Source organism: Crotalus tigris, unplaced genomic scaffold (genome assembly GCF_016545835.1).
Source record: "Crotalus tigris isolate CLP2741 ecotype Arizona unplaced genomic scaffold, ASM1654583v1 scf7180000017536.10889498, whole genome shotgun sequence".
Lineage (NCBI taxonomy): Eukaryota > Metazoa > Chordata > Lepidosauria > Squamata > Viperidae > Crotalus > Crotalus tigris.
The window spans coordinates 4,581,313-4,653,022 of NW_024096460.1; the positions used below are offsets into that span (position 1 = coordinate 4,581,313).

Consider the following 71,710-nt stretch of genomic DNA (forward strand, 5'->3'; position numbering starts at 1 on the left):
TCCAGGTTCTTGGGATTATTTCCATATGGCATCTTGATTTCTTTCAGCTTTTGCCTGTTGAAGGTAAGACTGGCATATTTGTCCAGTCCAAACTCCATTGCAATATCTATGGATAGTTTTGAGCTGCAATTCTATTTCAGATGGTATTTTTCTATACAACTTCAGATTGTCCATGTAAAGAAGGGCAGGATAGCCTGGTGCTGCCCCTTTGGTTAGATCTTTTATTTCAAGGGGTTTTTGCCAATCTTCAATTTCATCTCCTTGCAGTCTGTTGTTAAACTTCTTGGCAATGAGTGCAGTGGTGGGATTCAAATACCTGAACAACTAGTTCTCTGTATGGATGCAGGCCTGGGCCTCCGAGGCCTAGAATGGATTTCTGAAAGTGACATCCACGCACTTCCTGTAAGCTGTTCTAGGCCTGGGAGACCTCCTCCAGGCCTCCCAGGCTTAGATCAGACTTCCGGAAGCAGCATAGGTTCAGCCGGTTCTCCATACTCAACAAAATTTAGCTACCAGTTCTGCTGAACCGGTGCGAACCAGCTGAATCCCACCACTGAATGAGTGGGTGCAAATCAGTCAGATGATTCAACTAAAAACAAAGCAGATCATCTTCCCCTGATGCTGACCAATTCTTGACCTTCCTGGCACTTTTCTCCACCATTTCTGCTGCAATTACAAATTCTTTCATTTCAGCTTCTTTTTTTAAATTCTTATTCACCTCCATTAGCTAAGCTGCATTCTTGTACAATACGTATATTTTACATCAGATGGCAATACAGTGTTAAGGTTTTCTATTGCTGTGATACAGTGACTGTCCAGCTTTTTGCAACACATCTCTATTATTCCTATTTAATTCTCTTACTGTAATTAAAATGTATCTCCAGTTCAATATCAAATAATAAAAAACTATTATTGAGAAAAACTTTTTAAAAAATCATAAGAAATGGGAAGAAAAACTTCTTCACATGTTGTAAAAGATGGTTAATGCCAGACAAGGGGAAGCATTTGAGAACGTTTACCTTGTAGCATATCATGTGAAGCCAGCAATTCTGGCTTAAAACCCTGATTTATGCTTTTAAATAAAGCCAAAGTGAGGCCCATGAGCATGGCCTTGTTCTCACATGGCCTGTAAGAGAATATTAATAATACCATTGTCAGCATAAACCAGGTTGTACTTTCTAAATGAGACAAGATAATTGAGCAAACTAAGAGTACTGTATATATTTTACAAAATTTGGTATGAAAAGTAGTTGCTTCCTGAGGAAAAATGTCTTGATTCAGTAAGTATTTATTTTCCCATCAGAAAAACCATTCTGCTAAGTAGATGCAAATCAAATCTGTAGAACTAGGATATGGGGTTAAAAGTGTGGGTGTCTAACCTTTTGGCTTGCTTGGACTACATTAAGTGAAGAGATCTTGGACCGCATATATAATATATAATATAATTCAGGACTCTTCAGACTTGGCCCTTTTATGATGCTGGCTCAGGAATTCTGGGAGTTGAAGTCCACAAGTCATAAAAGGACCAAGTTTGAAGACCCCTGATATAATTAATGTATATAAATCACATAATAATGTTAAAAGTTTATGATTTTGTATGGCTGCATTATAGCTGGGCCATGGGTTGCTCTAAACAAATTTTCACAAGAGACTCAGAGTAACCATCTAGAACAGGCATGTCAAACTCGCAACATCACGTGACGTTGCGCGATGTATCGCAACTATTTCCCCATTGCTGGCAATGGGGTGGGCGCGGTTTCAGTATGATGCATCCGGCCCATAGGTTGGCAGTTTGACATGCCTGATCTAGAATGTTTGTGCTCTGCACTGTATCATTCTGTATTTACATCACATCTTAAAATAGAGAATTTTCTCAACAACTGAAAAGCAATGATTCAAATTCATCCTCTCTACATTTTAAGATCTTGCTAACCACAACAGCAGTAACAACAATAAGTAATTGTAGTTCTGTGAGTCTTAAAATTAAGTTTCCTAAAATGTCTATATTTACTGTAATTTATATTTGAATGTTGGTATAACAAATGGTTATACCAACAATTCAATTTATATTTGAATGTTGGTATAACCATAGTTCATCCATACAATCTGTAAATGCTAGTGTTTTTTTAATTGGTTTTAAACAGTGGATTAACCCAATAGTGAAATTACTGATCCTGATGTCTGGAAGAAGGTAGCTACCTTTATGTATAATGAATATGAAAATAAGGCTATCCATTAGACCCAAAAGACCTAAATGAAATCCCATGTTCCTTCACTGGATTTCTTTTTAAGCCAAAATGATCTACTCTCCCTCTTCTGAAGTTGCAAAATGATAATTCTATCAATTTTCTCGTAGGTCAAAATGGTAGCTCTGCATTACTAGATATAAACTCTAGAAAAGAGTTTTACAAATTCAGACTAGCTCTCTATGTGTAGCTCGCCATCATGTTATCAAATATAAATAGACTTTTTGTTTATTCAGATATCTGGTTCCTTCATATGCACCTCTATGTGACTGGAAATGATTAATATTAAAAATGACGGATTTATAGGAACGTGTTTTATCTCCTTTGCTAAGCAAGAAGTCGTGGCTCTAGTATTTTCAGGCTTAAATGCTGCCAGTATTTCATGTTCAGATAGTCATAAAAGTTAAAGGTTAATAGTCTGTATAAATGACAGGGCTTAAAGGGGGAAATTAGGATGGAGAAGATCTCTAATACTTAGACTACATTTTTAAAATGAAGCTTACCTTCAGTGTATAATATCTCTTTTCCTGATGTTGATCATTACTGAGAATAAGTCTATTTGCATAAGCAATTTTACTCTCCGTAGCCCATCTCTGCTTATTTTGGTAATAATTGTCACATATACTAACTCGTACGCCTTTGACATATACGGATTCATAATTGTGCCCAGTGACATAACAATCTGCTGCCATGGAAAATGTAATGGAGCAAATTGAAGTAGTGGCCTCTATGCAATGATAAAGGGCAAATTGGTACTGTAAGCAGAGAAGATTTTACATATTGGGGGAAAAGATTAGTCATGGAAAGAAGTAAGTAGTAATATGTGGGTTTTAAACATATAGCGTCATTATTATCCAGAAACTTAGTAAAATCCTGAATATTGCTAGCTTGCAAGGCACAGTAGTAATTAATTATTTTGGGGTTTTTTAATTATAAACTATTTCCATACTATCTTCACAATTTCCAAAAAAGCATATAGGATTGTTTAGATATTCAAATATAAATGCCTCTGAGAAAAGCACTTGAAGCCAAAAATTACACAGTTTAGTAGGTGAAAATAAAATGCCTGTGGTAGGAAAAGCAAGGTTTAATTGCCTAGCAAATAATATAAAATCATAGAACTGAAAGGGTCCACTTAGGCCATCTAGTTTAATCCCCTGTTCAGTTTTGATATCTACATTTAAGCATCTTCAAAATAGAATCGTAGAACTAGTAGGAAGGGGCTAAAACAGTGACTAATATCACTTCTGTTAGGTAGGATAGTCCAGTGGTTCTTAACCTTTTTGAACGAATCGCCCCCTTGAGCCAATGAGGAAGTTGTCATTGCCCCCCCTCCCCCAACATAACCTCTCATAGGAAATAATTCTTCAATTTATGCAAACACTTTTTTTTGTTTTCTTTAAAATTATCAGCAGGACATATCGATGCAAATAATTTATTTCCAGTCTTTATCTCAACTGTGAAAAATTTTGGTTTTACCCATCACTTTATTCCCAAACTTCGTGATACATGTATTTCATTATTATCTTATTTGTTCAAGGCACTTAAATGTAATGACCACTGAAAACAAAATTCAATTGCAAGAAAGTGAAATGCCCGAAAAGAAAAATAATAACATTTAATGATTGAATTACAAATGAAATTTAAGACTCAAAAAGAAATATAAAAAGGGCACAAGAACAAACTGCAATGCAGGAACTAAGAATTTCAAGACGAAAACTCTGAAACTAAATTAAGATTCGAGGAAAGTATATATAGTCATGCACACTGTAAAAAGGATTAAAAAGACACAAAGAAAATATAATATCGAACTGGAGTGCACGCTAAAAAAGTACAATACAAAGAGACACACAAAATGTTTTATAGAGCAGAAAAAAAAATTGAAAACGAAGCCAATGCATATTCACATATGTACGGCGTTCTGTACTGAAGCTAGCTGGAGGAACATTTGAAAACACAATTCAATCCACTAATAGCGAGCGATCTGATGTTTTTGTACGACAGATATACAACGATTCACTGTATGAAAAAATCTCAAAAGTGTCCCCAAAACTTCTCGCTCCATCGCCCCCATATCGCCCCCTTTTCATTCCTTTGCCCCCGCATCACCTCTTTTCGTTCCATCGCCCCCCTGAAAAATGAAATCGCCCCCTGGGGGGCAATATCGCCCAGGTTAAGAACCACTGGGATAGTCTACCAACAAGATGCTTTCACCAAAAAGACTCAGTGTTTTTATTGTTATCACTTGCCTTGATAATATCTGCTTGCAATGATTGTTGAGATGTAAAGGAACACTAAGATTTAAACTACATTATAATTAATTGGATTATTTTTGGCATTATTTGGAATATAATGAGTAAATTTTTGAAAGAAATTTAGGATTGTGCTAATGTGATACCTCTTTTATTGCTTTCTTTCTGCTATGGTTTCAACTTGCTTTGTTTTATTTCTCTTAAACCAGTATCAGATTAGTTGTTCAATCCTAAATATCATCCCTAACCAAAACATTTTCATATTATGGGGATGCCAGTGGTGTTTTAGATATCAACTACTGGCAATACTTATTTCCTAGAACTTAGTATACCCTCTAACAGATTCAGTCTAGATGGCCTTTAGACTCTATATGTTAGCCGTATCTATATAAATAATATTAACAGCATTGAATGTAACAAGCAATGATTAATCATTGTCATCTTCGGAAAGGACTTTGTTTTCCCCTTAATTTTGTTTTTTGTATAGTCCTTACTTGCCAAAGGTAATGGGGACCGGGAACTCCATTGCTAAGTGACATGATTGTAAGGCACAACATCAAATTACTAATGAGAAATACAACAAGCCTGAATAGTAGATGTTGCGATACTTGGAGACAACAGGACAAAAGAGAAAGAATTGGAGAAAAATCACAAAATACAAAGATCTGCACGTAGAAGTAGATCTGTGGAAAAAGAATGCAAAGATAGTATCAATAATAATAAGTACCTTGAATGCAGTTCCAAAACATCTGAAGCACCACTTGCGTGCCATCAGCATTGACAAAATTCCCACCGGTCAATTGCAAAAGGCAGCTTTATTTGGAACAGCTTAAATCCTGCTATGATACCTCTAACACTATCTAGCAACATTTGCCTATCCCAGTTTCTTGGGAAAGACTGGCAAAATGCCAAATCCAATTTAAACATCTGGCTGACTGTAAGACCAACCATAGTAATAATTTGATAGTTATTTGGTGCTATGTTAATTTTCCTAGTTCTCAAACATAAAATATTAGACTTTAGTTGGATTTCCTATTTGCTTGATAAAATGGTTGCAGGTTGCACCATTAAGAAAGAATGATGTTGGACTATTAGTCTACTTCAGGAATACTATGTATTTTTGGTTTTACTTTGGCTTCATTTAGTGCCTCGCGCGAGAATTAAAAAGACAAATTACCTCTTCCAATACACTTTTAGTATTCCTATTGGACAGCATCATCCAGTAGTCAAAATCCTTATATTGTTGTTGAGGATGTGCATCTATGAATATGCATATGCTATATATATGTGTGTGGGTGAAAGTTTGTTCTCTGAGCTTGTGGGTTGGTTTCTGAACATTTCGTACCAGGCTAGGTAATATCTTCAGGGGAGATTAGGGGATGTCAGTGTTGTTGTTCTTCTGCTTATAAGGGCTTTATCTGGTCAGTAGGTCTTGTGAAGGGGGAGGTCATGTCAGGTGAGATCGCGTCAGGTGAGGTCTTGTGATGGTCACCCTCACCTGACGTGACCCTCACCTGATGTAAACTCCCATCATAAGACCTACTGACCACACAAAGCCCTTATTAACAGAAGAACACTGACATCCCCTAAACTCCACTGAAGGTGTTACCTAGCCTGGTGATGAAATGTTCGGAAACCAACCCACAAGCTCGGAAAACGAACCTCCACCCTCATCCTATACCCAAGCTATAGATATTCACCACCATCGCAGATATGTACAAGTGTATACTTAGACACACTTGCATACATTATATAGAAGAATGATAGTATTCTTTTAAAGATATATGCTATGCCTAATAGCTGAATAAGAAGAATGCTCTACTTTTTTATTAGGTTCACTGCCTGCAATATATCTAGTCAGTATGCTGGAAAAAAGTAAAGAACAAGGTATTGCTTTTTCAATAATAAGATTTTAAAAAGGAAATAAAACAGCGTATCTTACCTGACAGTATTTATGAAACAATTGACATTGCCAATGTATTTTCCATTTCCTCGATATGTCATATACTGAACCAGTTCTGATATACTCAGAAGACTGCAAGCAAGACCAAAGGGGAAGTGAAGCAATTATTTGGGGCAGGAAGTAATTTCCATGCCATCTGATCAAATTCACAGATATGAAAGCAAAGTTATAATTCTCTTGAACTTTGAAGAGGGATGGATTTCTGAAGAGAGTCAACTTAAACATCTTGTTTGAAGTCTGAAAACTTATCTCCTGCAAATCTGCAAAACCTAATTATATTCCTGGGTAGATTTCTAATACAGACATAGTTGTATTTCTGTGGGTTTTGTCCTTGAGTGGAAACCCCCCCCCCACAATTTAATACTCTCATACATAGAAACACAGAGCAGACTTGATCCTAATGCTCATGAAATGTCAGATTTTGTACTGAAGGCATCTGTCAAGCGCCAATAATAACAAACTACTGAACAGCTAACATCCTGTTTCTTTTGCATGCCATTCTATTTCTTTTATTTATTTATATTTTATTTTATTGCTTTATTATTTTGTAAGTAACAAGAGGCGATGACATACATAACATTTCTTTCTCCTATTTTGGAGATTTTTTTTAAAAAAAGATAATTTCTTTTGCGGGAAAGTCCTTAATATCTTTTTTTTAAACAGGAAAGCAGAATACAGCATAAAGTCTGTATTAGGTTTTGATCTTCTCATTTATTATTTATTTTTTAATTTCTTTAATAGGTAGGACTATTTTTCATTAACTAGGAAGAAGTGTTCTCACTAAGCTTTATATAATGAATGGGCTACTGTCCATGGTACTGAAAACCAAAACTGTTGTATTCACGTGTTTATTATGCAGTAGATGCTCTTTCATAGCCTTGCTTGTAATCCTTTTAGTCAAGATTGGTGCACCAACAATAGCATAAATCAATATTACTGTACGTAGTCATTTGGTTTACCTTGTATCACTGGGTATTGTACTGCATAAAAAGAATGTTAGTTGGGCCATCTTATTACAAATACTGATGCACACAGTTTATACTGTATGTACACAAATATACTATACTTTAGTGTTGTTAACCCAAATCCTTATAATACAACTTCAATGTATTTTAAAGTAAAATGTAACAGCTCCTGGGGCATTACAAAAGTCTAAGATAAAAATCAAATCTAAGAACCTTTTTAAAAAACCATTGACTCAATAGACCATAACTGTATTGAAATCAGTTATTATAAAAGAACTCTTAAAATTGTAGACAATTTAGCTACTGTACACTACACATATTGCTTCTATTTTCTCCTTATTAGTTTACATGTGGATAATCTATATTTGTCTATGTCCGTTCTAAACAACTGGTTGAGTATGGATTGTACCTTTTAGAAAAAAAAAAAACACTTCAGGCATTAATGTAAAAAAAGGCATAACACAATCTTTCCTTAGAAAGATTCTTAAAGGGCAATCTTAGTTGGTTTCAGAGGAAAGAAAAAAGATACAGTAACATCTGAAAAGCATTTGATATTTTGAAACCTAAGCATTATCCCGCAATATATTATCCCAGAACTCTTCAAAAATCAACATGACCATGCTTCCTTGCTGGCATTATTTTGTCTAATTTTCTAGCGTAGAATTGATGGCAGCTTTGGAATCATAATATCCACTTTTACATTTTGAAGTTTCTCCTTTTCATTTTCTAATAAGGGTATTTAAAAGTTGTAACTTTGTATTTTAAGCAAGATATCAAATAAGAGAATGCATGTGGGGTTCTCAGTGTGATATGATGATTTTTAATCTATTACCGTACTATCCGTCAACACTCCGAGTTACAGTATCTCTACATGGAAAAATCGGGACCTACAAGGTCAATCATTTTTTCTGGTTCTATAATTTTAGGAGCTTATCTGGTGTATAGCAATATCTAAATTGACAAAGGCACTAAGTGTCACTTTTTAACCTAAATTTCATTCATTTTTTTTTTAAAAAAAATGAGAATAAAAACAAAAAAAAGGAGCAGTAAAGACATCTCTTCGTGACATTCCTTCCTGAGAGACATGTTGGACAAGTCATATTTTTTTTTGGTCTGGAAAGGCATTGCAGAATAAATCAATATTTAATGATGTCTTTGCTTTAACATGCTTCGAGACTATGATTTTAGCACCATAAATATTATTTTAAGATTGTTTTTACTTTTACTGGTAATATCCCAATGTACTATTTTTTTCTAAAAGATGTATATATTGCTATTATCCAGCTGAAGGCAATATTGAAATGTGTAATCCTTTATACATTTCAAAATAAAGGCAAATCAACCACTCTGGTTGTTTATTTGCATTTTTTACATGCTATCAATCTAACAACATCCTCTGGGTAGTATGCTTAATTAACTATCTAGCTGCTAAAAAGAAGCAAACAAAACAAAGGCAACTATTATTCCAACTAAAGTAAAAGAATGGAAATAGTTAACTCTTTCCCTGCCATAGCTCCTTCCACTTTAAAGGCCCAAGTGTAAATGCAGGGTGCTTTGAGTTGTCATTTCACTTTGGCTCATTATCATGTGTTTACTTATTTATTTATTTGTTTGTTTAACAAATATGGCTAAGTAGACTAACGGATAATGAGAATGGATGGTTTCCACATAAACTTTATTTTCTTTTTTTATTTATCACATAACTAATCCACAGAATTATTTGCTACCCTTTCAAGCTTTTAAGGTATTATTTCCTGGCTAGCTAAATGATAATCTTAGAGAAATTTCAGACAGGAATCCCTGCAGAGTGCAGAAAAATAATCATTATAAATCACAATGAGGAACTACCCCAAATGTTAAATTTACACAATTGATCCATATGAACACTAGCCAATTAATTCTGAATTGGAAGAGTAATAAAATAATTTTCTAAATTCAATGGTATGAGCAGTTGTAATAACACTAATTAAGCAACAAATATTTTTTTATGAAAGCTAGAATAATATTAATGAATATGAAGCTGAGATCTGGACCAGGCAGGCTCAACAGTTCATAATGAAGTTTCTTTAAATACAACAAGCACCATAATTGTACAATCCTTAAATCAGCTCTAATTATGATAAATCATAAAGCAGTTTTCCTTAACCTGTCCCTTCCAGAGACCTGAACTACAGCTCACAGAGTCCCACAATTCCCAGGTTATAAATACTGGGAGTTGTAATAAATACATCTGGATAGTACCATCTAGTTAAGCCCTGCCTAATGGATTTTTAATGAAGATGTGATTTATTTTTTAAGAAATTAATTTTTGTTCCCTTTTTATTTTTTTTCCATCTAGCAGTTGTGGCATGGAAATGCTTTTCTTATAAAAAAATAAATTTCACAGAAATGTATATACTAATACGCATGTCATAGAAAACTGACTGCAGTGCCACAATGGAATGGTCCTTGATTTTAGAATATAATGGACTTTAGTGAAACAAAAGATATGCAGTGGCAGGCATCTGGGTGTGAAGGAATCAAAATTATTGACTGAGAAGCTTAAAAGTATTATTGGCTTCTGAAACAGCATCAAAGAACTAAGTTCTTCCAAGTGGAAATCAAATGCCCTGTTGTGAAGATACCACCTTAGTTATCAGGGTAAGAAATAGGATGCTTTCTGTGATAATTCTGAAAAACTCAAACAAATTAAAATAATAAGAATGGTTACTAAAAATAGAAAGAGGTCATTGTATTGGTCATAATCACTCCCCAGATTCCTAGATTAACCAATTATTAGAGCAAATTTTCAAATTCTCCAAAGCTTGTTATCAAGCTCAATGATAAATATAGGAAAAGCTGGGGAGTCGGGGAGGAGGATAAATTGGTGTTCAAACCAGGGGGTCCAATTTGATCCCAGTGTTATGATGAGAGAATATTGTTAACTTTCAAGTATTATTGTTGGGAGTTATTATATTTCTAAACTGGACTTTGACTGCCGGTGGAGATTGAAATGCAAAAAGTTAGTGCTCCCTCTTTTTTTCTTTTCTTTCAGCATTTTAAAATTCCAACAATTACTAGGACCTTTCTTCCACCCCTGAGAAGGAAGATTTTGGTTCCTTGGAAGTAGATGAACTAAATAAGCAAACAGAAACAATGTTTATATTAACAAGTTGAAGATAATTTCGAATTATGCACTAGATAAAATGACAACAAAATCTACAGGGGCCAAATTGTTTAGCTTTTCATAGTTGAAGATACTTTGCAGTATGTGAAAGAAAAAAAGCAATTTATACTGTGTATGTATAAGAGCAAGTTTTATTTATGTACTGTATGTATTCATTTTATTGTGTATGTATAAAAGAGCCAGTTGGTGCAGTGATCAAGGCATTAGGCTGGAAACTGGGAGTTCATCCTGCCTTGGACACAAAGCCAGGTGACCTTGGGCCAGTCATTTTCTAGTAGCCCTAGGAAGGACACAATGGCAAACTACTTCTGAAAAACCTTGCCAAGGAAACTGAGTCCAATCTGGGTCGGTCACTGGGACTCATGTTGGTCCCCACTGCTCCTCACAAGAAAACACCTGGAATGGAGTGACTTAAAGAGAAGCTGTGGGGAGTTAGTCTTTGCCAGAAACAATTGTTTGTTTGGGCTTACACTCCCCTGGCTTTGATTCATGCCTTTTGCCTTGCCTTGCTTTGAAGACTGCTCTTCGCATTTTGCTTTGCCTAGTCTTGAGAACTGCTTTCTGCCTTTTGCCTTGGACCTTGCCCTTATCTTGTGGATTGCTTTTGGCCCTTTGCTTTGCTTTGCCTGTAGAACTGCCTCTTGCCTGGTACCTTGTCTTTGCCAGGAGGACTGTCATTTGTCTTGTGCCTGGACTCTGCCTTGTGGACTCACTTAGCTGGGTAGACTGGACATGGAACGCTGGACCCTGCCCTGTGAGCATGCTCCTACTCTGTGGACTTTATTTGTAATATAGGGGCTGTTGTTCGGGACTCTCTAGAGCAGGGGTCCCCAACCTTGGCAACTTTAAGACCTGTGGACTTCAACTCCCAGAATTCCCCAGCCAGCATGGCTGACTGGGGAATTCTGGGAGTTGAAGTCCATAGGTCAGTGATGGCGAACCTTTTAGAGAGTGAGTGCCCAAACTGCAATCCAAAACCCACTTATGCATCGTTGGGTGCCGGGTGGGTGTGGCCCATTGGGTGGGTGTGGCCCATTGGGTGGGCATGGCTGCGGTGGTAACGGCAGACTGGGTGGGACTAAAAAGTTCAATCAATCAATTCCAATTTTGCAAGATCTTTTTTTTCCCTGTGAGAAGTTGAAATTGACTGATTGATTGAACCTTTTTTTTTTTTGCACATGGCGGCGGAGGCCTAAAGCAAAAAGGTTTTATAAAACCCAGCTGAAGGCCTAGGACTGGGGCAACGGCGCACGTGCCCACAGAGAGGGCTCTGAGTGCCGCCTCTGGCACCCGTGCCATAGGTTCGCCACCACTGCCATAGGTCTTAAAGTTGCCAAAGTTGGGGACTCCTGCTCTAGAGGCATGCCTGGCCTTGACCACCTGGGTCATAACAATGTGAATGACAAAAATTAAAATATTTTGGAATTATTTTAAATAATTAAATTGAATTATTGAATTGTCCTACAGCGAGTTGTCCGGTAGAGAGTTGGTCATATTGAGTGGTCCCACAGCGAGTTGGCTGCAGTGAGTTGACTGTGGCAAATTAGCTGTGGCTGGTTGACCGTGGTGAGTTGTCCCATTCTGTATCTCAGAGCCAAGATGCCACTGCCAAGAGATCTTCATCAAGTTCAGTGCTAGCCTTCAAAGAAGAACATTGATCAGATTGTTAAATATGACACTACAATAACATGACATTGCTATTATAATCGAATTAAAATTGTCAGTCTAAACATATTTGCCCAGAAATAAATAATCCCTTTAAAGTCTGCCTATTTTTATTATTATTTTTTTGGTGGACCGATTAATTTATTTATTTAAAATACTCATCTGGCCACTCATTTTAAAACTAGAACTCTCGAAGGCTCACAACCATAATATAAAAACAAAATCATACAAAAAATTCCAAAACAAACAAACAAACCTGAAAACAGAAGCAGAAAAACCTGGCACAATACCCAAACTCCCTTGATCAACTCCCTTGATACCCATCACATTCTTTTCTAACTCCAGCTTTTCACCTCTTTTGGGAAGGTTAAACGGGTAGCAGCCTGGGTGATATGGGGCATGCCTATTCTATCCAATCTGGTGAGCCAGGAAGTCCTGACAAATAATCTGGCCCTGTGCACATGAACAAGACAAAGACTGATGTTTTCTTGGTGTTCCGGTAACTGAGTGAGATATAATTCTTTTGTATGAATGGTTTTAATTGTTTTACCAATTAAAGAAATATTTTGGTATCGTGGAAAGAAATATTTTCCTTTAGACTCATATATTTACATCTTAGTAATAAACCATTATAATCAACAGCAGCTCAAATCAATGCACTGTAGAATGAAGACCTTTTCAATGACCTTCTACCATGTTGACCCATTGCAAATAAATGTCAGCTAACACTTTTGAACTGAGTTACCTCATCTGCCAGTGTTTCTTTGGGTATTTTCTGTGTCTCTGAAGATCAGTTGGTATCCAGTGGAGGACTGTACATGTCCAGCACAGATCTGTTCATCATATAATATTTTTATTTCTGTGAGACTATCCACTTCTTTATGTCAGATACCCCCGCTGACAGATCGTGTGTTTATTTTCTTGTCAGGATTCAACTTTTCACTTATTTTGCATTTAATGTCCAGGCTTTGCAATAATATGTCAACACAGGTAATCGATTAAACAACTTCTTTTTTAAGAGGTTGGCATGATGCTTTTGAATAGAGGAAAAAATAGTCCAAATGGTCTCTGACCTACTTTTAGTGTGATATCATCCTCCACGACCCAGGTAGATGTAGTGCTTGACATTTTCCACTTTGTAATTTTCAGTTGTTATTGGTAGAGGTTGAAAACAGTTGCTAAATATTACTTGTGTTTCTGCAGGTTCATTTTCAATCCTGAAAGTTGCTGCTATCATTTAATTCTGTTGTCTAACTTTCAAGAAAAATGTCATCAGCAAAGCGTAGCTGGTTAAGCTATTCACTGCTGACCTTTATTCCTATTCCTATTCTTATTATTTAAATTAGTAAGCGCTATGAGTATAAGTGGGAAAAAGTTACACAGAACTATTCAGAATCTTCAGACTTCATCATGATAAGTATAGGGTTTTTTTTTTGTTTCATTCTAAGGTAGATACATTACTTTTCTTTTCTATTCCCCTTTAGTGATATAGCTATCTAATGCACACTTTTCAGCAACACTGGGTACCTTGGCAATATTTATTGCTGCATTTGGTGTAAGTAGTCCTGATTCTGCTATGTTCTATTACTCACTGTGTTCTAAAACAAAGTTATCTCCATTGAAAAATATATAAGCGATATTATTAGTTTAATCCATTCATAGCTCTACACACACCCAAGTCTTTCAGGGACTGTCATAAATCTTCAAGATGGTTTTGGGAGGCAGGAATTTGCTTCGTGGCTATGATTCAATGGCTGGTGTGTGTGTGTAAGAGACTCAATTTCTTTAGAAATTTGACCTAGTTTAGTTCAAGAGACTGAAACCCCAGGCAATTCTCAGGCCAAAAGTAAAGAGGAAGACAATGCATAGCCCCAGGGTGGCATGAAACCCTACATGGGAGATTTTTTTTTAATGGCTCCCAAGGGCTTTTTATTGTTGAAAATGTTTTCCTACTGTTTGGAGAAAGGATTGAAATAGACAAACCCATAGTACATACTCCAAAAGAAACTCAACACAATCTCTCTGTCTCTATCTCCCTGAATACTGACAATCCATCAAACTACCATTTTCCCAAATGTGAAATTGGCAAATCCTGACACCATTATTTGTATGATTTGGTTCCGTGTATTGGGCATCATCACTTTGTCAACCATTACTATAGGCGAGGTTTCTCCAGGGCTCAATAGTAAATGTTCCTATTGAAACACAAACTCATAATCAGAGCAAGCCATGAAGAATCAAGGATGTGTCTGAGACAGAACCACTTCCCCTTCTCTGTTGGTCAAAAAGACTTCCATTTATAATTCTTCATTTACTCAATTAATTATAGCAATACTTAGACATATACTGCTCCATAGGACTTTACAGCACTCTCTGAGCAGTTTACAAATGTCAGCATATTGCCCCTAATAATTTGGATCCTTATTTTACTGATCTTGAAAGGATGGAAGGTTGAGTCAAACTCGAGCCCCATCGGGATCAAACTCCTGGCAGTGGGCAGAGTTAGCCTACAATGCTGCATTCTAACCACTACACCACCATGCCACTAACTGTGAAGTCAAATTTCTTTTAAAAAGTTCTGTGAAAGATTTGACTGAATCAATTAATATATTAGTCATTGAATAGCACCATATTATTATGCAAACAGTATTATTAATGGAAAGTTGATCAGAATGGGATCCTGCATATCATATGATTGATGGATTTACTCAAATTGGACGGTCAGATGGTCAGCCTGATGTTTAGATTAGATCTGACTTTTTTCTCCACTCATCAAATCCTTCCCAAACCAGAACTTTAACATTATTTAAAATGTTTGCTACTGCTTTACAAAGTTGTTTTATGTGATTGTAAAATATAATGATGTAATGTAGAATCATAGAATTATGGAATCATGGAATCATAGAATCATAATGCAGGAAGGGAAATTGGAAGTCCTTATAACATCTTGTGGACCAAGGAAGTGCGCTTTCTCTGTCTCTGCTTCTGCCGTCTGGAAGGTCATTCAGCCAGAAATATGTATGGTGCCCATTTAAAGGGTTTTAGAAGTTGCTTCAGACTTGACTCAGTCCTTGAAGCCCTTGAACATTTTTTTTCTTGTGCAGTTTTGACCAGATGGTCATATTTCTTTAAAGTATACATTCTTTTATATTGTAAGCCACTCAGAATCTTTTTGGAGTCTTTAATTAATTTTTGGAGTCAGACAGTTGCAAAATCCATTAATTAATTAATGGATTTTGCAACTGTCTGACTCCAAAAAGATTCTGAGTGGCTTACAATATAAAAGAATATATACTTTAAAGAGATATGCCCATCTGGACAAAACTGCACATGAAAAAAAATGTACAAGAGCTTCAATTAATTAATTAATTAATTAACCTACTAAAACAATTAGCATAGTTCACATAGAGTCAGACAGTTGCAAAATCCATTAATTAATTAATTAATTAATGACTCCAAAAAGATTCTGAGTGGCTTACAATATAAAAGAATATATGCTTTACAGAGATATGCCCATCTGGACAAAACTGCACATGAAAAAAAATGTACAAGGGCTTCAATTAATTAATTAATTAATTAATTAACCTACTAAAACAATTAGCATAGTTCACATAGAGCCAGACAGTTGCAAAATCCAAAAATATTCTGAGTGGCTTACAATATAAAAGAATATATGCTTTACAGAGATATGACCGTCTGGACAAAACTGCACAAGAAAAAAATGTACAAGGGCTTCAGTTAATTAATTAATTAACCTACTAAAATATTTAGCATAGTTCACATAGGAAACAGTCTTCCCTTCCAGTCTCCAAAGCTTTCTAAGTATGGAAAACTCCAGCTATGAAACTCAAAATAGAGGGTAGCATGGAGACAGGTGTGGTGAGGACTATAGAGCTCTATAGGAAAACTCTTTTAATACTAAAAATTCCATCTGATGTTATTTGATTAATTAATTAGTTAATTAAATTTTTGGCCATCCACCTTACCACTAACTCTGGGCACCTTACAATATAATTCAGGATGGAATTTTTGATATTCTGGTACAAAAATGTGACAAGCAATGAATCCTCATCTTTCAGAGCACACTGATAATGTTGAAATTGTGAGAATAGATATATTGAAATCAAGAAGTTGAAAGAAGCTAAGAGTGAGGCAAATGAGAAATAGTTTTCAGCTTCAACTGTCCAAGACAAAACACTATCTAAGAGCTAGCAGCTTGCCAAGAAGATTTGAACCACATCCAGGTTCAAGTCAGCAAATAAACAAAATTGTTTGTTTGTTTGTTTGTTTTTATCTAGAACATTTATTTCCAGCTGAAGGTACAGCAAAATGATGTCGCAATCTATTTCAGGTAGTCTATGCTGAATCAAAAAAGCTTCTACTATTCCACATCAAACTTCTAGGAACCACAAAAGGTTCCTTTGAGTGTACTTTATGCCCAGACAATAGGAGGTAGACTTTCTTTTAATATTCTGCAACATTTGGCTTCAGTTTGAAGAATAGAATAGGGAAATGATATAATCCAGACATGGCTATTAACTAGAATTCAATCTGGGTTGGTCACTGGGACCAGAGGTTAAAATATGTACTCATCTTTCTTATAAAATCTTCTGTATTATAACATGGCTGAGGAATTCTGGGAGTTGAAGCCCATGAGTCATAAAAGGGCTGAGTTTGAAGAACCCCTGTAGCAGACACTAGGATTTCAGATAGCTTGATTCCCTTTGATTCAGTAATATGCTGTGCCTGTTGGAATACCAAGAACCATACCGTATAAGATTTGCTCAAGCTTCCCAGTCATCAGTCTTCTCTAGAAATATTGGATTTCCACTCCTTAGGTATGATGAAAGTTCAACATATCCGAAAAGAGCTAGACAGAAGAATGCCATTTCTGTCTTTTATTTATCTATAAAACATATTGGTCATCGAATAAATGAAAAGGAGCTGCATTTGAGTAAATATGCCTAGGACTGTATAATAAAGCTGCCAATGGACATGCACTGCCTTGGAAATCAGACTTATTGACCTTTGCCAAGTTTGAGTGACCCTGTGATCAGAGATTTACATTATTTCATTTTTCCGCAGCAGAATCCATTAAAACGCTCAGCAGCTTTATTGTGGCAAAGTCTAAAGACAGCTAGGCATTGCTTCATTCAGAACTAAGAAACATCTCACATTTTAAAATCCAGCAAAGTGGCTATGGCCTAAATTGTGAATAAAAAGTTGCTATTCTTAAGGTACATAAAAACAACAACAATAGTCACTAGATAAAATCTCAAATCTAAAAATGTTGTGAAATATTGGCTGGTCCTAAGAAAATATTATCTAGGTCAGGGGTAGGCAACCTTGGCTCTTTTATGGCTCATGGACTTCAACTCCCAGAATTCCTGCTCTGGCTCAGGAATTCTGGGAGTTGAAGTCCATGAGCCATAAAAGAGCCAAGGTTGCCTACCCCTGACCTAGGTTATGGATTTTAGTATTGTGCGCTCTATGTTTGCTTAGATCAGTGTTTCTCAACCTTGACAATTTTAAGCCATGTGGACTTCAACTCCCACAATTCCACAGCCAGCAATGCTGGCTGTGGAATTCTGGGAGTTGAAGTCCACATGCCTTAAAATTGTCAAGGTTGAGAAACACTGGCTTAGACTAAACTAAGAAAACCCTGTTCCCCAAAATATTTTGACTTCACATATGTCCATTCAAACATACACACTTGTCTTTAAGGTCCCATAGGGCTCTTCTTTGTGGGTCTTGATGTGGCTTCTTCCTGTTCAGCTCTTTGGCTCCGTCTATTTTGCAACAAATGTATGCGGTAGGAACTATTTCAATCAAAGGAAAGATCGATAGAGGGCGCTGTGTGCTTTAGTTTTAACAGAGGGAGTGGACACAAGTATTGGGCAGATAGCCTTAAAGAATAAATTCTGCACCCCACCTATGGGAGCTGGGAATGCCGTTCAAAAACAATACATACCAAGCATGATGAATGGTGTGATCCTATACAGGGTTTCAAAGCAAGCCCCACGTATTTTAAGGGCGCTTAATCTCAGGATAGGGGCATAAGGCTGCAAGCTATCAGTGCAATCTTTGATATAGTAAATCCAGTTGAGTTCATTAAGATTTAGTCCCAGCGAAGTTTATGTGTGATTGCAGGCTAAAAGAAAAGTTGTAATGCAAACACTGGTGTTGGTAAGTCGCATTATGAAATCTTCATGGGTGGCTGGCTTTAATCGTTAGGAAGGTCCCACGTGGAAAGGAGGACAGGGATCAGATTGTGTCAGCCCAAGGTTACATTTGTGATCTAGCCTGAAAGGGGGGGGGGGAATCATGTTTCCTGTCTGGAAAGATCTTTATTAAAGGAAGAGAGAGTGCCTTAATTCGGTTTGCATCTCCCAAACTATAGAAAGCAGTACATGTCCTCAATTGGGGTTCATAAAACGAGGGTTTATTAATGCTTTTATTTCTTATTCCGTGCCACTTTACAAAGTTTACCTGTACAGATAAAGAATCAACAAAGTAAGCCCCTCTCCTCCTCCTCCTCCTCCCTAAATCTTTCTTATCAGAGAGAAATAGAAGCTGGACCGATGGATGTCCCATTTTTAGTCTCAAGGCATGTAAGACTGTGAAGACCACAGTTTTTGGAAGAAACTGAAACAGCAAATACCCTGTTGATTTCATCCAGTCTTCTTTTTCTTGACTTTGAAAGCCTACTTTCAACCCACTTCTTCTGGGACAGTTGGAGGCTGGTAGGATATACAGGCATTTAACACTTTCTCCCCCCAAATAAGAATATGGTTCTCTGTTTTTACTGTGTTGTTGTTGTTGATGATGATGATGATCATGTTGTTACCCACATCATCATTATCTGGACCTGAGAAAAAATTCGCATAAGGGCAAATACACAAATATATAACCAATGGTGAAGGACAGGTTACAAGGGTTTCCTGGGAACCTACAGAAAATAAAATACCAGAAGCAAGAAAGGAAAGTGGAAAAATTGAGTGTAATTCAGATGCAAAGTATCAGCTTCCCATCAACCCCTTGATTTGACTTAATTTTGGGGAACGAAACAAGCCAAATCCTTTAAGAAATTAGATGTGCGGTTGAATTTTTGAAGCCGTGTGACTTTATTTTAAGCAAAAGGGAATAAACTAAGGATGCTCCCTTCCCCCCCCCCCAGATTTATTTGGGTTCCGTTCTCTGCAATAACCAATCTTTTACATTTCTTCCAAACAAATTTTTGGGAGAAGGAATAATCCCAATATTTGCAAAATTCATATCCAAGCTAAATCAGCGAGCTCGGCAAAAGTGAGGTTGTGAGATCTTGCCATTGCAATAATCGAATTTTCTATTGTAATTATGGCAGTTAATGATATTTCCTTTTAAAACGAGACTTTTTAGAGTCGCCTAAATTAGGAAAGTAAGAGATGGGGGCTTTTGAAAGGTCTGAATTTCAAAAGAACCAAACAAGACTCTTCCCCCCCCCCAAAATGGTGACACTAAGATAGAAAAACCATTCCAACAACAAACGAGATCCGAATTTTAAACGGATGGAAGTTCTTCAGTCAGGTTCAGGAATGTTGTGGTGCCAATTTTCTGGTCCCACTGAAGGGTCTTAACTGCCGAAACGGATGTTCAAGCCCATCTATATTAGGATCGCGCGTAAAGGCGGCTTTGAAGGGACGTTTGAGACTTGCTCTCTCTATCTCTTCAGTACCCAAAATGCTGGTACCGTTTGGGCTGGCGATAAGACCGTGTCCGGATGGCGTCTGAATCTCTCCACATCCTGGTCTCGTCCATGTCTGTCTCTGGGGGAGAACTCCGGCTTCACGGATCGCCTCGACCCCTCTCTCTGACTAAGGATTCCTAACAAGGGATCCCTGGGACAGATCACCCCCCCCCGCCAGGTTTCACACACACACACACACACACACACACGTCCCCCGGTTGCGCCAAAGAAACCAGGCCAGGGAAGAGGCAACGGGATTAGTTGGGTGCTGGGTTCGAATTCTAAGCTTCCGCGCCGACTGGGCAAAAACTCCGGCGAGTTGCAGGGTGATTTTGTTTTTTCGGGGGGGGGGAGCCCTTCAAAGGGCTGCGTCCAGTCTTAGATTCTTCCGAGGAGGAAAGGGAACGGGGCTCTGCAAGCTCCCAGGCTCCTGGTTTCTGGGAGGGGGCAGGTTGGCTAAGCCTCTGCTTACCCTCTTTTCTTTTTTCTTTTTCTTTCTCGGCTGCGGAGCTGGAGAGTTTGCGTGGGCCAAAAAAAAAAGCGCGTGGTTGGGGGGGAGGAGGGGGGGTCCGAGATAAAGAGAGGGAGGGAGATATTGCGGGGGGGGGGACGATTGGTGGTGTGAGAGGCTGATGCCGTCCCCCTCCTTGTTCTCAGAGCGCCGCTTCGCTGGAGCCAATATCCTTTTGTGCTAATAGCCCGGTCCTCGTTTGCTGCCTAATTGGACTATCCAAAGCCAATAAGAGGCGAGCTCTCCTAGCCGGAAGGCAAAGGACCAAATCGAAGGGGGGGGGCGTGGATCGCCCGGAGGAAGGGAGGGGGAGGGAGGGGGCTTTAACGCGTGTGCGCGAGGCAAGAGAGTGCCCGGGCAAATGGGGGGGGGCGTCTGCCTCTCGCCTCCTCTCCCGCGGGCTGACCAGCTCACTCTTCTCTGCCCTGCCTAGAGGGACCGGGAGAGTCCGGAGGCCCCGCCGCCGCCCTGCCCTGCCCTGCCTTGCTCTGCCCTGCCCTGCCCGATGCCGCTTGCCATTCTGCGCGCCCAGCCTCCGCGCACTCCCAACAGTTAACTTGGGATGACATTTGGATTTCTGCATTAGCATTTGGCGCCGGATTGACGCAGGAGAAACCACCGCAGCAGCGGTTGTGGTGGCGGCGGCGACAGCGGCGGCGGCCCTTGTTGACTTACCCGGTAGAGTGTCGGGCTGGGCGTCTTCCTTCCTTCCTTCCTTCCTTCCTTCCTTCCTTCCTTCCTTCCTTCCTTCCTTCCTTCCTTCCTTCCTTCCTTCCTTCCTTCCTTCCTTCCCTGATGCCAACGGCCAATTCGGAGCGGCTCCCGAACGCAGTGTGAACGCTGTCCCGAAAGTGGCGGGGGGGGGGCGGCAAGGCAAAGAAGAAAAATGCCGGAGACCAGCCAGGACGCCCCTAGCAGCCAGGCGCAGCCGCCGGCCGTGCCTTCGGCCGCGCCGCCCAAGGAATCGCCTTTCTCCATCAAGAACTTGCTCAATGGGGACCACCCCAAGGCGCCTTCCAAGCAGACGCGGGCGCTGTTCTCTCCGGCCGCCAAGGGGGCTCTGGAGGGGGCCGGCTTCGCCCTCTCGCAGATGGGGGATCTCACCTTCCCACGCTTCGAGATCCCGGCTCAGAGGTTTGCCCTGCCTGCCCACTACCTGGAGCGGTCCCCTGCCTGGTGGTATCCGTACAGCTTGACGTCCGCGGGAGGGCACCTGCCTAGGCCGGAAGGTACTGGCGAACGCCGTCCCGCGTCTTCCCACCCTCCCTGCGAGACGGGGAAACGGAAGGGCTGTTCCCGAGGAAGCCGGAGCTTTTGGGCTCACCTCTGTTGCCGGGCCAACTTTTGCCTTGAACCCATCAGGTTCTCCCCCCCCCGAACCCCACCCTCTTAAATCGAGTGTACCCTAACTTCCTTGGCCTGTGGGCTTTCTCGGGTCAGTTGGGGGGGGGAGCCCCTGAGAAGGAAAAAGTCTCTTCCTACACTTCTGGTGTCCACCGAAGGGCCAGGGAAAGGGGAGAGGCGGCGTTCTCCAGCCTCAGCCAGCTCCGTGCTAGAGAGAAGCGCCGGTCCGAAGGGATCCGTTTCTCTCGTTTCTGTTACCGCTTCGTGAATCTGCGCGTCACCCTAGAAAGCCTGGTGTCGATGGGGCTCTTTTTGTATAACTGCTGGCTAAGCTGATTCCTGTCCTCCTGTCCAAGATACTCACTTAGAAGTAAAAGTCTAGCCAAAAGAGTCGGGGCTTGAAGCGAGTGTGCCAAAACAAAACAAAACCAAACGATGGCTGAATTAATCTGTTTCCGAAATGTCGTTACGCTTTGGGGAAGGGGGTAGCGGCATTTAGGACCGCTGTCTTAAACTAGGCTTTCCCACCTAACTGCTGCAGCCCTCAACTCGATTACACGCAAGTAAATTCCTCAAAAATCCAGTTCAGGGCTGACCCTCGAATCCATGTAATTGGGCTCTGAGATTGCCTGAGCTAGGAGATTTTAATATTCGGTGCGTCTTACCTTCCCAAACAAATGTGTCCGGGATTGCAGTCTCCTTGAGGAGGGGAAGGAGATGGGGGGAAACTTTGTAAGGACTGGGGGGGGGAGGCTAATCCAGAAATCTCAGCTAGGACCTTCTCTGTTTTCCATGTGCCGCAAAAACTATAAAGTGGTGGCGGGAAAAGTACCGTAGTTAGTGGAATGGGGGGGCTTTCACCTAGGGTTCCCTACGGTGCCAGCCGGTGCCCCCCCTCTCTCTTTCCCTCCCTGGTGTCTTTGGGCACCCGGGAGTGCCGTGAGGCTACAGGATTTCGGGCCAGGCACGGGAGAGAGGGCCGAGCCCCCGGGGGTCTGGGCGCGCGGTTGTGACTTGCCGGGCTCCTGACTTGCCTTTTGTGCGCTTTTGCTTCCCTCCAGCGTCGGTGGAGAAATGCCTGCTCCGAGATTCTTCGCCGGCCTCGGGAGGCACAGACAGAGATTCCCCGGAGGAGCCCTTGCTGAAGGCCGAGAAGGTGCTGGACTCCAAGAGCCCCGACGAGATCATCCTGGAGGAGAGCGACTCGGAGGAGGCCAAGAAGGAGGAGAGCGGCGCCGAGGACTGGCCCAAGCGCGAGCCGGAGACGGGCAGCCCGGAGAAGAAGCCGCCCTGCCGCAAGAAGAAGACGCGCACCGTTTTCTCGCGCAGCCAGGTCTTCCAGCTGGAGTCCACCTTCGACCTGAAGCGCTACCTGAGCAGCTCCGAGCGGGCCGGGCTGGCCGCTTCGCTCCACCTGACCGAGACGCAGGTCAAGATCTGGTTCCAGAACCGGCGCAACAAGTGGAAGAGGCAGTTGGCGGCCGAGCTGGAGGCGGCCAACCTGAGCCACGCCGCCGCGCAGCGCATCGTCCGGGTGCCCATCCTCTACCACGAGAGCGCCGGGGCCGACGGGGGCGGGGGCCCGGCCGGGGCCTCGGGGGCCGCGGGGGCGGCCAGCGCGCCGGTCAGCCAGCCCCTGCTCACCTTTCCCCACCCGGTCTACTACTCGCACCCTGTGGTCACCTCGGTGCCGCTTCTGCGGCCCGTCTGAGAACTGCGCCAAACTGCTTGGGGGCCAGGACCCTTTGGGGAGGCCCGGTGGGGGTGGGGGAGCGTGCGAGCCAGAGATGCCGGGGTGGGGAGAGACAGGCAGTCAAGGGAAGGAGGGGTGGATGGACAGAAAATGGGGCTGAGCAACCCTCTGGGGTGGGGGAGAGAACCGTCCTCCGCTCTGGTGCAACCAGCCAGGCCTCCTTTCCAGGCGCAGAGTTCGGCTCCCATCCCCAAGGGGCATCTGGAAGGCGGCGGCAGCAGCGACTCTCGGAAGGATGCGCAGGCCGAACGGAGAGCCCGCTTCTCCGGCCGTTCTTGCCCTTTGAAAGGAGGCAAACGTTAAGAAGAACCAGAATACTTTAAAAAAAGGAAAGCAAAAGAAGAAGGAAGAAACAGTAAGGGCCAGAATCTGGGTCCCACTCAAAGAGGGGTGAACAAGGGAGTGTGGTTGTCCTTTGTGTGTTTAGAATCTGATTTCACGGTAGTTTTTTTTTTGTTGTTGTTGTTGTTCAAATGAAGCGAGGATGCGGAAAGGGCAATAGGAAGCGCTGGGGAAAGGGAGGTGGGGGAGGGGGAGAGGGAAAAGATAGTTGTCCTTTCTCCAGGTGGTGCCAAATGTCCCGTGAAAGCAATGGAAAAGGGGGATCCTGGTTTATAGGAATCCACCCCTCCCCGCTCCCTTTAGAAATCTGTGGAATTGGAAAGGAACAGTTGTACTAAGACACTCGCAACCTTCAAAATATGGGGGACCTTCAGGGTGGAAGGAAGCTCTACTATTTCAGAAATTCAGAATGCACACTTTGAACATTATTTATTCCGTTTATTTTATTTGATTCCGAATGAGTCTTGTCCTTCCTTCCTTCCTTCCTTCCTTCCTTCCTTCCTTCCTTCCTTCCTTCCTTCCTTCCTTCCTCCCTCCCTCCCTCCTTTCCTTTCCTTTCCTTTTCTTTCCTTCCTTCCCTCTGAGATATTGCTGAAAGGTGAATTGTTTTACCTGCAGTCCTCTTCTTCTCTTCCTTGTTCGAAAAGCTCACCGGATTAACACCCCTGACCTGTGCAATACTGAACAATTCCAAAAGCACTGTGGGAATGGGTGGTGGGGTGGGGGTGGGTAGCCTAGGAGAGCAAAGGTGCCGTTTATTTTGTTTTGTATGTTCTTTGTGAGGGAGGGAGGGGAGTGCACAAAATAAAGAGGGGAGGCGGTGAAAAAGGGAAGGACTAAACGCGTAGCGGCTGCAGGACTCCAAACTTCGAAAGAAATCGGGAATGTCGGGCGCTTTAAGTGATGGACAATCAGTCTGTTATGACGAATTGTAATTTATTTGCTACTCTGTACAGTTTTTCTTGTCAGTTCCAAGGAGTGCGTGGCTTTTAGCCTGAGTGGCGATCTCTAACTCTTTCCCTGTCTGTGTCTTTCTCACCTGTTGTTTGAACCTGGCTTCTGTTATTTCCCCCCCCCCTCCTCGCCACTCTAGCAGGGATCGTTCCTATTTTTAAAATAATGATTAACATTGTTATAAATTAATGTCTTGATCGGAAGGGGAGCCAATAAAGGAGATCTGTTCCTTAAGTACGATTCCCTCGGTGTGTGTAAAGTCTATTAATGGGAGGCAGGGAAATCGGAGAGAACAGGTGTTTTGAATGTGGTGGGACACACAAACCCGCCCCAGAGCTCCGAGGGCCTCGGTGAACAGAGACAGAGGATCTATTGTTCCCTTAAAAAGGAAAGAGCGGCAAGGTTTGCCAGCCCAGCGGCGGCTTTTCCTAAAGCATTTTTTTTTTCCCTGCCTCCGTACACCCGACCAGACTTTTGCGAGGATCTGTAAAGCATTTTCTGGCCCTGTCCGTTTATGGAGAGGCGCCTGACCTTGGGATTTATCCTGCATTAGTCCCAGGTAAACTGTTTCTGTTCCAGTTAATCTATTCCAAAAAACCCCCAAGATCTAAGTCCTTTCTCTCCACGCCCGCCAGATAAAAACTCTACCTCAACTTCTAGGTCAAGGGTCTCTAGCCTCCGAACCCATCCTGCGTAAGAAATGGAATTAGGAAACTTCGATCAAGCCGGCTGTCAGAAGTTTCCGTTCCAGAAGGTATTATTATTATTTATTAGATTGAATACAGTCGCCCCTTCTTGGAACGGAGTGGTGGCGATGCCGGAAAGGCTCCCGATTCTGCAGAGGAGACGGGGGGGGGGCTGCTTTAAAAGAAGAAAGAGGGCGGGGGTTGCAGAATAGGGCACCCAGGCTGCCTATTGCGGGTCCTTTGCGAAAGCCCCCTTTTCCTACTCCAACTCTGGGGGGCGAGGGGTGGACAGGTGAGCTATTATTACATCACTGGCGGAGAACAAAGGGTTAACATCTTTCGCGCGTCACAGCTAAGAGACAGAGAAAGCCGGTCGCGGACGGGAGGGGGGGGGGAGGCAACAGGAGGAATTGATTAGTAGCCATTTCTGCGTCTTGTGGAGGGAAGGGGCTGGAAGAAGGGCAGCTTTCCTTCCCGCCCAGCTCAGCATTCGAACTCAGAACCTCGATTCCCCCCCCCCCTCACAAAATCCCGCCGCCGCCCTCCGATTGGCCGAGACCCTTCCAGTGAGGATCGGCTGAGTAGTTGGTTGGCAGAAGCGCTCAGGTGCCGCTTGTCGCTTGGCAGGCGGGCTCCAAGAGCGCAGGGCCCCAACGAGGCCCTGTCGGCTTCGGTTGGGTTTGGCGAAGATCCGTTCAGACGTAGAGACCCAAAGCCACACGTGTCCCCCGCCCCCCCTGAACAGGAGCCCTTTTGCAGCCGGCTTTGAAATCCAATTTCCCCGCTCTCGGTGTGCCTGGACGTTGGTTAAGCGCGCAAAGCAAATTCTTTCCTCCTGATGGCTCTAGTAGGCAGATCCCTCGCCTCGTATAAATCCGCAAGACTTCCAGCTTTTTAATGAACCGAGACGGTCCCGTTTTGGGGGGGGGAGGAAGGAGGGGGCGCGTCGCCTCCGCTCCGAAGAAAATCTAATGCCATAGGACTAAGGTTGGCGGTTCCTCCCCTCCCTCTCCCCCCCCCCCGGCTTCCTTTTTTTTTTTTTTTATTGAAAGTTTTATAAATTTTACAAAAAGACAAAAACAATACAAAACAAAAGACAACATATACAAAAAAGAAACTAAACATTACATATATAAACCCCCCCCATCCCCCACCCCTCACAAAAACCCTCCCTTCCCCCCCCCCTGAGCTTCCCAGAGCAGAATATAGGCTTAATTAAAAATTAAGAAATAAAAATAAAAAATTAAATTAAAAAAATTATATATATATATATATATATATATAAAATATATATATATTTTTGAGCACAACTGGTTCAGGGCGGGTGCGATTTAGTACAATCCCTTGTGGGGGCCTGCTTTCGAGAGAGAATATCGTTTTCCGTTTATAGAAAACTGACATGAATCATTTTTGTGTGTATATGTATGTATACAGTTGAGGCAAGGTTTCATTAAAAAGAAAGGAAACGAAAAAAAAGAGAGAGAGAGAGAACCATTTATTTTCCTTTCGTTTGGGATTGAAACCTCTTGGCCCTGCGTGATAAATGGAAAATAAACAGAAATTCGGAGTCAGAATACGATCTTCCTTGTGTCGCCTACAAACATCGGGATGCCTCTGGGCTGTTTGCAATACTAACTTTAGGCCAAGCCACCAGCAATCCATTAAAATAGCCTGTTGCAATAGCAAATAGCCCCCTTCTATTGGCCAGCAGCCGGCTCGCAATCTTATTTAGACGCAGGGAAAAATAACTTCTCTATTTGTGGTTCGTGCCTTCAAAAACGGTTCCTGGCTCCCTTTGCCTTTACTCGATCGAGAAAGGACCAGTTGGAGGCGAGCACGGCTTGTTGTGCAACTCGTACCCCATCTTCTTTATCTCGTTTTTATAGGTTCCACCTGCTGCCGCCGCTGCTGCCGGCTACAAACTCCCCCCCCCCCCCCGAGCATCGGGGTGGATTAAAATGGTAACATGGGGGCTATCGAGAACCTCTCCCAGGCTTTAGATCAGTGTTTCTCAACCTTGACAATTTTAAGGCATGTGGACTTCAACTCCCAGAATTCCACAGCCAGCTTTGCTGGCTGAGGAATTCTGGGAGTTGAAGTCCACATGCCTTAAAATTGTCAAGGTTGAGAAACACTGCTTTAGATGATTAGGGTGGGGGTGGCGGAAGCAGAGTGAGATGGCTTTTCACTTGCACATGAAGGAAACTGCCTCCTTCTTCTCCTCCTCCTCCTCCTCCTCCTCCTCCTCCTCCTCCTCCTCCTCCTCTTTCTTCTCCTTCCCTCTCTTCTTCATTTCCTTAAACCTGGTGGATCCGAACCTTAAGTCCTGCTTTGGTAGGAAAACTTTTGCTCAGGTTTGGCTAAGCTACATGGAGTTCTTGCAGAGGTAACTGTCAATGCAGCCTTGCTCCACCTTCCTCCGATCTAGCTCTTCCCCTCCACACACACACACCCACCCCTTCCCCACGCACAATCGGTGTCACAGGGTGCACTAAGAGGCTGTGGGATAAACCTTACAAGCCTTGCAACATTACATTTCCCTTTGGTCCCAAATGCCCCAAACTTTCATGTTTCTCCCCATCCTCTGGCCTGTTCTGAAAATGGACCCCCAAAAGTAGCTTTTCCAAAATCTGCTGAGATGATCCTCGGCCGCCCTTCTCTGAAATGATATCCGAGTCCTTTCAACAGCACTTTGTGGAGTCTTTATTTTAGGATGGACCATATTGAGTCTAGATGAGATCTCTCGGATCTTATGTAGGCAAGGGATTCATCCTTGGCAGCAAGGGCAAAAAGTTACTTCTGTATAGCTTGGTGCTAGCATGGTGTACGGCTGTTCACCTGTGAAAGCCAGAATACCTCCATACCCACCCTTATGAGGAAAAGTTTAGTGACTTCTTTTTTAAAGGAAAGGTAAGGACTACAGTAGGATTGGTTAACCTAAGTATGAATGTTGGCTGAGTTCTTACACTGTGCTAAGTCACAGAAAAGTTGTGGTAGAACAGTACAGTGGTAGGGGAATTCAGCCACTAAATTTTAATCAATGGTTTAAGAGGTTGGTTCCATATAGAATGAGAATCCAGCCAAATGATATGATGTGTGAATCAAAACTGCTGAATCAAAATGGAAGTACAAATGGCAGCTGAGATGAGAAGGATCTTTGTATACCAATTTGGGTAACTCAAATCTTAGGCACCTCACGTTGGGACTATGCACTCTCCATAGAGCTGTCCTTGAAAACCATCAGGATGCTGCAGTTGGTCCAAAATGCAGTATACAAGGCATAGCCCTCAGCTCATTTGTGTAACACCACTATTTTTTGAACTTCACTGGCTCCCTATAAGCTTATGGGTGTAACTCGACGTGCTAGTCATCATCCAAAAAGCCTTTCCTGGCATATTCTTGAGTTATTTCTACCTGTATTCTGTTATCTCTGCCAATGCCATGATACTCAGCAGAATGGGCAATCTTGAACAGTGATTATATGTGACATCTGGTGGGACTCAAAAGATATGCCTTCTCTGTCACTGGGTGCCTAATGGAATAACAGCCCTCCCCCCCAGCTCCCCAAGATTTGGATGGTCAAGACCCTGTTGATCCTCCATAAGGCTCTGAAATTCTGGTTTCCCTCCAGGCCCTGAACCAGAACATGGGATGAAAGTCCCGAAGTGACAGATCTTGGATGGAATATGCAATGAATGGTGGCCTTGGTCGCTCTGTTTTTCCGTTCCAGATGTTTGCTGTATTTTGTTTTTAAGCTTCCAACCAATGTTTTGGCTAGTTGGGTGACCATATAAATACAAGAAAGAAAATAAAACTTTGGATGCATTTAAATGAAGATGTTTGTCCATCTTGGCCAGGACACAGGAAGTAACACTCTGAGACTCAGAAAGTGCTTAGAAAAAAAATGACGTACAAAACACCTACTGGCCAGCAGCATCTTCTTTAAACGATGGTGGTGGTGGTGGTGGTGGTACTGCTGCTGCTGGTGGTGGTAGTGGTGGTGGTGGTGATGATGATGGAGGGAGGGAGGGAAGTGGTTATTCCAGTGAATTGTACTCTCAGAAACGGTTCAAAATACCATCCTGGAAACTACCAAGAAGACAAGGCTGTTTGATCTCAATTCAAAGGCTTTTCTTAACCTGCAGCCGTTCTTCCGCCACTTCTGTTTATTGCTGAAATGACAAATCTCTGCAAGAGAGAGATTCCATTTTCACCCAAACACACACACACACACACACACACACTCCTTCTCCATTCGGCCCCTCTCTCTTGCCGCCTCCCTCTCCTGCCTCCGGAGCACGAGAGAGAACAGGACTCGCTCGGGTTGTTTGTATTAGCAACACACATGTATTTCTTTTATTTAGGCGTAAATAGAGAATTGCCGTGTTTAGCCAACAGCAGCGCCAAGTTATAAAACTTCCCCGGCCATCCGAGCTTGGCGAGGGAAGAGCCTTCTGAGCGGAGATTAGAACCCAGAGCAGAGGCGGCCAGGCGAGACACACGCGGGCGGCGCTCCGTTGTAGCAGCAGCAGCAACAGCAGCAACAACGGCACCAAGTTGAAGAGGTATGGTACTTGTTGGAAGCATCTCGTTCGCTCCAGGCGGGGCTGAGAAATGAGAAGGGGGGGTGCCTTTAATTTCACTAGAGTAGCTTTATTTGTATTTTCTTGGCTTTGCAAGTTCCGGCCAATTGGAGAAGGGTGGGGGGGAAGGACTCCAGGAGAATAAAGAGGGAGAACTTCAGGAGGGAGAAAGTTGGCTAAGGGAGCGCAGGAGAACCCCAAAGTCGCGGGGCGCGGAGGGGTAAGGAAGAAAGATTTCTCTCTCCTCTGCCACAGACCCCCCCCCCCACCCGCTGCAAGTGCCCCTGTCACAATCACTTTGCTCTATCGACGTGGCACGGAGTGTGCAAAAAAAAAAAAAAAAAAGAGCGAGAAGCCCATTAAGAGTATTAACAGATCGGCGCGGCATAAAACAGCAGGCAGCTCCTATTGATCGCCAAACGTCTGTAAAATACGGTCTCAAATGAAGCTATTGTTCCTCGGTGCTCTTTTCGCCGGCGCTAATGACCTTGGGAAGCTGGCAAAGGAAGCAAGCGAAGGATCCCGGGCAAGGAGGTGCCCCCGTCTGACATGGGGGGGGAATGCTCGGGAGATGCGGCGGGGAGATCCGGGCTGCGGTTGGGGTCAACCCAACCCAACCCAACCCAACGATGGATCCCGGGCAAGGAGGTGCCCCCGTCTGGCATGGGAGGGGGGGAGGCTCGGGAGATGCGGCGGGGAGATCCGGGCTGCGGTTGGGGTCAACCCAACCCAACAAGCGAAGGATCCCGGGCAAGGAGGTGCCCCCGTTTGGCATGGGGGGGGAGGCTCCGGAGATGCGGCGGGGAGATCCGGGCTGCAGTTGGGGTCAACCCAACCCAACCCAACCCAACCCAACCCAACGATTCCCTTCGGCCTGCGGAAGGGGTCAACCCGGCTCACCAAACCGTGGTTTATCCCTTATGCCGGGCTCCACGCGGAATGTCAGCCCAGACGGGAACCAAGGGTCCCCACCTACCTCCACCCCCCCACCCCAGTCGCGAGTGGTGCATCAAAATTCAACCTCAGCGCAAGCGGCCATCGGTCCGAAAACGCCGCTCTCTTCTCCGCAGTTGGGTGGGTGAAAAGTTAGGGGGAGGGTTTCAATTCAGTTCCTGACTTGGGGGCGGCGGGGGGTAGTGGTGGTGGTGGCGTTGGAGGTCGGAGATGCTGCCGGTGCCTTTAATGAGCGCGTACGAATAAGTGACCGTCCGCCCTTGGACGCAGGGAGCCACGCGGGGAGGGGAAAAGTGTTCAGCTGCCGATGTTTGGCTTTGCGTCAAGTTGTCGCTGGAGGCGCAAGAAGCGCAGCTGGGGCAGATGTCGGGCATCGGCGGCGCTTTCTGGTTGGAAAGAGCGGCGCGAGGAGGGCAGGATCTGCGCAAAATAAGGCAAGCCCCCCTCCCTGCCCCGACCATACAATGTTTGGGAATCAACCCTGTAGACCAGGGGTCCTCAAAGCTGGCTGAGGAATTCTGGGAGTTGAAGTCCACAAGTCTTAAAGTTGCCAAGGTTGAGGACCCCTGCTGTAGACTTTCTTCCAACCTTCAGTCTAGCCCAGGGATGGGCAACCTTGGCTCTTTTATGACTCGTGGATTTCAACTCCCAGAATTTCTGAGCCAGCATGGCTCAACTTGGAAACCTCTCCCTTTCCCCTCAGCATGGCTGGTTCAGGAATTCTGGGAGTTGAAGTCCACAAGTCTTAAAGTTGCCAAGGTTGAGGACCCCTGCTGTAGACTTTCTTCCAACCTTCAGTCTAGCCCAGGGATGGGCAACCTTGGCTCTTTTATGACTCGTGGATTTCAACTCCCAGAATTCCTGAGCCAGCATGGCTCAACTTGGAAACCTCTCCCTTTCCCCTCAGCGTGGCTGGCTCAGGAATTCTGGGAGTTGAAGTCCACGAGTCATAAAAGAGCCAAGGTTGCCTACCCCTGGGCTAGCCTAACATTAGCTAACCGCGCCACTGCATTGGAATCAATGGGCATCTCTTTGAGGACCAGGCAGCCTGGAGGCAGCTGGGGGCCAAGATTGCCCAACGTGGTGCTCTCCCGCTAGGTCGTAACTACACAAGCTAAAGTCCCCAAACACGAAATGGTACAGAGCCTCCTGCTCGAGCATGGGGGGTTGGACTACTAGAGGATCTCCGAGGTCGTCCTCAACCTTGGCCACTTTATGACTTCTGGACTTCAACTCCCAGAATTCCTCAGCCAGCCAGACCCTTGTTCTAGAAGTTTGGCAAACAGCGTCAAGATGGAGAAAGGCCCTGTTGCTTCCCTTCTTTTGAACTGAACTTGGTATATTTTATAGAGATGTTTAAAAGATGTAGTTCCCGAGGTACTAAGCTTGCCGTTTAGTCCCTAGATCAGGGGTAGGCAACCTCGGCTCTTTTATGACTCATGGACTTCAACTCCCAGAATTCCTGAGACAGCTATCCTATGCTGACTCAGGAATTCTGGGAGTTGAAGTCCATGAGTCATAAAAGAGCCGAGGTTGCCTACCCCTGCCCTAGAGCTAGGCAAACTGCTGTGAATTCTGAGAATAAGCCTCGCTTATCCTTCGCAATAAAGAAATATGCATGAGATTAAGCTAGTAAATCTGGAGAGGGACTGTTCGCGTTAATCCGAGTTCTTATTTATAGAGATACACAGTGGTTCCTCCTTCCCTCCCACCCAGGCACACATTAGAAGAATGGGGTCACAGTAATCAGGATATTAAACCATCTGATAACATGTCTGCCTACTCTACCTACCATATCTATTTAAATACCCAGGCTGACAGGGCAATCCTCACCCGAAATATTTATTTGGAAATAAATCCAGAAAGTGCGCTTAAGCTCACAGCGTTTCAACGAGTTTGTCACTCAGCCCCCCCCCCCCATTGGTGGGCCAGTGGCTTCTCGTGGGGAGTTCAACCCCCTCCTGGAAAAATATTGAGAATTTTAAATGTTGCATAAGTTGGCCTTTTGGAAAACCCCAGCCAAACGATTCCTTCAGTTAGAGGAGTACAATTTGTAGCATATCAGGTAGACAGCCTCGCGGCGTACAAGGGCAACAGATCTTGTGAATCTGTGGATCTAGGCTCTTCTGGAGCAGGATGATGAGGATGCCCGCACGTTTTACTTGTGCGGAAGAGGGAATTTCAGCAGCATAAACTGCATGTGTTGATATTCCCTCTCGGACACAACTAGAAATGGGAAATCTCTGCCCTCCCCTCTATCCCAAATGTTCTTGACCAAGAGCTTCCAGCATGCTTCCAGTAGCAGGATTTGTAAGCTCAGCAGCATCTGTGCTGGCTGAACGTGAGTTGGGTTTTCATGGATACTTTAGAAAGGATACCGGTGAGATCAACTTGAGCTAACACAAAGCCTTCAATACCTGCTTCACCATTGACCTTGTGCTTGGCTTTGGTTGACAACACAACACTTTTGCCCTTTGTCAGTTATTAAGAGGCGGTAGAAATGAATCAAAGCATTATCTACAATATTCTTGATTGCATAGAAAATCCTTCCCCATAATTTAAATCAGAAGGCAAAACTCTCTGAAGACATAAACTTGACTCAAACAGAAAAAAAAGTTGAGCATACCAATTTCTCCTAATGTACTACATGGAGGGGGAGGTTTTGGGTACTGTGGTGTGGTCTGGAATTAAGAACAAAATAGCATCACACCATGCTTGCTCAGGTTGCCCTGAGCCATAGCACCATATGTGGATTCCATTCGGTCCTGTAGCTCATTGGATATTCTTAAACTGGTCACATCCTGTCTGGTTGGAAAGATAAAGGAAGGATCCTGAAATTTGGGGGAGGGGACAAAAATGGGATTGACAGTGGCTGCTTTTGTACAACATACTAAGCTAAAACAAATAAGACAGTAATGGCTGTGATCCTATCGTGTGCTACCATGAACATCTAAGCTCTTATTTACTACAGCATTTTTAAAAATAATTTTATTTATTTAAAATATTTATCGGGCTACCCTGCTCAAATGCTATGATTCTGGGAAAGGAAGGAAGGAAGGAAGGAAGGAAGGAAGGAAGGAAGGAAGGAAGGAAGGAAGGAAGGAAGGAAAATAGAAAAAATGAACACTTCCATAGGTTTTTCTAGGTTTATAGGATACACTGAATACACTGGGATAAAATGTGGCCAACTCTTTGTGGTTCAGTGTATCCCTGGAACCCATCCTATATTCTAGTGTGATCTGTGGGCCAAGACATCCTATTAAAGTATCATGTGTTGTGTTAGCTCTCACGTTGGTTATGGTTTGTAAACCATGGTTTAACAAACCTTGCAAATATAGCAATCCCATTAATTACTTCTGGGTTCTTTATATTTGCAAGACATTACTGTGCAAATTGTCAGGCTCAGATAAATGAAACATGTTCTTTTGTTTTCCAAAAAGGGACACAAGGTAGCTTTCTTTTAAATGACAATTGGTACACAGCAGTTTCCCCCGCCTTGTGGGTGTGTTGGGATTCAGATGATCAGTCTGGCTGAAATGTTTGGAATATGGGACATTCTTACCCTAACTTACCTGGAGAGCATCAGGGCTCAGCTCTATTTTTCCTCGTTCATGGAAATAGTCCAGTGGCATTCAAACTTCTCAAACTGATGAGTCTTTTTGTAGTCAAAGCCCAACAATGCAATGAGTGCATTACAGTTTTAAGTGCCAGGTCATGAGTGATATTGAAAAAGAACGTCTTGGTTAATGCAAGCAATGGGAGCAAAGCAAGAACCCAACTTGTGATTTCTAGCATCTTCTTGATCCATCCAGCTGTTGGTGTGCTGATGGTATAATAGTGAGGAATGACTTTACATCTCCTCAATAGTACCTGGCTCAGGGGGATGGGGTTTTTTTATATATATATATATGTAATGTTTAGTTTCTTTTTTGTATATGTTGTCTTTTGTTTTGTATTGTTTTTGTCTTTTTGTAAAATTTATAAAACTTTTAATAAAAAAAAAAAAAAAGTACCTGGCTCAGGAGTCTTCAAACTTGGCCCTTTTATGACTTGTGGACTTCAACTCCCAGAATTCCTCAGCTGGCCTGGCTTATGTTTGAAGATGCTTTAAGAATTGCTCAGCTATACTATAGTGAGGATGGCTAGGAGCCCTTTTGCAGCCACACTTTGAATCCAGTTTCACACTCATCTGCACGTATAAATTATTTTTAAGTGACCAAAACAGACTTTTCCAGTTTGACTCCAGCAGATTACATCTCATCCTACTAGCTCTAGCTACTTACTTGTCACTTTATTAATGAATAAAACATAGTATTAGGGGAAAGGGCCACAGAATTAGGGGAAAGGGCCATTACTTCTATTTTCACTCCAATGAGAATTGTATTAGAATCTGAAATTCAGAAATCAGCTGTATGTTTTAAATGAATAATAAAATTCCCCCTACCAACCCTCTCCTGAGCTCAAATAGCCTGGTTTGGCCTATTTTGAGAGATACCGTATCATTGTTTTCCATTTATAGAAAATGAAGTGAGTCATTTTTGTGTGTAGATAGATATATACCACTGAGGCAAGAGTTCATTACAAACCAACTATTGTTATGCTCACCTTAATGAAAGCAAGCTTTCCATCATCTCAACAATGCCCAGATGATGTTAGAAAACCTTATATGTTAACCCACCTAACAATAGTATTGTTGTTGTGTGGAAAATAGGAGGAAGGTGTGTTGGATATGTATGCTGCCTTGAGTTATTTGTAAGAATAATAAAGGTAGGCAACAAACAGTCAAAACCGCCATCATCCTAGGGAAGACCATTATGGTTTGTTCTGAAAAAAAAAAATGTCTGTATTAGGTGAAGGGAAATCACACACGATTTATCAGTCCGTTGGGCTGTTCTTTTAACTACTAGAAAATCTACATAAGAGTCATTTTGTATCTAAGGGATTAGAGCGATGCATGTTTTCCTCTTGAGGGATTTTTTTATTCAAAGGAAGACCCACATTTTCAATGCTAGTATTGTCAGGTAATATGCAAGAGATTGTGGATGTATTCATTGATAAAGACTGTAATGTTGTGAGTAACATGGTAATGAACATCAGAAGCTGTCTCCCACTTAGTGGCTCTTCAGGATTTTGCCTCTCTCCCTGGAAGGCCACTGCCTGAACTTGAGTCTCATTTTGTGGTTGTCTCATTTTTTTTCCCATCCCTCTGGATACATTGGGCAACAGCTCCCATTGCCACTATTCAGTTCATGCCGCAGTTGCTGAGAGTTACAGACTAATACATTTGGAAGGCACCCAATGGGAAAGTATTTGCTAGAATGAATAATTACTCCCTAAATAGGTTCAGGAAGACAAAGCAAACATTTTATTTGAGCCTTCTTCAATCTCCAACCCTCATATTCCATAATTCCTAGAGAGATTGCCAGTTGCTCCAGGACTTTTGAAGGGCATTGGGAAGACCAGTTAACTCTAAATTAAATTTAATTAGGTTTGATGTGATTTATGTTAAGTGTATCTGGAGGTAAAGCCCTGGAATACACAAGCAAAATCCCACTGAGTTCCATACCGCTGCCTTTCATTTCAGAGAGTGCAAGAGTTTAGCTTTAACTGTGGACTGTATTACCATAATTCCGTATCTACTGCTATCATTAGTTCTTAAGCAACAACCACAGAAAGGATTGGAGTAATTCAAAGAGGATAGGTCTATTAATGGCTGTTCCCATGGCAGCATGCAAAGTGTGATTTCAGAGACATTTCACTGTTTCCAGAAACTGAAAGGGAGGGAGGGAGAAGCTATGGCAGCTCTGGAAAGCTTGCTAGCCCAATCAAAATCATATGGGCACTAGCAAAAGAAAAGAATGCGCCTTCAAGTCAGGCTTGACTTGTGGTTAATGCCTGGGTAAGTCTCTGCAGTGTCTCTGGCATCGATTTCAGAAGCAGCTTGCCATTGCCTCTTTCCTAGCACTGAGAAAGAGTTAAGAGTGACCAGCCCAAGGTCACCCAGCTGGCTTTGTGCCTAAAGCAGGATTAGAACTGACAGTCTCCCAGTTTCTAGCCTGGCAGCTACACATTTCCTGGAGTAAATGGATCTGATTAACCAGAGGTTATTTGGATTGCACTGATGTCTACAAATTGAGTTTGGAACATTGATGCAGTCTTTTGTAGCCTCTAGAACTGTAGCTGATGCCAGTTGCCCGAAAGCGGGGACATGGTTTTCTGTCATTGTTGAAATGGGAAACTATAACAAGTATGCCCTAGAGTTAGCATACTTTATGTTAAGGGGGGGGGGAGAGAATAGTGCAGCTGTCAGCTAGCACAATTCATTACATATAGCCTAGCTAACAAACGTTTCTAGGCCGTGAAGTAGGATAAGCAAATCCAGTGCTAAAAGGCTAGCAGAATGGAAAGAGTTAAAATGTGACCTTCCTCTTTCTTCATGGACTAGTTTTCTAGCTACAGAGGATTCCAGCTTCTTATCACATCACAGAAATACAGGTAATCCTCGACTTACTATTACACTTAAGTCCCAAATTTCTGTTGTAACATGAGACGTTTGTTATGTGAGCTTTGCCCCACTTTATGACCTTTCTTGCCCCAGCTATTAAGTGAATCACTACCATTGTTTAGTTAGCAGCACGGTTGTTAAATGAATCAGGCTTTCCCATTGACTTTGCTTGTCAGAAGGTCGCACAAGGTGATCAAGTGATAGATACCTCCCCCCCAGAACACTGCAACGGTCATAAATATGAGTCAGTTGCCATGCATCTGAATTTTGATCCCGTGACCATGGGGATGCTGGAATGGTCATAAGGGTGAAAAACAGTCATAAGTCTCTTTTTTCAGTGCCATTGTAACTTTGTAGGGTCACTAAACAAACTGTTGTAAGTCGAGTACTACCTGTATCATAATCCATTCTTCCTGGTTTGGTTTCAAACCCTTTAGTTAGAATCAACCTTTGCCAAATATAGCTTATTGGGCCTCGAAGCTGCAACGGTAGAGGATGAGGGACCTTTACTCCTGCTGCATTTTTCGGAACTTCTCTAGCCTTTTATCCGAACAAAAATCCGGTTAATAACACCCTGCCGACTAATAACACTCTGCGCAGATCCCGCCATGTTATTAAGGCGCGGAGGGATTTCTCTCAAAAAAACATGGTCAAGTGACTTTAAAGCAGCTTCACCCTACGTGATGCCCTCAATGTGTGCCAGGACTGCCAGTCCCCGGAGGCCCGGTTTACTAGCTCTGAAGGACTTTGGGAAAGTCTAAGCAGAGGCAAATGGAAAAGAGGAACTTTCCGGTGCTTTAGGAAAACTCCGGGCGCTGTTGATCGCTTCCTCCTTGCAGGCCCAGCTCCACTTTTTGCTTCCGTCGGCCTGCAAGGGGGAAAGCCGGCGAAGAATCCGCTCGGATTTCCTAGTTCGGTTATTTAACCTTCATGGGATTAAAGCGGGGAGGGCTAAAGGGAGGCTAGAAGCGGAAAAGGGCTTCTTTGGGATGAATCTGAAAATGGGGTCGATTAATCGATGGCCCCGTTAATTGTGGATCCTAGAAAGTGAACATTAGTAGGATTTGAGCAAAAACAGCGGGCGGGCTGGGCCGCGGGGAGAGTTTGAAGCGCTGAGGGCCTTGTTGCGAATGGCGGGGGCTTTTCTCGGGCTTTTAAAATGCACCCTCCCTCCGTAGGCGAGATGTCTGTCATTTAATTCAAATGAAGGGGCTGCCCCGGGAGACCCTTCAGGGGAAGGGAAGAAGCGCGAAGCCTTCCAGCGAGCGCCTCCTTGGCGAACCTTCCCGAAGGGCTGATCAGAAGGGCAGTCAGTTTGGGGGTGGCGGGGTAAAGTTTAGGGGTTCTTCAACGAAAAGCCCCAAACGCCGAAGGACTGCTTTCCCGCAAGTGAAAGAAAACCATATACACACAGACACAACCACATGCACACACAAAAAGCACACGGTGGTCTAATTCTAAAATGCTTCTTGGAAGCTGAAAGGGCTTAAAATGGATTTTTCTTAATCCACTTTAATCACTGATCACCAAGTGATTAAAGAAGGGGCAAAAGGAGCTGTCCCCTCCCACCCACAATTCTATGCCTAGAAGGCAAATTCAGAGCTGGTTTGGGAAAGGTGAATTGAATGTAACTAAATACTACAGTTCCTGTGTAAACCTTCATTATATTCCATTTATACTTCTCCTTTGTCCCTTCCAGATGTAACTCCACATGGATTGGAGAGGAATTGGCTTTATGTGAGCTAAAGTGCATGTATGTTTGTGTATGGGGAATGGGTAGCTGTGTTTCCCAGATGTTATACTCCCAGTTCCATCAGACACGGGTGGGAATTGTAGTTCAACAACAACAGGAAGGCCTCTGATTATCAGCTAAAGCATTGCTAGTAAGTTAGGCTATGGCGAAAATGCTGATCCTAACCAATTCAATGATCAGATTTGATTGGGAGGCTGAGGGTTGAAGGTAATAAGGCAGGGGGCCTTGAAGGGATTCCCTTTGAGCTGGTGGCTCTCTCTTCTGGCTTCCTTTCTCAGGTTTGGTGGCCACCTAGTCTCTGTTCCACTCTCCTTCTTAAAATAAATCCAAAGAGTCTCTGGCTTTCCTAAACTGGAGCAGCTTTCATGATGGAGTGGAAGCATCAGATTTTCATCAAAGTTCTATTAAGTGAAACATAGGTTGCGGGGCACCCTCTGATTGAAACAGTTTAAATTTTAATTGTGTTTTTAATTTGACATATAGTTGCAGAAAGGAATGACACTGCAACGCCAAGGGGCGGTCGATTTTCTTAATTTCTCCCTGAGGAATTGATGAGTCTATCAGGCCACTAGATTGGAAACACATTAAAGCTCTCTGGTTAGGTTGTTAATTGGAACTTGATGGATAGGGGGCTTCGGATAGGCTATGCTGATCCAATCTGCCTGACTTTTCTGTTTTCCAATAAATTACACAATTCATTTTCCAGGCACAGATTACATAAATTGTACACTGCAAGAACTCTTTTTTTTTTTCAAAAGGAGGGGGGGCTTCTCCACTTTTCCCATTCCCCATCCCCACTGCTGAAGCTTATGGTGAGATGTCACTGGCACAAAAAAGAAAGAATGGGAGGGGGGAAACCCAGCCAGCATAGCCTCTTGAATGAAAATCGAAACATAATCAACGTTTATACTTAGAAAATTTATTGAGATCATTTTCTCTGGTATTTCCTTATTTTAAAGTTTGGACGCTCCATATATCATAATCCACACGTGGCAAAGGGGGGGAGCAAGGGGGGGGAGACTGTGTTTAATATTTATCGAAGCTTGATTCGGAGATCAAACTTGTTTATGACTTCATCTGTCATTTCAGGGGGGAAACCTGCTCCCAATATTACAGGCTCTCAACAAGCCTATTTTCTAGGCGCTGCAAAAGCAGGGACGATCAATTTTTATTAGGGACCTTTGAAAGCTTGCTCGGGGCCACTTGAAGAACTGACGCTACTCCTAAGCTGCAGGATCTTAGCTCCCCACATGTCTTTTCCTGCCTCGGCAAACAGGCTGCTTTGCTTTTGTTTCCACTGCTTTCTATTAAGCAAGAGTGGGATGAAATTAAACAGGATCATTTTAATGGGGAAGGGGCTCAATGAAGGTTAATTGCCCCAGGCTTCAAGCATGAGAGACTCCTATCCAAAAGATGGCTCTGTGTTTCAAACAACCCAATGGGTTGATAGTGTCATTCAGGACTATAAGTGCAATCAGTTTAAATACAGCAAGCCCTAAGAATTGCCACCATTTCCACTTTCCCCATCATTTTTTTCAATAGGGAGAATACAAAAAAGAAAAAAGAAAAACTTTGTCACAGGTTATAGAGAGAAGAAACTTAGATTGGGGGGAGGCAAATGTCCTTGGAGTATTCTAGATGGGTCCTAAGGGAGATGGCGTTGCATTTAAGGACTTTTTCTTAAAGACTGTGCGTTTGATAGTCTTATAATCTTTCCCCATCCTTTTGAACTACAATGTGTTGTCATATCATTCACCTTGAAATCTAGTATGTTTGTGCTTCCTCCCCTAGTATCAGCCCTGGATTTTCATCCCAGGGATCTGCCTCGTCAGGCAGAGTTCCTGGATGTGCAGAATGTTTTCTCCAATATTGATGGTTTTGGCCAAATGCTACTCATTGGATCTTGAATCAGCACACAAACACTGATGTAACATTTGCTGTACTTATTGCTAAGCCCACATTACAGTCCTTCTAGTTTGAGCCACTGGCTTGTAACTGCACCACACATCTTGCCGGTCAGTTGGTTAGCTTTCCTCTTTGTCTTTGGGGTTGATGGGAAGAGCCTGCCAACCAGGGTTCTGTAGTTTTCTGTATAAGCTTCCTTGGGTAAGTTTGTGCTTCCCTTCTCCAGCACCCCATCTAGCATCTCCCAAATTAAAATACTGTGAAATAAGCAGAGGAAGACACCAGGGCAGAAAGAGTGCTACAGAAGGATGGTGTTGGTGGTAAGAGCCTGCCTTAGATGTGTGACCAGGAAGGTCTATTAGAGCAGGAGATATGGAACCAGAACTAGCCAGGCAACTATTTGGGATGCGGAAAGGATGAAAGCTGATGAATAAGGAAACTGGCAAATAAGCAGCCATCTTCTTTAAGAAAAATTTGAGGTGATGGTGCTGAGAAACGATATACTGAATCCTTAGCAGAGAGAATACAGCCCTTCTTGGAGACTCAAAGAGGCCTAAGGAATAGGGCAAAGCAAACAACAATCCATCTCAATCATGCCTAAAGATCCATAGTGATTGGGAATGTCCACTGATTCCTCCAAATAGGGTATCCCCTTTCTTCCCCTTTATCCTATGAAGGTTGAAAAGGCATCAACCATCTCCCCCAGGACAAAAGGTCTCATCTGCCTCATCACTGGCAGATGAATGACTTTTCTAGCCCCACCTGGGAATGAATACACACTCAACCCCCCCCCCACACACACACACAGAGACCACACTCCTTCAACATAGGAAATTGATTTTTTTAAAAAAAAAATCCCTGATTTTTTTTAAAAAAATTCATTTTAGAGCACCAGGCAGCCAGGCTTTTAGTTTGAGTCCAAGAACCCATCTGCTTAAAAGCTGAGCAAAACACTAGCCTGGAGTCCGGGAGGAAGAAAGAGGGTGGGGAGACGTTAACCCCTAAATGAAAATCATAATTCACCAAGCTGTAAGCCATCTTTGGATTCAGTTCCTTCCCTTTATTGATCAGAAAGTCCTAATCAAAAGGGCTGCCAGAGACATTTCAACTCTTGGGGAGTACAGTACAGACTCGCTTCTCCTTCCAGACTGAACAAAAATCCATAGAGTAAAATGGCTGTTTGGTAAAGATGATGATTTCCAGACATCCATAAAGGACATCAACAAAAGCACAAAAGCGTTGCCGCTTGCTACCGTAGATAGGTTCCTCTCTCTCTTCTCCTGACAGATGTGGCCATTTAACAAGTTTAGGCTGAAATGGGTGTATAAAATGCACCCATTTAGCTCTGACAGGGCAGATTTCACGCCCTGTCTGGCCTGGTTGTAAATTCTCCTCCACCTCTTCTCCAAGCACAATCTATCACCATTTCACCCAGGGCTCCTTCTGACCTATTGGAGCATATGCCTCTCTCGCATTGCACTCACCGTGCCTGGATGCACGTCAAAAAGAGCCATGCGCTGGCTCTGGGCTGAAATGACTTGATTGCTTCAGGGAGGGTCTCATGTTTCAGGGAGTGGAAGCCAGGTGGATTCAGAAGCCATGGATGTGGGACCATCTGAGCAAAATTCATTGAGCCTGGCTCACAAAACTGTGTGCATGTGAGTGTGTGTGTGTGTGTGTGCACATGTATGTACACACAACACTTTATGCACAAACATTTCTTATTTCTCCCGGTGAAGTATTTATATGTGCCTGCTGTAGTCTCTGCATGATTGGATAAGTTCCACACCATTATCTTTGGACTCAGCAATAGAACAGAGAGCACAGCGTGAGATAAAAAATTCATAGAAGAACTGGTCTGTCTACACGTGTTTGTCATTATACTTTCACTGCTCTTTGCTTTTGAAAAAAAAAAATGAACAGGCCTGGAAAAAAAACCATCAAGTGTTGAAGGACAAAACTAGGATGGTTTCTTGAATGTCACCGAAGCATCTTCTGCCTGTTAGAAATAGGATGCTGGTCTGGATTGCTAGAAATGTAACCAAAGGAACAATCTGGTTTTACTGCTTCCCTTCACTGTTTGGGTAGTACTTTGGGCTAATACTTTTCCATATAGGTATCATATTGACCTCTCCAGAGAAAATAGCTGCAAAAATTCCTTATCTACACAAATATGGTAGAACAATGGCCAGTTGCAAAAGAAGATGTGGTTCTTGAATCTTCCATGTGTCCATCTTCCATCCAATTTATAGTGTTTAATGTTAGTCAGAATAAGGGTAGGGTGTAGTTCCATCTGCTCAGAGGACCCCAGGCTGAGGTTGATAGATATAATAGCTAGATGGAAGAGGTAGTTTCAGCAGGGAACTACAAATTGCAATTGCTAAACTCTTTCTTCTACACTGTAATCATATCTTTACCCGTTTGCCAGATTTGTATTTTTAAGTTTTGAAATGAACATTTGGATTTATATATAGCAGTGTTTCTCAACCTTGACAATTTTAAGACATGTGGACTTCAACTCCCAGAATTCCACAGCCAGCAAGGTATTTATCTTAAAAGTTTATTAAATGCTGAATTTATAAGAAGTTATCACTTTTGCATTTTGAAATAAAATTACATGTCTGGAGGAGTTAAATTCTGTCTCTGAATCTCAGATGCTTCCTATGTAATTAACTTTTATGTTTTTCTTGTGGATATTCAATATTTGTAGCCAGGTTCCCTTTATTATTCCCCTGTCTGAGTTTATATTTGCAAACTATTACAATTATACCTATTAAAAATTTCAGTTGACGTGGAAGGTAGTTCACTGACTTCTAATACATTGAGAAAATCCACAGAGCATTTCATTTATACATGACTTTTCATCTATCATTACTCCATCCAGTGTTTAATGTTTCCTGCTTGGTCCTTCCTTAGTCCTTGCCTGGACAGTGTGGTTGATTAAGGCACAGTGTTCTTTCTTGACAATTGACAGTATTAATTGTACAAGGATGGATTTTTCTGCCACCTTCCTGAATTCTCTTCTTCCAGTTGTGTCTCCCATCTTACTACTCTGAGGCATTGACTTGACTAAAGATGAGAAGCTTCTCTTGGAACCTAATTTAAGAATTATGTAATATTAAACTTCTCTCTCCTTTGGCTATTCAGCAAAGGAGTGACTCTAGAGTGGACTGTCTTTTCTTTTTTTTAGAAGTGAAATGGGATTATATGCCATGATGACCACTTAATCCCCCAGTGCCTCCATATCCTAAATAGATCCTTCCAGATTTTCATAACTATGCACACATTCCTTGTTCAAATACATATATGCATATATGTACATATGTGGCCCTTTACAAAGATTGGTTTGTACTTAACAATAAGATAAAAGACTCTACTTCCTCTGCTCCCCTCCTAAAGTTAGCTCTTTTATTAGAGTCCTCCATTACACATAAGCTTGCAGAAGAACAACTTTCAGTCTTTTATTTCTGGCCTGCAGAAGCCACGAGGTTGTTCCACCAAGGTTTCGTGACAACTTATTAAATAAGAGCAGTGTGATTTTTCTGTTTATTTATGCTGCAAGCCGGCAAGAGTCATACTTTCTGCTTTGCCACAACCAAACAACCTCATAGACTGCAGCTGACTTGAGCCAGAGGATGCCCAAAGCAGAAGCATCTTGGAACACAAAAATATATGATATATGATTTTCTCCCTACATAAAATCTCCAGGAAGGAAAGAAGGCATTGGAGATGCTGTTGACATTATCATCCCTCCAAAAATAGTGCCAGAGAGTTGAATTCTTCATTGCTATTGCTGGCCATTGTGATGAAGATGATGGGAGTTGTACAGTGACAAGAGGAGGGATCCAAATTCCCTTGGCCTGAGATGAAGAAGAAGGAAAAGGAGAAGGTGTTCTTGTACATGTGGGTTGGAAAAATACTAAATCTGTGCAAGGCAGCTGTATTTTGTGTCAAGGAGGACCTTTGTGCCAGGGAGACAATGTGACTCTTCTTATTATTAGAGGGAAATGAACAGACCGGAGTAGAGTGTTTCAGATTGTCTTAAGGTCATGTCCAGCAGCTCTAGTAGTGGGACTAGGCTTCTGTTCATGTATTGCACATCCACTGCATCTTCTTCTGCCTGATGCAATGATCCAATGAAAGGCTTGAGGCAACGTAGCTTCACTTTTAGAGGAGGAAAGACATTGCTCCATGAAAAGCTTCAAAGAGATTTTTTGCATAAAGCTTCATTGAAATAAAACAGTCCTTCCAAGTATTGGTAAGCAATAAAAATTTAGAAGTCCCAAAGACCACCTGACGATATGGGTAGTCCTTGATTTATTACTATAATTGGGACCAGAAATCAAGTCATAAGTAATTATGGTTATGAGGCACCCACAGGACCTGAAATAATGATCTAGCCTTTTTTGTGGTGCTCATTAAATGAAGGACATCATCATTAAGTGAATCCATTCCCTTAAATAGGTGGTGGGGTTGTGTGTTTTTTGCCAGAAACTGACAACCTCCCCCCTCCCCAGAATACCACACAACTAGTGTTAAAGCTAACCAAACAAGTCACATGGTTTGGGTGGTGATGGTCTGATCATTTACAAAAGCCTGGGGTGTTTTACAGGTTGTAAAGCACCTGTTCCATATCCATCATAACTTTGAATGGTCGCAAAATGACCAGCCATAAGTTGAGAATTAGCTGTATGCTCTCATTATCTTTAAGATGGAAGGAAAAACAAGCAACAAACAGGTGTTGCCATAAGGATAAATGTCTAAAGACAATGAACTAAAGACAATAATATTCAAGTTACGAGAAAGGTAGCAATTTTGCTTTTAATCTTTAGGGATTTGCAAGATTTGATGCACTCAGCAAGCATTAAAATACCACTTAGAAACAGCAATGGAAATATTTTTACATAACGTGTATGTGAGTTATATATTTTAACAGGAATTTGCCTGCCAAGTCCGACATAATCTCATTTAATTTTGAAAGAGGAAATGAGAAGATTCATTGAAAGGAGGGTCAAGAGGTCAAATACCTTCAGGAAGTTTGACATTATTTAAATTCACAATAACAGAAGCTCAGATAAAATATCATACCCTAAGATAAAACAAGTTCAAGAGGGTGCCAGTATCTATAATGAGCACCATCTAGGAAACTATAGAAGACAAGTAGGTTTTCTTTGTCCAAAGAGAAAAATGAAAAGCAGAAACTTTAGCTAGTTGAAATTAAGATTAGCCAATGATAAGAAAAATGAGAAACAAGTTGCTACAAGTATTGAAATGAATAAAGTTCTTTGTATACATTAGAATGTGAAATACTTTGGACCCTGAATTCATTTGAAATTGGAAACTACTGTATCCAGGGAGAAGGTAAGACATGGAAATAATAAGTTATTAATGAAAACTGAAATTCTCGCATTAGTCTTTACTTGCGAAGTCTTGGATAGATAGTCACACTTTCCCTTTCAGATATGGTAACCCAAAATGTCCAATTATAGAAAGATATAAAATTCTGAGGTTAATAGTCTACTTAATAATTAATAAGCAACCGAGAATGGGAGCACAAACCTGAAATTCTGAAAGAGCTGAACTATAAAATTATTAATCTATTCACAGAAAAAACAACTTCATGCAATTGCTGCCTTATTAGAGGCAATAACAATAGCCAACAGAATACTTTTTAGAAATGGGTCTGGGAAAGTGAACAAATGCAGATGTGGAAATGTAACTTCAGATCAAGAAAGGAAAAAAAACAAAACAGAATTAAATGTAGAATAATTAACAATGCAGAAAAAAATAGTTGTATCCATAATAGTTGTATCCAGATGGTCCAAAACATTTTACATTTATAAGGCAAAGCAAAAATAGTTCTCCCTTTCAAAGATAGTGTTCATTTACTTGTAGCTGTCCAGCTTATTTTAGTCCTTAATGCAGAAAATTTCACAAACACTTGTCATTTTACATAAAAATATATCTATGGACAAGCATATTTTTATAATCAAACTCCTAAACATTTAATGCTGTTTCCTGTAACCTGAAAATTCTTGAGACTTCCCATTCTGCCTATCAATAGGGCTGGCCTTGATTCAGAGAAATTATATATTTGGGTTTTACAAAAGTTTTCATAGCATAAGGCTGGTCTTTTATGAACCGATAATTACTTAAAGACTGGAAGAAGAAATTAGGAATAAAATAGTAATTTTCACAGTGGCATGAACTATGATTTCTACTGGGATTAATTCTATTTAACATTTATAAATAAAGTCAAATTGAAAATAAACAGTAATATAAGGACTTTCTTTCCTAGTGATTTATAGCAGGGCTCATTCACTATTGTGGCGGTATGAAGTCTGTCTTCATTGCTGCTATATCACCTCAGTAATGGTTGGGTGAAACTGTAAATCACTAGTAAAGAAATGGCTTTGGACGCATTTGCAACAGAGTGACAACCCAGCCTGACTGTAAAGGTTCAAAAATAATTTTCCAAGCTAGGGTACTCCCTATAATTATGAAGTCAATAATTTTTAAAAAATAAATAAAAACAACAGGAATGTGCTGGCGTGTTTTTGAGTTCTATAATTAAATAGAAGAATTAGATAATAAACATTTCATCTGAAAACAGCCTTATCCTATTACCATTCTGAATGTTCCATTCATTTGGTCTGGAATGATGATTTACACTCTGACTCAACACTCAACACTCTGACTCAAAAAGGATTGTTTTTAAATGCATGCAGTACTGGGCTGCTTACCTGTTCCCCTTAACTCTTTTTAATCTGGAGTAAGTTATATTAAGAACAAGGGAGAAGATACAGACTAGGATGGGACAAAAATGTGTATCCCAAAAATTCATAGGCAGATAAAACTGAGACAATATCAGATTTTATTAACCCACAGAGGACAAAGAAATGTGAGGATTGAGCTTAAGTTTCAGAGGCGAAGTAAGTATGAAAAAACTATGAATTAAGCTTTCAAACAAAGTACCAGGAGCAAATTTCTATCCTACGGTAAATTATTTTGGGATCTCCTAAGCCTTTCCTAATTAGGCCTTTTTTGATAAAACTCAGCCCTTGCTGCTTTGGTTATAACTACCTGCCAAGTTAACATAAGATGCTGGTCCAGATCTTTCTAGCTGCTGAAATGGTTGTCAGGGATGTGATGCTGGAAAGAATGTGTTGAGAACGTTGTTTTGTTGATGAATAGCTAGTAGCGGGTATATCCTGTCTTCCTTAAGATACAGGCCCTTCCCAGGAACTTTCTTAATGTCTACTCAAGGTTGATCTGCTCACACAAATGTGCTTCCTTGAAAAGAAAAAAAAAATACAACAAAGATTTCAAATGGCAATGGATTAGTTTAAGCTATAAAAAGTGGCTGATTTATGGGGGAAGAATTGGTATCAGAAATAAAATTGGTGACTGAAATATATATTTTAGACAGAGGAATAGTGATAAAATTGCCAAACAGGTGAATCCTATTTATGTTTAACTAAAAGTGCAGCCAACTGTATTTAATTGCATTGTTTCTCTTATAAGCATTTCTAGAGTTGTAACAAAATATACTTTTTAATCTGGTTTTACTGTTTTCATAAGGTTACCAGATCTGCCTTGTATTTTTTTGTGGTCATCTGAATCCTTTGGTTTTTTTGCAGTCTCAAATCCGGTAACTCTATTTTATAGAACTGTAAATTCTGGATAAAACAATCATAGTAATCAACAGTTTGTTCTGTGAAACTTTCTGGCAATGGTCATAAGATGACTAGAAAGGATTTTCTAATTAGAGCAACGTGATGAATGGGTGTTAGATTATGTAGTTCTTCTTTGACCTTTTATCTTATTGTAAGTAGCAGAAAATAATCTAGAGTACCTTCTAGATGTATTCTAGCTGTCATGGACTTTAAGAGACCACATGAGCTGAAGTCCAGTGTATTTAGAAGGCAGCAGGTGTGAAAGGTTGCTTTAATGTTATATTTCATGGCATCCAGACCCAGGATCAACGTTCCACTGCATCATGCTACAGTCTGCCTGCTTCTTCTGAATGAAATAGAGTATAAATCATGAAAACCTCAAATATAAATGGCTGAGTATGTTGCTTAGGCATATTGGCCTTTATTCAGAGACCTGTGGCTACGCAGACCATAGCTAATAATTATGTGTGGGCCTACTGTCAGTATGGGTAGTTTCATTTGGGTAATTCCCTAGTTGTTGGGATTGCCTGTGGTTTTTTAGAGAGCTATATTGCTACACACAGATCCTTGAGTCACAGGAAAATATACTGGCTTTACATTGACTCTGCCCATTGCCAATCCCTTCTCTGCCTTTATGCTTTTCTTCCCAGTCACTGGTCATTTGTTCACCAATAACTCATAACATTTCCTAAAGTTATCCCACTATCACTGTGCCAAAATAACAGTAGTGAGGGCAGGCTTTTTATTGTTTCAGTGATGGCTGAGGATGCTGCAGAGACACTGTAATGTCACTATAGCCACTGTCAGTCTCATGATTTTGCTCCAAGGTACCGTGTAGCAATTGCTACACACCGGCTGAGCTGTTGGATGGTATTAGAATAAAGAGGGACATATTATATTGAATGGTACAGCTGAAGTCAACTTGGGCTCAGAATGAGGGAAATGCCATTGGGACAGAGCAGAAAAGAGATAATGCTAAGATTATGATTGTTTCATAGTTATTGGTAAGTGAGGATGCAGTCTGATTTCTAGGGCAGTGAGGTTGCTCAGGCATAGGAGCAAAACACAGTCACATCCTGTATGTCATGCCATCATTACACAAATAACAAGAATTGCATCATTTCTGTCCTTATGTGATGAAGTTATAGCGTACATGGCATCAATTATCCCTATCTTCTTTTTGCACAAAACGCATCTTTTTCACAATTCTATTTAAACTGGCTCCTCCTATTCGAGACAGTAGACAAAAAGTTGGTTTCATTCAGATCTTTATTTCTGGAATGCAAAGGTTAGGATTAAAGCACACAAGCCAACCACATTTTAGCTTACATGGGAATCCAGGCTAATAGTTTCTGATTTGGTCAGTGGTAAGGTTAATTTAATTAATTGGGTCTAAGTTAAATAAACATATATTGCAAACATAGCCATTTGACCCACTAGCTAATAAAAACTGAAATGAAGAATTGCCAATATTTTGTCTTTCCAGATTTTTCTCTGCCCTTAAGGCTGAACTGACAACAAGAAATCATTACTACAATGTAAGTAGGTTTACTTAGAGACAGTTCTTCTGCATTTCAATGAATGCCTTCCAGAGAAATGACCACACTTTCCTCAAACTTCAGATAATACTTTCATAGAGGAGATAAAGGGAAATATTTTTATTCCCCCTACTATTTTTAAAGGCAAAGTGAACATTAGGTTGGACAAGAGGCACAACCATGGCACCTGAAGTCCACACCAAAGGCTGGGTTTCTGGTTAAGATTGTCAGGGAAGAATTGCTCTGCTCCCCCTTATTAAAATGCATCAAAGTTAGGGATATGGAATGTGAGGGCTGTTCTAGGATAAATGATTTCCTTTAATGCAGGAGACTGAACCTAAAAAAGCAGTAACTTTGTTGGTCGATGAGGCGGAAAGGCCTCTCCCTTCCACAGGCTTAGGAGGCAATCTAGGCCCAGCCTGCAGAGAGGAGTGAAGGACGATCCCTTACATTATGTTTCAATGCGAGGTCTTTCCGGGTTAATGAGCTGACATCATGATTAAAGCTGACCATTTGTAATGTGTCTGGAGCCTGTTGAAAAGCACTGAAAAGGTTAATGTGGTAAAACAGGACAGCACCTGCCCCGCACGAGGAGGGGAGGAGCTGGGCCACAGTCCCTTGAATCAATTAGGCCCCTTAATGAGGCTCCCGCACAGCCAAGGAGTGAATGATCGCCCAGGCCCTCTGCCAGGGCTGCAGCTCACTCCCCCTAATTATTTGATAAGCACTTGATTCAATATGCCAGCCCTAACGTGGGGAGGGGACTGGGAGTTAATGAAAATGTCATGGGGAAGAATCTTGACATTTGTTTGTATTGATTGGGATTTTGCTTTTATCTCTCCTTATGTATTTTGAGCAGCCCCTTAAGAAAGCTCAGCTGAGAAAAAAGTGGGAACAGGGAGAACCAAAAGGAAAGAAGAACAGGAGTCCTTCTCTCATCCCTCCCACCTTCCTTCTTGTCCAGGCTTCTTCCATCCCTGTGATTTGGGATGAAGAGAATGGAGCTGAGTTAGAATGGAGGACATACACTTACTGGTAAATGAATGCAGAACCGTACCTTTGGCCTGGCATTCTTTGCTTCTTTATTGTAACCACTTTGTAGTTTGAACTGAGCCTCTTTCCTTCACTGACGGCTCCCTAATATTCTGTTATCCCTGGCAATCCATGCAGTAACCAAGAGATTCTGCAAGTCCTGGGCCTCAGCTCCACTTGGAAATCACTGGGATGCTGCAAGGCCACTTTCTGTGAGAGAAAGAATGGCAGGAATGACTAGGATCCTCCGTATCCTTTTTCTCTCAGCACTGCATGCAAATGGGCTGGCTGAGCACAATAAGCATCCTGCAGTTGCCAGAGAGTCACTGAGCCTTTAGCCCAGGTTCAGAGTTCAGAACTGATCCCAGGAACTTCCAACAGCTTCAGGGACTGAAGTCTGGATTGTAATGGTTTGGAACTGGTTTAAAAATTGCAGAAGGGGAAAACACATCCTTGGAATTGAGAGAGGAAGGATGCCCTAAGGCCTAAGCCATAGATCCATTCTACCTCAAGAGATGTGGGGTACTCCCAATACTGAAAGCAAATGCTTTAGTTGAGAGTTGCACTTGATAACCTAGTAATAGGAGCATTTAGGTATCATCCTACTTTATTATGGGATCTAAGCTACTTTTGAGCTCTGCATGAGTCATTACCATCAGAATAAGCAGTACTTTTTATAACCCTTTTGAAGATTGTAAGGGGACACATTGCCCATCAGCCTTTAACATATTGTGTCTGACTGCAGGGGAATTCTAGTCCTGTCCTCACTCCAGACCATCAAATAGCTTTTTTCAAATCTAGAGATCTTCAAAAGAATTGGGCTAAATCTAGGGATCTACAAAAGGGCTGGAATCCAATGGAACTGCATTACGAAGTCCTTGGTGCTCTCTGCATTGGTTGTTTGCTTGCAGCCAGGTAACATTTTCAGTACTAGAAAGGAATGGGATGCACTCTCTGTTTATAAACAGAGTTTGTTTTCAGGTTTGCTCTCTGTACAAACAGAGAACACATCCCACTTCCTTTTAGCACTTGATAATGTGACTTGTTTACTTGCAGATTTTTTAAGCTATCCAACTAACCAATATTCCCCAGTTCTACCAAGGATTCCATATATATATATATATATATATATATATATATATATATATATATATATGGGAATTCACAACTGGCTGGAACCTTATGTTTTATTGTTTTGATTCATGCTGCAGTCTAGAATAGGTACCATAGAAAAGTCATTTACCTTTAGGCTTCTCTGTCAGGCAGTATAAGAATAGGTGCATCTACAGATCTATTCAAGATTTGTGAACTCCAGCGGATAAATCTCAAAGAGGTTAACATTACCTGTATCCGACTGAAGCTTAAAACAATCAAGTCTTTTAGCCTTTACAATTTAAATTGCACCATTCTGTGATACAAGATGCAATTTCTAAGGCGATTTCAATGTCAAAGCTGTATAGTTTGCTTCATTTTTGTACTGGAAAGTTCTCCAACAGCACTTTCAAGCAACGATTCCCACACCCACAAGGAGACCGTGAAGAAACAAGAATTAGGCATCAACCAGCTTTTATTTCCGTGAAGAAACAAGAATTAGGCATCAACCAGCTTTTATTTCCAGGCGTATAAAATCAAAGTCAAGCATCTTTATTTTCTATCCATCCTTGACTATAGCCTTTGGTAATGGAAATAAGCAGTCTAATAATACTGAGCATGCTCAATAGCCATGAGTTGTTGAATTAGTAGAAAGAAAAGTGTTCACAAGAAAATGTTCGGAGGTGGAATAGAATGGAATGGTTCCTTGAGAACTGCTTGGCCGATCATCTGAAACTAGGAATAAAAGAATTAGATTTGGGCTTTTGGGGGGTTAGGAACAGATTGAAACTTTTTTTTTTTTTTTTTTTGGCAAAGGCTGCCTTTTCCTTGGGTTTTACTTTTCAGGGCAAATCTCAGGCTTCTTAGTCAGCAATCCATCTAAATTTGTTGGACTGAAGCTCCCACCACCATGGCTGATAAGATCTGTCATACCAGTTGGGGAAAACTGATCCACACTATCCAAAGAATTAGAATTAGGGGGAAATGATTTGGATATGTCTCTGACTGCTGTTAGAAATCAACCACCCCTTTGCTCTGCAAATGTTATGGGAAAACATAATGACCCTTTTGTTGCTTTTGAATGCAATCCTAAATTGCATTAACAGAGGGATAGAATCAAGATCACATAAAGTATTAGTACCACTTCATAAAGCCTTGGTAAGGCCCCATTTAGAATACTGCATCCAGTTTTGGTTATCACATTATTTAAAAAAATGTAGAAACTCTGGAAAGAGGGCAAAAGGGAGCAAGAAAGATGGTTAGGGGGCTGGAGGAAAAACATACGAAGAACATTTGCGGGAGTTGGGTTTGACTAGTGTAGTGAAAAGGAGGGCTAAGGGTGACATGATAGCAGTGTTCCAATATTTGAGGGGCTGCCACAAAGAAGAGGAGGGTCAACCTATTTTCCAAAGCAGAAGGCAAGACAAGAAACAATGGATGGAAACTAATTCAGGAGAGAAGCAATCTAGAACTAAGGAGCAACTTCCTAACAGTGAGAACACTTAACCAGGGTTGTGGAGGCTCAATCACTGAGGCTTTTAAGAAGATTGAACAGCCGCTTATCTGGAATGGTATAGAGTCCCCTGCTTGTGCAAGGGGTTGGGCTAGAAGACCACCAAGGTCTCTTCCAACGTTGTTATTCTTTTATTGCTGATCACATGGTTCTGCTGAAGTTGTATTTCGCCAAGTCATGTTAATCAGATACTTATTCCATGTGTGTGTGTGTGTGTGTGTGTGTGTTTGTGTATAAAATCTCCAATGTTATATAGGTCAACAAGCACATCTGGTACCATTGATTTATTATGCTATCAGGTACCAGTCTCATAATGCTTCTTCATCACTACGTCTGTTTACCCAGGTAGGCATCTTCTGCTACTCCTCCCTTACTCTCTAGCGAAAAGTTGCTGAAAAGTTTCAGAAATCAAGATTGCTCCTTTCTATCTCCTTCCCTCCCTCTTTCCCTCCCTCCCAATTTGACCGCGATCAAAGACGTACAAATCCGGAGGAGGAAGCGGAGCGATTGTATTACAAGCCTCGGAAAGAAGGTGTGTCAGTTTGAGTAGAAAGGCCATATAATTGCTTATTCTTAGATGGTCCTGATAATTATCGTCATCCTGAACCCATCGGGAAAGATTACGTCCCACGGGGAAGGTTAGAACTGGATCTGTCAGAGTTGGAGAAGAGAAGATAATTTCTCAGTTTGGGTTGCCAGCTAAGCCCCCCCCCCTCCCCACCGCCCCCGCTCCCCGATGCGTGCTCCTTGCCTAGGCATCTTGGCGCCAGTCAACTTGAATGCGCCTGCAATCGCCTGCAATCTCCCATCCGTGGAAAAGCAGTGTCTTTGCCTGGCTCCCCCGTCCCTCCCTTGGCTCCCGAGGGACGGAGATGAGTGACGATCCCCTGCGCTTGAGGGTTTAACAGCGAGGTTCAAACGTTGACTTTCATTCGCCGCTGAAATCGTCGCGCTCCAGCCCCCACCCCGTCAGTTTTCAACTGACCTTTTAGGAGTCGTGGGGGAAACATTTTATTGCTACAATGCTATCTTGGTTAAAACACTCGTATTATAAGCTCTTCTCTTCTCTTCTCTTCTCTCTTCCTTTGTTTAAATTCTTGCAATTCTGTTGCAATTCTATTCTAGTCTGGAAATGAATTCAGAGTAATTAAACAAGAGGCGCGAAGTGTGAGAACATTTCTCTGATCAAAATGAAAGTATTTTTTTTTTAAAATTATCTCTGTGATGAAATGCAAGACGTCCCTGAATAGTTTCTTGAATCATCCGTATGCTACATTTATCTGGAAGTAAGCTTCCCTGGCGAGGGCTTATTCGTGAGCAAGTGTGCTTCAGAGAGCAACCTCTGAGCTCTAGAAAACACCTGATAGATGGGACCAAATAAACCCTGGTTCTCGTTTACGGGAACCAAAATCCCCGCGCTGCGAAGCAAACTGATCGTTCCAAAGTCTCGTTCCCATCTTTTAAACCATCGCATTCAGGCCACGTAGATTCACTTAGATTCTATCCTAAATGGGTGCAGGCGCTGGAAAAGAAGGGGACCCGTCAAAGGAGTTCTTTTTTACCGACACATGCTCCATGTGCGAGAGAGAGAGAAAGAGAGAGAGAGAGAGAGAGAGAGAGGGAGGGAGGGAGGGAGAGAGAGAGAGAGAGAGAGGGAGGGAGGGAGAGAGAGAGAGAGGGAGGGGGGAAGAGAGAGAGAGAGGGGGAGAGAGAGAGAGAGAGAGAGGGAGGGGGGGGAGAGAGAGGGAGGGAGGGGGAGAGAGAGGAGGGAGAGAGAGAGAGAGAGAGAGAGAGAGAGAGAGAGAGAGAGAGAGAGAGAGAGAGAGAGAGAAAACGCTCCGCATCGCTTCTATTGGGCTGGTTTAAATGAGAAGGTGAGATCGGTGTTCTGCAGTCAGCTGTCTGTCTATGATCTAGAATTTTGAAACTTTCCGGGGCCGCTTGGCGGCTCGTGATTGGCCAAGGCGGAGGTAACCTCCATGCAAATGAAGCCCCGCCACCTCGCCGTCCGTAGATCAATAGAGATCTGAGAGAGAAAGGAGCATGCATTCAGACTTGGCAAGCTCAAGGAAAGCCTGCCGAGGCACGCCAAAAAGACCCCCGAACCGGTCTCCCCAAAGCCAGGGCAGGCAGATCGGCCCCTCCGGCAGCTCCCTGCGCCCAGACGTGAGCCCGGCTCCCCAGCGCGCCCCTAACGCGAGCGGTGCCCTTCTCCTCTTTCTTATGAGCCCAGGATGAGCAACAAAGAAGATGCCGGCAAGGGTTGTCCTGCGGCAGCTCCGGTCTCCAGTTTTACCATCCAGTCGATCTTAGGCAGCGGCACCTCAGAGGGAGGCAGAGAGCCCAGCTCCAAGCAGACCGCCTCCGCCTGGCCGAGCAGGAAGAGGAGCCTGTCGGTCTCTTCCGAAGAAGAAGAGCCGGACGAGGGCTGGAAACATCCCGCTTGCTTCTGCTCCGACTCGCAGGCCCCTGAAGAAACGTGTCACAAACATCAGCCCCTCAGTTTCACGTGTCTCAGTAAGTATTGGCCCGGGGTGGCGGAGGAGGGGCGGGGGGGGGACAGAGAAGCACCCATCACTTCCTAATTAGGAAGGATGATCTCTAGGTGTATCTTATTTATCAAGGCGGGGGGGGGGTGTAATACAAAAGCTCAGCCTGTTGTGGTTCTTTTTTTTCCTTTTTTTTTAAACTTTGGGTGTACAGTTCTCCACAAATCTGGTTTTCTAATCTGTTTACTCTTCAGAGAAGGCGGTGGGATTAAATTAAGAGATCTGGGGTGGAAGGGAGAATGCAGTTTTGGGTCATCTCTCTCTGTGGAGACAATGCCTTCGTCGTGATTATTTCAATAATTGACTTTGGTGTCTCCTCCCTCTTTCAAAGAACGATTTAGGAAGAGCGATTTTTAAAAATATGTATATATATACTGTATGTAATCTTGCCGCCCCCATCTTTTCTGATCTATACGTTTGGATCTTCTGCCATCTCCTAAAATAAGGGAGCGAAGAGCCTTATATATTCGGAGCTCATTCGTAGGCTCTTCGCTCCCTTATAGATGTATAAATATTTAAGGGGTGCAGTTTTTAAAAATCAACACAACCGGCCCCCGTGATTCCTTGGGAAAAGGAGAGTCTGACTAAATTGCACTCGATTCCTTTTGTTCGCTTCTCCGAGCTCTGCAGCACGGAAGGTGGGTAATCACTGACCACAGCCCAGCGCAACGCAGACGCAGCGGGGAGCAAACCCCAGCAACGCGGTGGGACTTCCTGCCGAGAAATCACGCCCGGGGAGAAGGCTTGCGCGGTCTAGAAAGTTAGAAACGAATGTAAACAGGATGCGGCAACTGAGAGGCTTAGGGCTGCATTTGATTCAGATCAGCTTCACGGAAGAGCTACAAATAGGATCTGTACACAACCACGAAGAGATGGAGAGGGGAGACCAATGCGTTCATTCCCCCTCCTCTGCGGTGGCTGGATAGGTAGATAGGTAGGTAGGTGGGTGGGTGGGTGGATAGATGATAGATAGATGATAGATAGATAGATAGATAGATAGATAGATAGATAGATGGATGGATGGATGGATGGATGGATGGATGGATGGATGGATGGATGGATAGAATACCACAATATTTGTAAGGGCCCAGCGCTTTACTCCCAAAGTAGATTATTTGGGCTGGGCTATGATGGATTTCCTTTCTCCCCCGCCCAGGACAAATCGAAATAGCCACCTTCTGCTCCATTTTACCTCCATTCTTCCTCTCTTCCCTTTACTCAAGGCAATTCCAAAGGGACCGGCGCGGCGCTCGGTTCCGACCGTCGGACGCCGCCTTTCCTCTCTCCGTCCCAGCCGGATTTTAAGGAAGAGAAAGAGAAGCCGTTCGCTCCCAATTCGCCCGCCTGCTCGGCGGACCGGCCAAGGGACGGGGCGGACCGGCAGGCCGGTTCGGCCAAGAAGAAGACGCGCACGGTCTTCTCGCGGAGCCAGGTGTACCAGCTGGAGTCGACCTTCGACATGAAGCGCTACCTGAGCAGCTCCGAGCGGGCCTGCCTGGCCTCCAGCTTGCAACTGACAGAGACCCAAGTGAAAACCTGGTTTCAGAACCGGCGGAACAAATGGAAGCGGCAGCTCTCGGCGGAACTGGAGGCGGCCAACATGGCCCACGCCTCGGCCCAGACTCTGGTGGGGATGCCGCTGGTTTTCAGAGACAATTCCCTCCTGAGGGTGCCCGTGCCCAGGTCCATCGCCTTCCCGGCCCCCTTGTACTACCCCGGCAGCAACCTGTCTGCCTTGCCGCTTTACAACCTCTACAATAAGCTCGATTACTGAGACGGACTCAGACGACCTTCCTGCACCCGAGCCAGGACGCGCGGCCTGCTGCGCCCTTTTCTTCACCCATCCGTCTGTTGTCGATCGGAAAGGAGAACTGTGCTTTTTGCATTGTTAAGAAATACACCATGTGTATTCATTGCTCTTATATTATATTATATATACATATATATATATATATATTTAAAATATTTATGGGAATCCTCTTTGGGGTGGTTTCTTTCGGTTGTTTTCTAGGCTGGAGAAAGAATTAGACGGCTTCCGCCTTCTCTTGCTGGGTCTCGTTTTCTGTGCCAGACGCACCTTAAACCAGCTGTTGCTGCTGCTGGGGGGGGGCTCCTCTTTCAAACCAAAACGGGGGTCGTCTTCGTGCCTCGGTGGGCCGTTCTCGAGGTTCTTCCCGTTCTTCCACTTCAACCCCCCCCCAGCATTAATTATATCTGCGCGAGGGGGGGGAAGCAAAACAAAGGGAGTGGGGGCGCAAGAGAGGCGTACTTCAGACCTGTACATAATTTTTAAAGAAAATAAAAGACATTTTAAAGCGTCGTTGGCTAACTTGGGTTAGATTGCTCGTGACGTCTCCTGCTTGGCTTTCTCTGGCAAAGCATTTTGAAATTGAGCGGTTTACCGAGATTCCAGCAGCTTCGGCTGGAAGTGTAAAGTTTTAACGCTCAGGGGGAAAAGTTTCCTCTGAGCATAAAGGACTTTTCTCTCTTTTTTGGGGGGGGGCAGAGGGAGAAGAAGATAGGGAGGGCAATCGGGGAATTTTGAGTAGTCTTTGAGTAGGGTTCTAAAAGTCCCGCAGCATTACTTGGAAATCAATAGTAGGCGGAGCATTGATCAAAACAAAGGTGAAATATTAGTTATTTCGAAATTCACATGGCCTACAACACAGCTTCCATAGACCCAGGTGAGGATGGAGGGGAACAATGAAAGGAAATTTGCCTCTTTCAGATTTCCCAGGGCGCAGTATTTCATTATTTGGATCAACGAGTCTGTCTTTTTGGAAGGGAGTATCTCTGAGCTCAGCGACACACAGGTTACTCTTACAAAGTGTACTGGCTATGTCTAAGAAGTCTTACTTCTGAGTAGACATCCCCATGACCAAATTGTTAGAATCCTTTCTCACAATACTGTATGCTCTCTCGATGGTTAAGATTTGATATTTCACAATTAGGCATTTTGGCTGGATTACGAGAGGTAAAGTGCTCCTCTTAAAAAACAACAACAACCTGTTTACATTTTGTGATTCAAGCTCCCTGGTGGATTTAATTAAGTTTAGGAGTTTTGCTTCTAACCATTTGGGCTGCATGCTCAGTTCATCAGTCCTTCTTGATTTTTAAATCCCCCCAATCTATTTCTTCCAAAGAGAATTCATTTGAAACTGGGTCTTCTTTATTTAGGTGGTTTTCTTTTTCTTTTCTTTCTTTTTCTTTCCGTCTCAGGTTAATGTCTTGATTTAGAGAATTTAGAATCCACGTCAGAGTTTAGAGAATTTATCATTTAAGCAACTTAAGAGCAACTTAACTTAGAGAATTCTGACGTGGATCATTTTCTGGGGGAAAAAATATCTCAGAGCGGTGTAGATGTTGGACTATTATAAGCCGTTCAGTTGGAAGAGCTACCCTTTGAAATCAATAGGATGAACAGTTAAAGGTGACAGTTGATTTGAATGACTTTTAACCACCTTTGGATGGCTTAAACGTGCTACGTGTTTTTCAGCCTGTCTATTGAGATTCACGATAGCATCTACGTCCATTTCTGTGTCCCCTTATATAACCCCAGACGAAACTCTTGCTCATTTTCGATTACTATTAACAGCTGTGACCCCAGTGAAAGGTCCAGGAAATTTTCCATTGATAAATAGTAGAGGCGCAGATTTCAGCCGCCCCTGGATTAAAGCGGTTCCTGCTTTTCTTGATTTGAAGGAAGGCAGCGGCGGGAGGTGTGTGTGTGTGTGCATCTTCTCTATTAAGTGATCCGAATTGACAAGTGTTTCCGGAAATGGGCTTTCTTCAGAATTTGAGGCGCATTCTGTTCAATGCCACGATCTCAGGTAAAGTACTTTCACCAGGCCTTTTAAAACAGAAAGTGACATTATAGCCCACCCGTGATTGATCTGAGCGTTCACCCAAGCGCTGAAAAACACCTGCAGCCTCGGAGCTGCCGAAAGAAGCCCGCTAATCGTTTAAACAAAAAGTAAATGGTTCATCAAGTGTTATTTAAATCGCAGGAGTCGTTACGTGGTTAGTGCAGCCACCTGTTCCTTGGTTGGTTTCGGATCTTAATAGGGAAGGCTGTTTAAAATGCAGGAAGTATCTCCGCTCTATCGAAAATTACCCTCACGATATTTTTTAAAAAGGAGGTGGGGGATTAGAGCTTCCACATCCTCAATGGGATATGCATGTTTGGGAAAATTAATTTTTTAAAAAGTCGGAATCCAAACTCTTTGCTCAAATAAATAAAACATGCTAGTGAGATGCTCCATGTTAAACCCATGCATTTTTTCACCCCCAACAAATGGTAAATACTAGCTAGTGGATTAGCTCTAATTCTAGGTTTTCCAGGACTAACAAAAACATAAAATAAAAACTTATTCATTTAGAGCCTGGGAAATGTATTTTTCAGCCTCAGGCTATATTCAGTAGATATATGGGAAATATTGCTAAAATGTTTGCTTTGGGGTCACGTTTGAGGATAATTAAATACATAACTCCTAAGACTTCCGAATGAATTCGTTTAGGCTTCCCCCACCCCCAGAAAAAGGATGTCCTACCCATAGAATGGCTATTGATCTTGTGAAAATAACTTGCTTCCAATATGTGTGCTTAGTTCTAGGGTCTTAATATTGACCCTCCTCCGATTTCAGTTTTTAAAATAAAGGAATAGTGTATTTATTTACTCAGATGTCCATCCCTAATCATTATCTAAAACAGATGCCTCAAAGTGGAGTTTTTATATAAATTTATTGCATGTGTCATATTTTAAAGTGCCTTCCCCTTTACTCACAATACATATATTCTTTCTATCCCGCGAATAAAGACACGAATTCTTGAATAGCAGCAGGATGTCTGTATATACATCCGGTCCAGATCAATAACCTTCAGGAGCGAACCGTCTAAATCAAAACAAATATTGTTTCAGGTAAGGCAAAGGGCTCATCTCTTGTTGCAACATCACATCGCGGATTAATCCCTCGCACATTAAAAATCTGGGATCTGGATTGTGCTGGGTAGACCGGCAGTGATGAAGAATTAAACACTTTGGACCTAAAGCTTTTATGGAAATGACCAAAAGTTAAAGAAAGTAGGAAAAAACATGACCACTCGCTTTGAATCGGTGACAAAGCCAGACTTGGGAGGAAGAATTATATAACTTTCTTTGTAGATGATGGATTTTTTCCCCATTAAACCGTCTTTATAATTAATCTGTCTGTAAATGTGAAGTGGCCTGACTCATCCACAATCACTAAGGCTCACTGAGCTGCCTTCTTTCCAAGTGGAAAACTTTTTCCAAGTTTTTAAATCAATTAGGATGGGAAAAACAATTTGAAGAAGCGCCTTTCTCGACATAGGGTATGAGACTTCTATTAATGAGTAATTGATTCTCTTTAATTAGGGAACCGTTGGCTAAGCCTCAAAACAAGTCAGGATTTTTTTTTAAAAAAGCTACCTTTTTATTATCAACGATAATAAATTTATTTTTGTCAATGATAGTTTCACGTGGAGAAAAATGTGAAAATTCGGAGAAACTGAAGTAGCTCATATATGGTTTATTAAGAATCCATGCGTTAACAACAGAAAAGAGGCATTAAAAAGAGTCTTCTTTGGAAGGCAAATTGACATGCATGTGTATTAAAGGCCAAGGAGATGGGGGGAAAAAAGTAAGATTTGCTTTGAAAAAATGTAATAGGAAACATGAATTTCTCGCAGCAAAGTCTGTGTGCCACTCTGTTATTTTCTTCTGTGTTGGAAGAGGTATACTGTAGGCTTTGCTGGAAATGCTGGGCTTCTCAAGGCGAAAGGTGGCTTTCAATGTGTATTTTGTAGGAAGAATAAAACTGGCTTTATTTGCCCATGAATTTTTAAACGACCGGATGGCAACGGGAAAAGTCTACTCGTTCTTTTGAACGGAATTCTTACTAAAATCTAGAACTAGAACCTCTGATCACAAGTGGGGGAAGGGGGTGTTAGATCATGCAGAAATACTACTTTATATGAAATCTTCGCTTCCTAGTGGGAGCTTCCTGATTAACGTGTGTTTTATCTCCTAGCTCTTGGTTAAAGAAGTTTTATATTGGGGCTTCCCTTCGTTTTTCCAGGATCTGCTGAGGGACAGCAAAGCCTCCGGATTAAGGAGGTTTGCAATCATTGCTCCCCTTTTATGCGTATGCCAAATAGGTAGATAGATGAGTGCACATTGATTTGGTTTGGGGTACCGGCTTTCGGACTGAAAACCTCGCAGCCAACAGACACATAGCTTCTCTTTACTGCCGCCTAGCGATCACTCGGATCTTTGCAGTTAGATGTGCCAGCCACAACTTAAATTTTAAAACGGCATTCGGGTCTAAAGTTGAAGTCCAAAGAACGCCCCGGTGAAGGGGGGAGGAAACACCCACAAACTTAAATCTGTAGTTTCTAACAAGTTCTCCCTCAGCTGCTTTTGTTCCGATTCTGACTGCGCCGCGTGAAACCAAAATCTGGAAACGAGGTAACTGACGTTGAAGGGAAACGCCCATTTTCCCCGACTTGAAAAGCAAAGGCGACCAACGAGAAACTGGAGCGCATTGCATGCCGGACGTTGTAGTCTTAGCTTCACGGAGCGTGCTAGTCTCCCCGTGCGTACCGCTGAGTTATTCAAACCAGCCAATCCCGCTCAGGGAGCTGGTTTGTCGGCGCTGAGGCTGCTGGGAGAATCGGGCCGGTGAATTTGCGCGCGCGCGCGTGTACTCTACGTCCGTTGAGCGGAAGAGTGGGGGCGCGGGAGGCGTCCCTCGTTGTAACGCTGGAGGACAAGGTAAGGCGGGGGCTCGCGGTGGGGTAGAGGCTTCCCTACCGGCATTAGTCCTTCAAATCGAGAGCGTTCCATGAAAACCGGAAGTAGGCCTTTTGATCCATCCCCACGTTATTACAGTTGAGGGCCCCTTCCTTCCTTCCTTCCTTCACTCACTCACTCACTCACTGCAGTTGAGGGCCCCTGCTCCCTTCCCTTCTTTTTCTCGATCCTCGTTACTGGAGTTGAGGCCCGTCCCTTCCCACATTTTTGGAGTTGAGGGCCCCGGTTTCTCTCCTCCCCTGTCTCCCTCGCTTTTCTCTTTAAGGCTTCCTAAGTCAGGGAAGTCTTTAGCCTTTTTCCAAGTAAGCATGCATAGTATCCTACCGGCTGACTTTCTCCTATGGGAAGGTAGGAAGGCCACTCACACAGGTCATTGGCATCCTGAGGTGGATCATGGGCAGTCTGATAAACGAGAAAGGTGTACAGGTAGTCCTCAATTTACAACAGTTCATTTAGTGACCGTTTGAAGTTACAGTGGCATTGAAAAAAGTGACGACCGTTTTTCACACTTGTGACTGCTGCAGCCTCCTCGTGGTCACGTGATTTGGATATTTGACAACTGGTTCATCATTTATGATGGCTGCAGTGTCCTGAGGTCATGGCATCAGCTTTTGCGATCTTCAGTCAAGCAAAGTCAATGGGGAAGCCAGGTTCACTTAACAACTGTGTTATTAACTTAACCACAGTGATTCATTTAACAAATGTAGCAAGAAAAGTTAAAAAAAAAAAAAAATGGAGCAAAACTCACTTAACAAATTTCTCATTGAAAAACATAAATGAGGACTACCTGTATCTAAAGCAGCCATTCTGATTGGTAATTGTAATAAAGGTTTCATGCCACGGCAGATTTTTTTCATCTGGAGCCCTTTAGAAATTTTAGGGCCACAACTTCCAGAATCTTCATATTAGGAAAAAGTTGATTCAGAGTGATAAAAGACAGAATGAGTTTTAGAAGAAAGGATACTGAATTTGAAGTTGAAGAGGTGAAGGGCTACTAGAGCGTGTTGTAAACATTTGGACAATGTCTTGATGGCAGCCAGGTATTAAGACTTTGCTGTCATTTACAAAAACCTGCAGCCAGGTTTTTATAGGCCAGTAATATCACTACTAAAAGTATGAAAGATAAGAGCTCCTGCTTTGCACGTGCATTTTTTATTTTTTGAAAAATTAAAGCCCCATTCTGTTTATCTTAACTTTGTTATGTGATTTTCTATTTCTTTTCCCCTTTCAATTCTTTTTATTTTAAGAGCATTAGTGGTATGTCTAGTGGAGTCAATTAGATCTAGTGGCTTACTAGACTAGAAACTGAGAGACTGAGTTCTAGTTCAATTTTAGTCATGAAAGCCAGCTGGGTGACCTTGGGTCAGCCATACACGTAAGGAAGTCTGCTGGTTTGAAAAGTAATCCAGGTTAACTGCATTTCCATCTCTGACTGACAATATTAACAATGGACTGCTTTGCAGGTTTGTTGCAAGCTGCAAAATAGCATTTCAGATACTATTATTAGAGAGAATGCTTCTCATAAATTTTATGTGTACAATGGACTGTTTTTATATACGTTTTTTTTAATTTCAATGTTTGCTTTTTTAGTAATTAATACACTTTTTAGTAATACAAGATAAATAATGATGATCAATGCATTTGAAAACTGCTTTTTGGCTAGAATGTTTTTTCTTTTTTTAGTTTAAATCAATTACAACATAGTTTTTACAGAATATAAATGCCACAAATATACCAGTAGAAGAGAATATATGTACCTCAGCATTGAACTGTGTGAAGTCCTTGATGCTCTCTGAGCCTTGCTGTTTGCTTGTAATCATTTCATTTTCAACTAGGTAATAGTTGAATTAATAACTACATAATAACTACACCGCTTAGAGAGTGCTTGCACTTAAAGCGGTATATAAGTCTCATAAATAAATAAATAAATAAACATCAGTGTAATATATTACCAGTGGCATGCATATCAGTGTCACTGATAATGTTACCTAGTTGGGTGATGAAATGTCTGCAAGCAAATAACCAACCTCAGGGAGCACCAATGACTCAACTGCCACAAATGCTCATAATGTAAAATTACACCCATAAAAATTAACAAGAAATATATAGTAATACTACAAAGTTCTTCAGTTAAATTCATACTGTGGAGATGCATGTTATAGTATTATAGTATTATAGTATATATATAGCTAAGTATTTATTAAGAATTTTGTAAAGAAATAATGACTAAATAATCATAATTGCACTTCCAAACATGTTTATGTAGAAATTTTAAGCAATAATTACGCATCTAACTTTGCACAATCTTATCAGATGACTGGATCAAATGAATTTAAGCTGAACCAACCTCCAGAAGATGGAATCTCATCAGTGAAATTCAATCCAAACACATCTCAGTTTTTGCTTGTTTCTTCTTGGGACACATCTGTTCGATTGTATGATGTTCCTGCCAACACCATGAGACTCAAGTATCAACACACTGGAGCAGTACTTGACTGTGCTTTTTATGTAAGTTTTTTTTCTTCTTATGTTTTGAAATTTGAAAGTACCAAGAAAACACAAAGGAAATACTTAGTTCATCTAATAGATGATTAGAACTTTGGGCTGGACAGTATTCGGAAACATGTGTTAGCATTTTGCACATATGTGGACTTTTTTGCTCTTCCTTTCTAGAAATAATCTGTATTATCACCAAAAATCTTGCATTTCTACATGGGCTATTCTTTATCCAGGCCTTCAATTAACTGGTGAAAATATGAATTAAGTGTGTTATGTATTGGTATAATTCCTGGTGTTTTTCTTTATATATGCAATCTGCCATATTCAAATGAGTTTAGATATTTTACAATAATAAAAACAAACTTTTTTTTGTAATTTGGGAAACTGAAAAAAGGCAAGTTCTAGACTGATTATAAATAACAAAAGTGATCTTGTAAACTTGAAGATGGCAACTATCTAAAAGAGAACAAGGATGAAAAGTTGGAGGAGAAAAACAAAGTTCTTCCTATTAGTTGCCATAATATTCAACTGTAAAATTTTTTCTTGTTTCATTCTTAAAGTCTAGGCAGTAGGAAGAGTGAGTGTCACAATTTAAAAGGGCTAAAAGCTGAAATCTAGATCTGTTGCTGACTTTCTGCTTTACAGCCTAGTCGAATTACTGTTAACTAGTTGATAGTTGAGCAAGAACACAGTGCAGATTGTTTCTCAAAGGTGCTGGAATAATTTGTTCCCTTGTTCTTTAATTGTGTAGCAAGTTGGAATGGTTGTTGCTAGATGACTGTTGAAAGATGATGTTTTAATAAGGATAATGGAATAGCTTTATTTCCACTCTTCTCTTTTATTTTGCATCTTAGAGTGGCTCTCAGATAATTGGTTGGCTGTATTGAGAATTTTGAAATAAGTCAATATACAATTAAGTAAATCAAAATAAAATTGAATTAACGACAGGTAACTAGTCAAAATTGGCCTGGTCACAATTGTTAATTCTAAATAGGAAATCATTTTTATGTCACTTTTCATAATCATTCTTTCATATAATTGCTGCATCTTAGGTTAAGTTTAATTATTATTATTTTTTGCATATCTTGATACATACAAAGCCATCTTAGCCCATGGGAGGAAAATCTCCAAAATGTGGCTTGATGATACTTTATTAGAAGTAGCCCAAATTACATAAATAGTGGGTAGTTTTTTTAAGTTTTTCAGAACCTTTAATCAGGCAATGTGCTATATCAGTAAGGTGGGAGAAAGCAAAACAGTTCAAAACTTTGATAGAGCCAAAGCCGTGAGATCTGTAGGTCATAATCCTAAAATGATGACTCTGACATAAAGATTGGTAGACCTTAATCAATTAATATGTTGACAAATGTGTTGAATGAGAACTTACGTTTTAATCTTTATTTTTGCAATGTGTTTCAGCTACTGATTGAAAATAAACTTATCTCTAGTAAGTCCAAGGTACTGAAACTGAGTTGAGTTACTGTTCCTTCCTCATATACTTTGAAGATCCTGCATAACTTTCCTGATGTTTTCTGCTTATGTGTCTTTTTGGCATTACCATAAAATAACACAGGAACCAAATCACAATAATTAGAGAGCAAGTATATCACCAGAACCCCAAAGTATGCAACATTTATAAGCCTTACAGCTTTATATGTGACATTGGAGGGAAAAGTAGCTTTTACTATGTTTATTCTGCAATTATAGAACCTGTAAATAACTTTGTTTTGAAGGACCCTACACATGCCTGGAGTGGAGGATTAGATCGGCAGCTGAAAATGCATGACTTGAACACTGATCAAGGTAAAACTAACCTGATAGCGTCATAGAGTTTGCAGACAGAAAACATATCAGGCTTCAATAGTTGAATCAGGAGGGGAGCCATCCATGACTTATTATCTGAGAATAAACTTCCATACAGTCCTTATTTCTGAGTCAACATATGGGACTTCAATATAATTCAACAAAATAGAAAAATCTGGTCAAATTTCATAAATTATTGCTTTAGATGCTTTTGAAAGAAAATGTTTTATTTCTTCTCTATGAAACCAGCTGCGGTGTATTTTTTTTTATTTAAACACTGTGTTATTCATTTATCTAACATGGGGCAGTGACAACCAATATTATCTCTGTAACTGTAGACAGTGATTGTTTTGCTTATTCTCTCTTTTCTAGGTTGTATTCACAGCAATTTAATGTCATAGGCTTCCTTCTCACAATATTCTCTTTGCTGAGATTGTGGGAAATAGGTATTCATTGATCTATAAATTATTGGAGCACCATGCCAATGTGTACTTCAGTATTTGACAGATACTGCCAAATTATGTTAAATTGTTCCTGAAGCGTCTTTCAGCTAAAACAAAGAGGAACTTTGAAAGATTTTTTTTAAAGTGGATTTTATGTATTTGGTTGACTTTTTCTTTGAAAAATTTTCATGAGAGATTTTCTCAGAAGAAAGCCGCTTACTAAGTGTCTGATACCTGAGTAGAGTATATAATTGCAAAATATTAAACTCCTCATTATTTTAAAAACTGATTATTTTTAACTTTTGTTATTGCGAACTATGTGAACTATGATCAGGCACTTAGATATTGGAAGCAGACGAGCTGAATGAAATGAGATCCTTATAACATAAATAAATAAGAACTTTGCATAAGAGTGTTTGCATAAATTGACGGTATTGGAAAGCTCAGGCGTAACTTTGAAGGAAAAAGCTATTAAAGCGATAAAAGATTTTAAACTAAAAATTGTATTAAACATCCCGATAAAAGCTTCTAAACAGTTTAATACTATTATGTTGATAAATTGAATAGTAATATAGGAAGAAGGAGTTTATTGACAACGGTTTGTTGAAATTGTTTTGTATCTTAAATAGCGGCAAAGGCATGCACTAATGTGGTCATGCGGCATTCACCAGTTATTAGATCTTCCTGGTAAGCTGTTCATGACTAGAATTTTCAGTTGCATCCAGCAGTTAGGTGCGTAAATCTCTCTTATTCATTTGAAAATCTCTGCATGGGCACCAATTTCCCTGCTAAGCTTCTTTGAAATAGTGAGTTGATACCTATTAGTCTACATTTAACACTTCAGGAGTGTATATCTGTTGTAAAGATTAGAGGATCAAACATTCCTTAAAGGATGCCCCAGCAGCTATATAGATTAATGAATGGCTGGTCAAACCGTGATACTTATGCGTGAATATCGCCTTAATCTTTTTATTACATTTCACTATCCCTGTATCTAGTAAAGCTAAATGCATTATTTTTTTTTTTTCAAACAGAAAATCTTGTTGGCAGTCATGATGCTCCTATAAGATGTGTTGAATATTGTCCAGAAGTGAATGTAATGGTAACAGGAAGTTGGGATCAAACAGTCAAGTTATGGGATCCAAGAACACCTTGTAATGCCGGAACATTTTCTCAGCCTGAAAAGGTTTGTCCTGGTTATTTAGAGTGCTATACATCATTTCAATATGGATTAATTCTACTGATTACTGTAGATACATATCAATAAACATACAATTGCATAGTGAGTTAAAATTAATGTGTACAACAGAGATGTGCAAAACTTTTCTGTGAATGGAACATTTACAGAACAACATATCTGGATGTTCCAAATTAATATGATCAGCAGGAAAAATAGAATGCTCAATATTCTCAAGACTTTTCCCGTGGAACAGTAAGATTTGCATGCAACTAAAATATATTTGAGCAATTAAATGTTAATATCTCCCATATTAGGTCATTGTTTTGGGATTATACATTATGAAATCTCCTTTTCCTATTCAGGAGAAAAATGGTGGGAGAAAACTGGAGATTTACCCTTGGTTAAAGTGCTTATTTGTATGTTTGTTCTGTCTTTGAGTCAGACTTGATCCCTGGTAAATGGAAAAAAAAATCAATGCAGTTCTTTAGGTAGCACTTTTAGAAGTTACTTCGTAAGTCTGAGAGGGAGAGACTGGTCTAAGATCACCCAGCTGGCTTTTACAATTTCCTTGTTCCTACTCCAACATCTTAATCAGTAGACCAAACAGGGTCTCTTAAGGTGTTCTAATCAGCTTTAAAATGTCAGATATAACAAAAGTCATGGTTTAATTAAATTTCCATTCCTGAGTGCTAAATTGTACTTTTTCTATTCTTAAAGAAATTAGTTTGTGTAAACCAGTAATATAGTTAGTTAGCCAAGGTATAATATTCAGCATAAAAGTATTTTTTATATACAATATGAACTGAATACTTATTTCTTAGTCACTTAGTTAAGTCCTTATCAGAATTTTGCCTAGGATTCCTTAGGGGTTGGTTATCACATACTTGTTTCAATTTCACATGAACCACTGAGAAAAATCATCTGTCAATTCTGGGTCTGTCATCACAAGTAAACTATTAAAGGTGTGGTAAAACTTGAGCTTGTATGAAATTGTTTATATGTGGCTGTAATATAGGTTTTTTTTTGGCTCTATTAATTGGAGCAAGTCTTAATTTGTTGCTCTTGGGAACTACTGTATATGTTATTGTATGAGATTAGGATTAGATATTTCATTTAAATAGATACAATTAATTTGAACATTTCTATGGTAGTATAAATGCCGTAGAATATCCTTGGCCAAATTTATCTTTTATCTTAACATTTATATTTTTATTAGAATGAGACTTATGACTACAGGTAGTCCTCAATTTAAAACAGTTATTTAGTGACCGTTCAAAGTTAACTAAAAAAAGTGACTTAACAACCATTTTTCACATGACGGTTGCAGCATCCCCATGGTTGTGTGATCAAAATTCGGACACTTGGCAAATAGTTCACCTTTAAGATGGTTGCGGGTGTCCCAGGATTATGTAAGCACCTTTTGTGACCCTCTGATAAGTCAGTGGGAAGCCAGATTCACTTAACAATCATGTTAACTAACTTAACAAATGGAACGATTCACTTAACAATTGTTGCAAGAAAGATCATAAAATGTGGCAAACTTCACTTAACAAACGTCTCACTTAGCAACATAAATTTTGGGCTCCATTGTTCTTTGGGCCTATTTGGAAAGCACATTTGTTTAACATCTTTGAAATGCTGGCAAGTGTTTGATTCTTGGTATATTGAACTTTAGCAGCCCATATACTAAAATTAGGTATACTAATGCAAAATTTGCATCCTTTTGTTCAAGGTATATACATTATCTGTATCTGGTGACAGATTGATAGTGGGAACAGCTGGTCGAAGAGTTCTCGTGTGGGACTTACGGAACATGGGCTATGTTCAGCAGAGAAGAGAATCAAGTCTTAAATATCAGACCCGTTGCATCAGGGCATTTCCCAACAAACAGGTATTTAACTTGTATAGCAATATTTCATATTTAAGCTTGTTAAATGAAACATACTGTTGTTACTTCAGCTGTCTCCTGGCTTATTGAAATTTCCAAATTTTGCTATTTTTCTTTGGGTTCGTATGTGTCTAGACATGCCCGGAGTTGTTTTGAAATTAGTCAGTCTAGAAATTTGATGAATCGATTATAGTGTATGGGAATTCAGTTCAATGTACAGAAAATATTGCAACAGTATCATGTTTAGTATGGTTTTATTTTCCTAAAAGTTAGGCTTTCAGAAAATACATAAAACTACTTTCTTAAGCGCCCTTTCTAGATTGGCTTTTTCCTGGACCTGTCAACACTATGAAGAAAATAAACTTTGAAACAAGAGAGTCTTTATTTTGGTTACT

General features: G+C 41.6%; 3 protein-coding genes across 5 annotated transcripts in view; all 3 read left to right on the forward strand.

The window, feature by feature from the left end:
• Positions 1-21,338: 21,338 nt before the first annotated feature.
• Positions 21,339-23,632, forward strand: HMX3 (H6 family homeobox 3). Its single transcript, XM_039353080.1, has 2 exons — positions 21,339-21,723; positions 22,900-23,632. Exons 1-2 carry the CDS (start codon positions 21,381-21,383, stop codon positions 23,547-23,549), a joined length of 993 nt encoding a protein of 330 aa, XP_039209014.1. The 5' UTR covers positions 21,339-21,380; the 3' UTR covers positions 23,550-23,632.
• Positions 23,633-30,032: 6,400 nt separating this feature from the next.
• HMX2 (H6 family homeobox 2) lies at positions 30,033-58,983 on the forward strand. Of its 2 annotated transcripts, none has more exons than XM_039339618.1 (3): positions 30,033-30,138; positions 56,358-56,641; positions 57,897-58,983. In XM_039339618.1, exons 2-3 carry the CDS (start codon positions 56,359-56,361, stop codon positions 58,445-58,447), a joined length of 834 nt encoding a protein of 277 aa, XP_039195552.1. In that variant the 5' UTR covers positions 30,033-30,138; position 56,358; the 3' UTR covers positions 58,448-58,983. The 2 variants fall into 2 exon arrangements, with proteins under 2 accessions (XP_039195552.1, XP_039195471.1); XM_039339537.1 differs by lacking the exon at positions 30,033-30,138 and adding an exon at positions 50,713-51,522.
• Positions 58,984-63,305: 4,322 nt separating this feature from the next.
• Positions 63,306-71,710, forward strand: part of BUB3 (BUB3 mitotic checkpoint protein) — a 15,182-nt gene continuing 6,777 nt past the window's right edge. For both annotated transcript variants that reach the window (XM_039339752.1, XM_039339826.1), the window contains exons 1-5: positions 63,306-63,463; positions 65,816-66,010; positions 67,735-67,804; positions 69,282-69,433; positions 71,160-71,318. In XM_039339752.1, coding sequence (XP_039195686.1) covers positions 65,816-66,010; positions 67,735-67,804; positions 69,282-69,433; positions 71,160-71,318 — 576 coding nt within the window. In that variant the 5' untranslated portion in view covers positions 63,306-63,463. The remainder of the gene's footprint in view (positions 63,464-65,815; positions 66,011-67,734; positions 67,805-69,281; positions 69,434-71,159; positions 71,319-71,710) is intronic.

Coding starts and splice junctions, on each gene's coding strand:
- HMX3 (XM_039353080.1), top strand. CDS start 21,381: ATGCCGGAGACCAGCCAGGACGCCCCTAGCAGCCAGGCGCAGCCGCCG. Junction 21,724..22,899: donor GCACCTGCCTAGGCCGGAAG/GTACTGGCGAAC, acceptor GCTTCCCTCCAG/CGTCGGTGGAGAAATGCCTG.
- HMX2 (XM_039339537.1), top strand. CDS start 51,332: ATGTATTTTGAGCAGCCCCTTAAGAAAGCTCAGCTGAGAAAAAAGTGG. Junction 51,523..56,357: donor TGGAGGACATACACTTACTG/GTAAATGAATGC, acceptor TTATGAGCCCAG/GATGAGCAACAAAGAAGATG. Junction 56,642..57,896: donor CCTCAGTTTCACGTGTCTCA/GTAAGTATTGGC, acceptor CCTTTACTCAAG/GCAATTCCAAAGGGACCGGC.